Below are 72089 nucleotides of genomic sequence, written 5' to 3'. Positions count from 1 at the left end.
CGTTGGCCGCTAGGGGGCGCGGCCATTGTGATCGGCGTATAGTATGCAAATTGCATACTACCACCGATTCACAAAAGTTGGTACGGAGGTACGGAGTTTCCGTACGGCGACTTTAGCGTAAGGCTGCTCCTACTCATAGTAGGCGCAGCCAATGCTAAAGTATAGCCACCCTTCCCGCTCGTGAAATTTGAATTTCACGTCGTTTACGTAAGTGATTCGTGAATGGCGCTGGACGCCATTCACGTTCACTTAGAAGCAAATGACGTCCTTGCGACTTCATTTGCCGCAATGCACGTCGGGAAAGTTTCCCGACGGAGCATGCGCTGTTCGCTCGGCGCGGGAGCGCGCCTAATTTAAATGATTCCCGCCCCCGGCGGGATCATTTACATTAGGCGCCTTTACGCAGGGCAAATTAGCATAGCGCCCGCGCAATTTACGGAGCTACTGCTCCGTGAATCGCGGGCAAATCGAAATATTTGCGTGGGCGCAGAGCAAAAATCGTTGCCCTTTGCCCACTCAAATATTGCGCGGTTCTACCTGAATCTGGGCCAAACTTTGTAAGTGCATGGCTTTCCTATGCAAGCGATCACTGTTGTAAGGGATCATACAATCAGTTTGTATAGTGTATGGCCACCTTTATAGACCTAAAAATAACTAGTTGCAATTTTGGTGACATTAAATTCCTAACGGAACACCAAACACGGACGCAAACACACATTTTGCCACATAAAACAAAAATAGTGACTAACGCAGGAAAAAACTCATAGAAAAAGGAGCAAAACTGGAAAATGTCCCATGAGCTATTTTTCCACATGTAGAGCAGCCCATTGAAATCAAGGTCCTTCCCTGTGCGTGTCATGGGAAAAACGTGTTTCCACTACACCAGGTGGGAATGGGGCTTAAAAGTGATATTGGTTTATTTATGCCAGAACAAAAAGGCTCCATTTACATCTGTGCATATCCCAACACATGGCAAGCTGCACAGAAAACGCACACTTTGCTATGCGTTTCAGAAATGCACTGCAAATGCACATTGTGCTTGCATTGTCATTACATGTTAAAGGCACCCCAAATGCATGTAGCAGGCATGCATTTGCCCTGCGACAAACACACAGCAAATGCACCAAAAAGTGTGGTAAAAACACACCACGTGCCGCTCCTGGAGTTCTTGAGTTTCTGTGGGGCATCTGTCACACGTAGGACAGCCAATTCAAGTGAATAGGCTGCCCTATGCGTGATGAGCAAAAATGCTCTAAAACGCCCCCCCCCCCCTAAAAAAAGAAGCATGCAGGAATGTGATGTGAACAGGGCCTGACAGCTGAGTGTATTTATGTATAGAGACGCCCATACATTATGCAATCTGATTGTACAATTTCCTTTAGATTTACCAGGACTATGGAATAGGAGGCCCGACCTGGACAATCCATTCAATTTGCATGAAATCAGGCAGGCCCTTGCACTACATAGCTAATAGGATATCTAAATAAGATTGTAGAATCAGATTATACAGACAGTGGGTGGAAAATAAAAGAGGTGGTATAGTAAGTAGAGTGGTGTGGTCCAGATAGGTAAACATGCCTTATTTTGCCCTCTTCTGTGATGCAGCAAGGGAGTGCATGCTGGGATATGATCTACAGCAGGAGTAAGCAACCTTAAAGAGGTGGAGATCTACCTGAACGACATGGGAGAATGGCAGAGCTCATAGGGCACAGTGTCATCAAGTGTGGTCTCCTCACACCTAGTTGCCACATCATCCCTTTAAACCCAAACACATATATATTACACAGATTCTGAGGCTAATTAAATGCAGATAAGGCACCAATTAAGTTTAATTACTACCTTAATCAACCACAGAACCTGTGTAATTCATATGTGTTCGGTTTTAAAGGGATGAGGTGGTAACCCTACTCACACCTGATTTAAACCTCTATTTGCAGTACTACCGTGTTGCAATTATGTGCATTACACAGCAATCATGGGTTTAAATCAGGTGGTAAAGAGGCAACATATTGCCTCCTCACTACCTGTCAAGCACAGTTGGATTACTTTTCAGAGGAGCAGCATGTCTGCTACACTTCTGAATGAGCCCTTAGTTGCATTTGGCAACAGGGTGGTAAAACCCTGCGGGTGAGTCCCAGTTTCACCACCCCAAATCCCTACCCCCTTTAGCTGCTGAGGCAGCAACCAAAGGTGTACACAAGCACCAGTTGCTTTTGGTTGGTGCTACCGCCTGCTTATCGTGACTGTGACAGACCCCTGTACTCAAGATGAGTCTGTCCGCCATAAATGCTTCCTCTGTCTGGTACCATACAATCCAAGACCCCTTAGCTTTCCCATTTACTAGTCGCCGCTCGGTGTAGAGTAAAACATCAGACAGTTTATTAGAACAATAATACAGTCTTATATACAGTTAAAGAGAAGGTTCCCCCCTCCTGCTCATATTACTCTAACAATACACCTGTAACCAGAAACATAAATTAACGTGAGCTAATTAACTAATCCCTTAAAGCAGCCGATGTGACTCCCTAACTACAATACACATCATCATACATATCAACACAGAACTCCTTCATACAATTGCAGGGTTAATTAGCACAACCAACAATGAGTGAAAGACTCTTAGAAGCCATACTAGACTAATATACATTATAGCAGACAGACAGACGGGTGGCTTCAGTTGACATCAGCATCTTCTAATAGTATGAGTCCCAACATTATGAATCAGTCACTATTTATAATATGGCATATCCAGGGTTCCCAGAGTCTGTGTGTCTTGGGGGGACATGGACCTGAATCTAAAGTAACACCACCTCAAGGGTCCCCAGGCATACAGCTCACAAAGAGCACCGTTCCCCCAAATGCCAAGGCCCATAATCGGTAAGCAATAGGCTAGCATTCAGTCCCCTCCAAAAGCCTCTGTCCCGGCTGGGTCTGTCACAGTCACCCAATTAATAAATGGTGAGAAAGGTTGCAGGGCACTTACAGAGTGGCCTCGTCATGTTTGGGTCCTGTTTGGCAGGTGCTACATCCACCAACCATGACAGGGCTTATAACTGCAACATGTGTACACCCCTGACCACTGCAGCTAAAGGGGCTGAGGTTGGGATGAGGGTGACAAAAACTTGTCTTAATTATGGGGTTTTACTACTCCCCAAACTGCAAATGTAAATGAACCCCTTCTGTTCTGACCCCCCAATAAGACTTTTTCCACGCTGATGTGCTGCAGTTTACCTGAACAGCGTGTATATCAAATGAAAGGATGTGACGCTTAGTTTGTTCATGAGTGATAAATAAATTGTGATAAAAATGTATAAACAATGTCGTAGGAATCCAACACTGAATGGTGAATCAAAAAACAATTGGCAACAATTGTGTTGGAGTTTAGCATTTGATTCACCATTCAGTGTATAGGTAAGCCCATAATAAGGCTTAACTATAGGTACTGAAAATATCTCCTAAACATGCACCGTTTAGGAGATATTTACTGTACATGCAGCTGTTGAAATCACCAGCACATGCGTTCTGAAGGAACAGCATACCCATGTCCTGTGCCGCGTCCTATGGCAACAGTCTTGTAACAGCTTCTAACAAGGGTTGCAATGAACTATTTCACTTCCTCCACAATCTCCTTTTTAGATCTCCACTCAACTGAGCTCCCAGTCTATCACTTAGACCCGCTGATCCACTGCCACTGGATCTCCTGAGCTCTTCCAATCTTCTCACTGAGTATCTTCCTCAAGCGTGACCCCCTTGTATCCCTGCTGGGTCCCTAGCTTGGCACTCACAGATACTCCTCAAGCGTCACCCCACTAGGCTGCTCGGTCCCTGGCTTGGCACACAAGCGTCATCTCCGGTGGCTGGGTCCCTGGCTTGATACGGTTGGTGAGAATACTGCGCTGGTACTTGCTTCAGCTACTCACTGTGGTCCCTGGTAACAAGGTAGATGGTCCCTTAGTGGCGACAGCTTCCCCTCTACCTCCAACCACTAAAGGTTCTCGGCCAGCAGAACCATCTCTTCTTGTTGGACTGCAAGCTGCAATCCCAACCCTACGCTGCTCTCCTGCTTCCGGAAAGGCCCTCAGATATCCTAGCAGCCAGATGTCCCCGGGATAGGCCTCAGGCTCTGGCCTAGCAGCCCGGGGCAGTACAACACATGTCCACCCACACAGCCATCCAGTTGGCACAGAACCCTGATCACCTGACCTTACCCAAATAAATAGGCTCTCCCAGCAGGCCAAGGGACCCAAGAAGATCCCCGCCAATTGGCTGAGATACTCCATCTATTCCTAATCTGTCCTTGCAATGCCCTTGCCTTATCTAATGCCACCAGATACCCAGCCATCTAGTGACAGAAGAGAGAAGTGCAGCAATTCCAGAATTAGGATGAAATCGATTGATCTCCTATCAATTGGCCAAGGAAACTATACCTGGCAGGTAAATTTACTAGCAACCCTGCCTAAATATCAGGGTGCTACAAGGAGAAATCATATAAATACAATCATTCTTTAATTGCAGTTCCGAGGGAATTATATATGTTAGATGGATATTTTGTTTGAATTCACGTGCCCCATATGGTCTGAATGAAGGTTTTACATTTACCTTTTGTGTGTAAACAGTAATACTGTGAAATTTTTTCTAAGTGCTTAATTTCCTACCTGTATTTGTTTAAATGCAAGAGGATGGGTTTAGTATAATTTTATTCCATTACTGTAAATTACCTTCCTTTATATGGATAGGATTCTGAGAGGATTAATTGTAATATAAATAAGAGGACTTATCTGAGTTACATTTTGCATGTCTTCTTTTCTTTATCCACAAGATGGCGATATTGTCTCCTCAATAATGAGCATGTGCGGACGGCCATTTTAGGCAGCCAGGTTTTAAATAAGGAGAAGTACAAACAAAAGACGCCATTTTTTTTCTACACCCTGTGACTGGGTGGTTCAGTTTGATTTGAGGTTTTCTAGCTCACCACGTTATTATTTTTACCTCTGACGAAGCTCTACTATAGGAGAAAAACATGTAAGGTTTGAAAATCCTTTTGGGGGACATACTTTTCCATTCCCTTTTCCACACATGATTTAATATCTTTTCCTCCTCAATCTTTTCCTTTTTTGGTAAGGTACCAAAATATGTCCGCCAAGACATTGTTTTCTACCAGAGAAGGATTTTTGTGGATATGTTGAATATGGGGCATGTCCATTAGCATACCTTCCAACTTTTGAATTTGTAAAAAAGAGGGATTCAGCTTGTGCAGTGGGTGTTGGAAGTGGGTGTGGCTAATGGACAGTGGGTGTGGCCATATTGTGTGGTTTAAAGTACACTGGCAAACCCAAGGGTTCTTGCACAGGATACAATGAGAAACACACAGTAAACACAATTGGCATGAAATATTTAAAGAACCTTATTGGATACAGATTTTTCTGCTGCTTCCTGTGACACCTGTTCAGGAAAGTGCATAACCTATTAGCTTCATGGCTCAGGATACTGCACAGAGTAAAGGGGTCTGGAGTGCGTGGGGCACAAGGTGCAGGGGTGCATAATACACAGAGTGCAGGGGTTAGTACATACCACCTCCTCACTACAGACCCCCAGTACAAACCACCCCCTCTCCTCAATACAGGCCATCTTTTTAGTACAGACCACCTCTTCAGTACAAGTCACCAGAACAGACCACCTCCTCAGTACAGACCACTTCCTCACTACAGACCCAGGGTCGCTGATAGGCCAGTACAACTGGCCCCTTTTGTACCGGGCCAGGCCAGCAGGGGGGCCCAGGCAACCTTCACAGAGAAATAATTAATGTAGAAAAAAAAAAACTCCACAGCCCTGACTGAACATCGTTATCCAGACACTGCATCCCGCAGCGCATTCCGCCGCATTCTGCATAATGCCATTGGCAGCATGGGTGGCACTGTCTGTAGCACAATATGGCATTGGCGGCATGGCATGGGTGGCACTGTCTGCAGCACAATATGGCATTGGTGGCATGGGTGGCACTGTCTGCAGGTAGCACATGCGTTACTGCCCATAACGCATGTGCTGCCTGCACAATATGGCATTGGCGGCATGGCATGGGTGGCACTGTCTGCAGCACAATATTGTATTGGAGGCATGGGTGGAACCGTCTGCAGGTAGCACATGCGTTACTGCCCATAACATAACATGTGCTGCCTGCAGCGACAGTGCCACTCATGCCGCCAATGCCGTAATGTGTTGCAGACAGTGCCACCCATGCCGCCAATGCCATATTGTGCTGCAGACAGTGCCACTCATGCCACCAGTGCCATATTGTGCTGCAGACAGTGCCACACATGCCGCCAGTGCCATAATGTGCTGCAGAGACAGTGTCACCCATGCCGCTAATGCCATATTGTGCTGCAGACAGTGCCACCCATGCCGCCAATGGCATAATGCCATTGACAGCATGAGTGGCACTGTCTCTGCAGGCAACACATGCGTTTTGGCATTAGTGTCATGGCTGGCACTGTCTGCAGCACATTATGGTACTGGCGGCATGGATGAGAAATCAGAACCAGAAATATCACTTGTAGACAAACCTGCACTTTGTTTCAAGGCGGGGTCTGGGGCAGGGCCAGGGGGCCCCGTCAGGTAGGCTGTACGGGGTTCCATGATTTCTATCAGAGGCCCTGTACAGACCACCTCCTCTCCCCAATACAGGCCACATTTTTAGTACAGACACCTCTTCAGTACAGGTCACCAGAACAGACCACCTCCTCAGTACAGACCACCTCCTCACTACAGACCCCCAGTACAGACCACCTTCTTAGTACAGACCCCCAAGTACAGACCACCTCTTCAGTACAAGTCACCAGAACAGTACAAGTCACCTCAGTACAGACCCCCAGTGCAGACCATATCCTCAGTACAGACCACCTCCTCAGTAAGACCCCCAGTGCAGACCCCCTCCTCAGTACAGACCCCCAGTGCAGACCATCTCCTCGGTACAGGCCACCTCCTCTGTACAGACCCCCAGTGCAGACCATCACCTCAGTACAGACACCCAGTACAGACCACCTCCTCTCCTTAGAACAGGCCACCTTCTTAGTACATACCTCCCTCCTCAGTACAGACCACCTCCTCAGTACAGACCACCTCCTCAGTACAGACCACCAGAACAGACCACCTCCTCAGTACAGACTGCCTCCTCAGTACAAACCTTCAGTACAGAGACCACCTCCTCTCCTCCATAAAGGCCACCTTCTTAATACAAACCAATTCCTCAGTACATATAACCTCCTTGGTGCAGACCACCTCTTCAGAATGGATCCTCAGTACAGACCCCCAGACCACCCCACAGTACAGACTAACTCCAGCACAAGTCCTTTATCCCTTAAGCTCACTCAACAGTCGCTTGAGATTTTACAGTATGTGTAGCGGCAGTGACATGTGAATGTGTCAGGAATGGAGTAGTATACCTCTGCTTTGCATATGAATGAGCCACAGATGAGATTTGCACATGAAGGAGCTACTATTGCTCTTTCATATGCAAGCCCCACAAATGCATTGTCATTGTGAGCACAATGTACAGGGGCAGATACTTTGCGGGACTCAGCTCTGCACAGGGGACAGCAGGACTCAAAAGGCGGGAAAGTCTCACACAGTCTGGGACTATTGGGCGGTATGCATTAGTGGTGTTTTTCTGTCCACATGGATGAGTGTACCCGCATTTCATATCTGAGAGAGATAGGTCTTGAGAGACCTCAGCGAAACAGCTTCACATTCTGAGTGAGATAGGATTTTTAGACACTACTCCCTTCTTTCACAATTAATGTACAGTTCAAGGTGAGACTGGTAAACAGTGATAGCCGCCACTTGTATCCTCTAGGACCATACTGGTAAGTATGCCCCAGTTATATATCTTACAATTGTTTTTAATATACATATGATAGTACCGTATAGTGGTGATATTGCTATTGCTGTGTCCCATTCATATTGATTCATTGCTATACAAGTTGACATTTATATAGATTTATGTCAGGGTACTAAAAACAGATTAATGTCAAGTTACTTATAACAAGTATAATATATTTATTTTACCTCACCCTATAGGAATTTACATTTATGGTCATGAGAAAAAAGTCGGAGAAAAAACGCGCTAAGCACATAAATCAATCAAAATAGAAATTAAATAAAATGCAATTGAAGGTTAAAAGTAGCAATTCTCCTGTAAATAACAAACCAGTAGAGCATAAATTGTAAAAAATAGAATCACGCTATAGCCCAGCATAGGCCCCTGGATGACGTGAAGTATTACGAAATGCGTATGGAGGAGCGACGAGCTGACATCACCTCGTTACTGTATCGCTATCGTATCCCGGAAGGATGGGTCTGCCTGGATGTGCGCCGGCTGGCAGACCAGGTTTAAGGCAGTTTACATTTGTGGATGCTGTAAGTGCAATCTTTTTTAATCCATTAAAGATCTTGTAATGTTTTACACTATATGGAGCCTTTATGTCTTTTATGATACTATCTACACTCTGATTGGAGTGGAGATAACGGGTGCGAGCTGACCTAAAGACATTACGGGCATTTTTTGATCCTCTGTTATGGGGGGTCATTAGTATCTGATAAGGAGACATCTATATTTGCACGGTGGTGGAACTCACTTGCGGAATGGTGGATGGATCCCATGTTTAATTCCATAGTTATGAACACTGGTGGACTTTTTGTCATTTTTGAACTGCTGAGCAATGATTATGCTGGGCTATAGCGCAATTCTATTTTTTACAATTTATGGTCATGAAACATACATTTAAATTACTGTAATATAGGTTACATTTTATCTTGGTGGCCTTTGGTGTTTTGGGACATGCACCCATGTCCAGTCTGAATCCATTGTCCAAAATTGGTTATTAAAATACTGTATTTGAATGCATAGAACACTTCGGGAACAATTCATTTAATTTGATAGACATTACCAGAGCAGGCAGGTGGTGTTCTTTGAATACTTTTTAAACACATGAGTGGAGCAACCAAATGAGCATGATACTTAAGTGGAGAAACTGACAAGAACATCTTTAAAGCGGGGGTTCACCCTATCGACGGGAAAAAAAAAAAAAAAAATTATTTTACCTTAAAATCAGGCATTGTAGCGCGAGCTACAGTATGCCTGTCCCGAATTTTTTACCGCCGTACTCACCTTGTAGTCGTCCATCGAAGATTCCGGGGAATGGGCGTGCCTATGGAGACGGAGGATGATTGACGGCCGGCTCTGGCGCGTCACGCTTCTCCGGAAATAGCCGAAATAGGCTTGGTCTTCACGGCGCGTGCGCATAGCCTGTGCGCAGGCGCCGTGAAGAGCCGAGACCTACTCCGGCTGTCTTCGGGGAGAGTGACGTGCCAGGGCCGGCCGTCAATCATCCTCCCTCTCCATAGGCACGCCCATTCCCCGCGGGAGCCGGAATCTACGATGGACGACTACAAGGTGAGTACGGGGTTAAAAAAATCGGGACAGGCATACTGTAGCTCGCGCTACAATGCCTGTCTCGATGGTAAAATGTGTCGGGGGGGGGTGAACTACCGCTTTAAAAAGGCAAAACTGTCTTAATTTCAGTATCAAGCCTCTCTAGAGCCCTGTGCACACGATCAGTTTGTCTGAAAACAGACCGATAGACCGTTTTCATCGGACAAACCGATCGTGTGTGGGCCCCATTGGTTTGTTTTCCATCGGTGAAAAAAAATAGAACATGTTTTAAAATTTTCCTATGGATAAAAAAAAGATAGAAAAAAAACACGCATGCTCAGAATCAAGTCGACGCATGCTCGGAAGCATTGAACTTAATTTTTCTCAGCACGTCGTAGTGTTTTATATCACCGCTAGAGTTGAGCAAACCCAAACTGTAAAGTTCGGGTTCGGTACGGACTTTGGGTTTTTCCCGGACCCGAACCCGAATAATTGCTGAAAGTTCTGGTCCGGGTTCGGAGTTCGGGAAAAAAAAAATGCGCAGAGGTCCCCCCAAATTCAATAACCAGACCCTTTAGGTCTGGTATGGATACTAAGGGGAACCCCACCGTTTTTAAAAAAAAAAAATGACGTAGGGTTCCCCTTAAATATCCATAACCAGACGCCTCCCTTATAAAAGAAACGTCAAAGCATCGGCGCGTCATTCGCTGAGCTGTGCTCTGAATGGATGGATGTTCTCATCGCTGGACCAATCGCTGGAGACATCACTCGTCGCTGGAGAGATCACCCGACGCTGGATAGAGACAACGATGGAGCAGCGAGCAGCATCGATCGTCTATTTTCACCGCTGGATTTGTATTTGGTTTAATTAATAAAGTAATTTGTTCTACGGTGTGTGTGTGGTTTTTTTTCTGAAAACTACTATTTACACTTCCTTCGTGAAATGGTAGGGGTACAGTGTACCCCATTACCATTTCACACGGGGGGGGCAGGATCTGGGGGTTCCCTTTGTTAAAGGGGTCTTCCAGATTCTGATAAGCCCCCTGCCCGCATACCCCCACAACCACCGGGCAAGGGTTGTGGGGATGAGACCCTTGTCCCCATCAACATGGGGACAAGGTGCTTTGGGGGGCACCCCAAAGCACCCTCCCAATGTTGAGGGCATGTGGCCTGGTGCGGTTCAGGAGAGGGGGGGGCCGCACTCTGTCCCCCCTCTTTTCTGCGGCCGGCCAGGTCAACGTGCTCAGATAAGGGGTCTGGTGTGGATTTTAGAGGGAACTCCACGCCATTTTTTTTTTAAATTTGGGGTGGAGTTCCCCTTAAAATCCACACCAGACCTGAAGGGTCTGGTTATGGATATTTAGGGGGAACCCTACGTCATTTTTTTTTTAAATTGACGGCGGGGTTCCCCTTAATATCAATACAAGACCTAAAGGGTCTGGTTATTGAATTTGGGGGGACCTCCGCGCATTTTTTTTTTTTTTTACTAAAAGTCCGTGTCCCATTGACTTCAATGGGGTTCGGAGTTCGGGTTCGGGTTCCCGAACCCAAACTTTTTTTTAAAGTTCGGGTCCGAACCCGAACATCCAGGTGTCCGCTCAACTCTAGTCACCGCGTTTTGGCACGGTCGGATTTTTGACTGATGGTGTGTAGACAAGACTGATGAAAGTCAGCTTCATCGGATATCTGATGAAAAAATCCATCGGATTAGATATCCGATCGTGTGTACAAGGCTTAAGGCTCCATGCACACTGGGCTTAAAAAAACGTCTGTTCACTTTGTTTTGTACAAAGTTTAGACAAGTTTAGGAGAGTTTTAATTTTTTTTCTGCCAGTGAGCTCCAACCAGAAACATGAATGAGAAGGGATTTTTTTTCTGCCTCTAAACGTTGTTCTCAAAATATGGCTCTTAACCACTTCAGCCCCGGACCAATTTGCTGGTCAATGACCGGGCCACTTTTTGCGATTCGACACTGCGTCGCTTTAACTGACAATTGTGCGGTCGTGCGACGTGGCTCCCAAACAAAATTGGCGTCCTTTTTTTCCAACAAATAGAGCTTTTTTTTGGTGGTATTTGATCACCTCTGCGTTTTTTTGCGCTATAAACAAAAATAGAGCGACAATTTTGAAAAAAAAATTGCTGTAATAAATATCCCCCAAAAATATATAAAAAAACGTTTTTTTTTTCCTCGGTTTAGGCCGATACGTATTCTTCTACCTATTTTTCATTTAAAAAAAAAAAATCGCAATAAGCGTTTATTGATTGGTTTGCACCAAAGATATAGCGTCTACAAAATAGGGCATAGTTTTATGGCATTTTTATTAATATATATATTGTTTTACTAGTAATGACAGCGATCAGCGATTTTTTATCGGTACTACGACCTTATGGCGGACACTTCGGACACTTTTGACACATTTTTGAGACCATTGGCATTTTTATAGCGATCAGTGCTATAAAAATGCATTGATTACTGTAAAAATGCCACTGGCAGGGAAGGGATTAACACTAGGGAGCGAGGAAGGGGTTAATTATGTTCCCTGGGTGTGTTCTAACTGAAGGGGGGGTGGGACTGACTAGGGGAAATGACAGATCGCTGTTCATACATTGTATGAACAGACGAACAGTCATTTCTTCCCCTGGCAGGACCGGTTCTCGCTCTGTAACGAGCGATCGCAGGTGCCCGGCGGTGATCGCGCCCGCCGGGCACGCGCATCAGCGCCAGGGGCGAGCAGGGGCCCCTAATGGCTGGAATGCAAAATGCCGTATAGCTACGTCATTTCGCGCAGCCGAGCCGACCTGCCGCTGTATAACTGCCGCGGCTGGTCGGCTAGTGGTTAACGTCCTAATTGACATGGACACATAGGATAACATTGAGTTGCTTCTACAGGCAGAACACAAAACTCCTGTAGAGCTGGATGTGAGCTTTTGAATGGAAATTCCGACCGTGTGTATGCACCATCAGACTTTTGCTGTCAGAATTTCCGCCAGCAAAAGATTGAGAGCTGGTTCTCAAGTTTTCAGACAGAAAATATTCCTATCGGAAAATCTGATCGTCTGTAGCAATTCCGACACGCAAAATTCCAACGCATGCTCAGAAACAATTCAACGCATGCTCGGAAGCATTGAATTTCATTTTCTTGGCTCATCGTAGTGTTGTACATCACCGAGTTCTTGACGGACTTTTGTGTGACCGTGTGTATGCAAGCCAAGCTTGCGCGGAATTCCGTCTGAAAAAACATCCGACGAAAAATCTGATCGTGTGTACGTGGCATAAGGAGTAATGACAGATTCCATTTTGTCTCACCAGATGGCAGTATTGCTACATGGTTGTGCAACATCTGATTACTTATATTTATTTAAAGTACAATCTTCAAAGTTTGTGATTTGATTTAGGCCACTTTCACAATGAGGCGTTTTACAGGCACTTTTGCGCAAAGCGCCTGTAATCTGCCTCTTCTTCAGCCCCAGTGTGAAAGCCCGAGTGCTTTCACAATTGGGTGGTGCGATTTCAGGACAGGAAAAAAAGTCCTGCAAGCAGCATCTTTGGATTGGTGCGAGAGGGCTGTATTTTGTGCTCCTAAACCGCCCCTGCCATTGAAATCAATGGCTAGCAAAGCGCTTCGGCAGTGGCGCTTTGCGGGCACTTTTAACCCTTTTTTGGCTGCTAGCAGGGGTTAAAAGCACCCTGTTAGCGGCCGAAAAAGCGCTGCTAAAACAACAGTAAAGCAGTGCTAACAATTAGCGTCACTTTACTGCTAACGTGGCCAGCACCTCAGTGTGAAAGTGCCTTTAAACAGATATCTGATAACATACCGTATATACATATTGATACATCCCAGTATAAGGCAGGCCATAGATAATGCAATTTTCGTTAGAAAAATTGCTCAGTGCCAGTGGGGAGCGCTGGAAGAACACAATGACTAGTTTTGCTGGCTAAAACTGGTGGCACTAATCATTCCTAAAAAACCCAACAGGCTGGTTGTACATTTGTTGATTAATAGATTGACGTGTGTACAACCAGGGTGCCCATGCATGGATTGAAATTTGTCTGGTCCCTGCTGAACCTGATGAATTCCGATCCATTTATGGCCAGCTTAACTTATCTGATAGAAAACTCCAACTTCTGCACCAGAATATATTGCTGATTAAAACTGAAAGTTCAGTTAGGCCCCGTACACACGAGGTGATCTCCGCTAGAAACGGTCCGAGGGGATCTCCGCTAGAAACGGACCGTTTCCAGCGGAGATTCCTCCTCCGGATTTGGATCCGATGGCATGTACTCACCATCGGATCAAAATCCATGCGGAATTCATCCGCGGTGACGTGTCGCGATGATGACGCGGTGACGTGCGCGACGCTGGAAGGTAAGTACTTCCACGCATGCGTCGAATCATTACGACGCATGCGAGGGAGGGGAGCGGACGGATTGATCCGGTGAGTCTGTACAGACCACCGGATCAATCCGCTGGACCCGATTCAAGCGGATAGATTTCTTAGCATGCTAATAAATTTATATCCGCTTGAAATCGATCAGCCCGAGAAATCTCCGCGGATAAATATCCGCTAGGCCGTACAGACGACCGGATTTGTCCGCTGGAACTGATCCGCGGATCAATCCCAGCGGATAGATCCGGTCGTGTGTACGGGCCTTAGGCTTCAATGGGTTAAATGTATTTAATTATGGGGAGCCATTGGTTACTAAAGGGTTAATTATTCCTAGCTACCATAAAACCACTAATGGAATTGCACAGAGTGGTTCAGAACCTTCTCTTCTTGGGTCCCCTGCTGGCGCTCCTGGCTGCTCTTCTTTTTTGTGTGCCCCCATAGCAAACCGCTTGCTATGGGGGCACACCTGTGGGCTCACTCCCGTGCTGCGCTGCCTGTGTCCATTGACAGAGACAGCATGGCTCAGACCTCCCCCTGCTCCCTCATTATAGGATTTGACTGACCGCAGCAGGAGCCAATGGAAATGGAGCGAGTACAAAGAAGTGCAACAAAGCTAATAAAAGGTCTGGAGGATATTAGTTATGAGGAAAGGTTGCGAGCACTGAACTTATTCTCTCTGGAGAAGAGACGCTTGAGAGGGAATATGATTTAAATCTACAAATACCGTACTGGTGACCCCACAATAGGGGTAACATTTTTCCGTGGAAGGGAGTTTAACAAGACACATGGCCACTCATTAAAATTAGAGGAAAAGAGGTTTAACCTTAAACTACGTAGAGGGTTCTTTACTGTGAGGCCCCGTACACACGACCGAGTTTCTCGGCAGAATTCAGCCAGAAACTTGGTCGGAGCTGGATTCTGCCGAGAAACTCGGTCGTGTGTACACTTTTCAGCAAGGAACCCGTCGAGGAACTCGTCGGGCCATGTTCTCTATTTTCTCGTTAGTCAATGGGAAAAGTCGGCCCGCCGAGTTCCTCGGCGGCTTCCACACTGAACTCGACGAGGAACTCGATGTGTTTGGCACGTCGAGTTCCTCGGTCGTGTGTACGGGGCCTGAGAGCGGCAAGGATGTGGAATTCCTTTCCATAGGCGGCGGTCTCAGCGGGGGGCATCGATAGTTTAAAAAAACTATTAGATAAGCACCTGAACGACCACAACATACAAGGATATACAATGTAATACTAACATATAATCACACACATAGGTTGGACTTGATGGACTTGTGTCTTTTTTCGACCTCACCTACTATGTAACTATGTAACTATGTGCTCTCACACAGTGCACCCAGTGAGGACTCCTGTTGGCAGCCCATGCCTGTGCTCTGGCTTCTTCACTGCCTCATTCACTTTTGCAGTCATTGGTTGCTAGGACCACTGGCATTCTAGCAACCAATGACACACTTTGCCACTGTGCACAGTGGGAGGAAAATATCACTTTGTAGAGCTGCCCCACTTCCCAGCTCTGTCCCCCAACTCCAGCTCCCACTTCCTGGCTCGCAGTGGCTGCCACATGGTAAGACAATCTAATGGGGGTCTTTAAGGGGCAGGGGCGCTGATATAAGGGAGTCCCTGATCTAATGGGGGGTCTCTAAGGTGGGGGGGGGCCTGACATAAGGGGACTCTGATCTAAAGGGTGATTTTTTTTTAATAGGTGTTTGTTCAAATTTATTTTTCATAAACACAAACAAGAAAACAAAAAACAGAAGACATCAAACAAAATAATGTAAGACACCATTAGGCTGCCCCCTATCCCCAATCTTGTTCGCTCTCACTTTGGAACCATTTTTATGCAGGGTGAGAGGGAACAGGGGAATAATGGGGGTGGAAATTGGACAGAGAGAGAATAAAGTGGCAGCATATGCCGATGATTTATTGTTCTTTCTCTCAAAACCAGAAGAATCAGTATATGAGCTGATGCAGGAAGTGATAAGATATGGAAAGATATCCAATTTCAAAATAAATACAGAGAAATCAGTAATATTGCCAAGCCATGTGCCGTTGCCTGTAATTAAATCGTTACAGGATAGATACTCGTTTTTGTGGAATAGAGAATCGCTGTGCTACTTGGGAGTGCACATAGCTGCTGATGAAAAGATATTATATGAACGTAACTATGGAGCATTAATTCTAGAAATAATAAAAGATCTGAATAGATGGAAGGGAAACACACTAACATGGTTCGGGAGAATTAATACTCTAAAAATTAATGTAGTACCCAGACTTCTATATCTTCTATACACAGTCCCTATACAACTCCCCCAGATATTTTTTAAAAAGTTAACCTGGCGGGGGCACCATGGATAACAACTAAGGCCAGGGGATTATCAAAATGGACATCCCCATTAACTCAGAACACACTGGCAGTATGGGACAGGATAAATCAATTTGGCAAATACGCCCCAAAAACATCACCATTGGCACCATTGGGGGGGTTACCCATGGTTCCCTCCAGGAGAGGAAAAGGGAGCATTAGGCCCATGGTAATCGGAAGGTAATACAATGTGCCTGAGGTATGCACCATTGGGGGTCCTGATGCCTCAGGTAGATTTAATATCAACACAAGGAGATATGGTAATGGCAGGATGGAGATATAGTCAGATGCAAAGTTTTTTTAGAAGATTAGATCCCCAAGTAAGAACTCTGAATTCTATGACTATATTTGAAAAAAACATGTAGAAAGGTATCACAACCCAGGGCTGGACTGGGACATTATTTAACCCGGGGCAAAGAATCAGTTCCATGCCCCCCTTATGGGACAAGATTAGGCAGAAGTGAGAAACTCCCAGGCCATAGCTGTTGAGTCAGCTGTCTGTCCCCTCCCCCATGCTCCTCTGTCCCCCCCTGCTCCTCTGGTCCTCCCCCTGCTCCTCCCCCTGCTTCTCTGTTCCCCCCAGGTGAGCGCTGCAGGGAGGGAGAGGAGGTGAGCGCTGTGGGAAGGGAGAGACAGAGGAGCAGAGGGGGGCGGCAGGCCGCTGTCACTGAAGCCGGCCCACTGAGCCATCAGCCCACCAGGAAAATCCCTGTAGCCACAATAGCCAGTCCATCCCTGTCACAACCGGACCACTTACTGTCACAAATGTCTAAAATAATATGTAGTGAAGAGAACAAAACAACCCCTTACTTTATTAAAGAATGGGAAAAAGAACTAGGATGCAGGTTTCCCCCATCACAATTAAAAAAAATAATTACAATGACACATGCCACATCCACAAGCTCAGCCACTCAGGAAATGGCATATAAGTTCTTGCTTAGATGGTACTAGCTCAAATATATCCAACAAGAGATGACCGATGTTGGAGGGGGTGTGGGTAGCAGGGAACATACCTCCACATCTGGTGGGCATGTCCAGGGATAAGAATCTTTTGGGAGGAAGTGGCGCCATGGATCAGGAAAATGTCTGAGGAAACAATAGAGTTTACACCATTACACTTCCTGTTCCATGGAACCACAAGAGCCATAAAAACTTATAAAAATAGCATCGTACCGCATTTATTAAATGCGGCCAAAAGATTAATTCCAAGGTATTGGAAACAAGTAACATGTCCCACCCTTCAAGAATGGAAAAGGGAAGTAGTTATAACAATGGGAGCAGAAAAATGCATACATGACATCCGGCACAAACAGGAGAAATTTAAAAAAATCTGGGAAATCTGGGAAAAACATAACCAAGAAATAGATGGATAAAAAACAAAAGCCTTCTGAAGTTTGGAAAAAGAGATGGGAACAGAAAAAGGGGAAAAAAAAGGAAAAAAAAGGAAAGAAAGATGGGGAAAATCCACAGCTTTCATTTTTTAATCTGTATGTTTTATGTATGTTTTGTTAATATGCCTAAGAAGAGACTGTGACACTAGAAGAAAATAAGGTGGCTAATGACCCTCCACACTCACATTTTTTTCTCCTTATTGGGGGGGGGGGGAGAATTATAAATGAGAAGACACATATAGATAAATATAACATCTCCATCACAATTTTATACAAAATTAATAAATATTCCCCCTTATCACAGATAAATAAATATAAAAAGGAACAGAGGAACATAACAAGTTAGCACTAGGAATACACATATATTAACACATTCCTTATAGTCATAAACACCCTTTTACACACACCTCTTTCCCGCCCTATCCCCCCCCCCTTTTTTTTTGTCTTATATCTTATTTTTGTCTCTTTTCTTCTTTCTTTTTTTTGTTGGAGGATTCAGATAAACCACCATATAGTAAAGGAAGACAGCGTGTAGTGAGTTCCCTTTCAAGTGTCAAGGCATGATAAATGTAAAATGTTAAATTGTATATGTAAAGAGGAAAATTTAATAAAGAAGAGATTAAACAAAAAAGACACCATTTAGAAAGGGATAGTCAGTAAATATCACCAGGGTATAGAGTTATACCATAGAAAGGGCAAACCAAGGATATCCCTTCCAGAGCCCACCCGATCCCAGAGTAAATAATGGAAATGTGTGGGGTTGGAGGAAGAAAATCGGTGGTACCTCCTAGAAATTATAGGTGCCAAGAACCCTTCAATAATAAAATCATGCACATACTCAATCATGCAAAATACATATTAGCACAATAATCCCCTGATTAACCAACACAAAATGTGACTGGAAGCCTAGAATAGCCAATCCTGTCAGTGATTACAACCAAATATGAGGAACAATATAAAGACTCCTCAGGTAATTTGTGAGGACAAAACCTTGCCTCAAAATGACTTAGGCCGCGTACACACGGTCGTTCCAAACCGATGAGAATGGTCCGACGGGCCATTTCCATCGGTTCACCGCTGAAGTGGCCTGATGGTCTGATGTGCGTACACACCATCGTTCCAAAAACCGATCGGGTCAGAACGCGGTGACGTCAAACACACGACGTGCTGGATAAAACAAAGTTCAATGCTTCCAAGCATGCGTCGACTTTATTCTGAGCATGCGCGGGTTTTGAACCGATGCTTTCTGTACTAACCATCGGTTTGGACCGATCGGGCAGCAGGACAACAGACCGATGGGCTATACACACGGTCGGTTTGGACCGATTAAACTGAACCTCGGTCCTTTCTCATCGGATTTGTCCGACCGTGTGTACGCTGCCTTAGAGACGTCCAACTATGGTTGCCAAATCTTAGGAAATTTCTTAGGCCGAGTACTCACGAGCAGACATGTCCGATGAAACCGGTCCGCGGACCGTTTTCATCGGACATGTCTGCCCGGGGACTGCCCGGGGACTTCTGTTCGATGGCTGCACACACCATCGAACAGAGGTCCGCGCGTAAACAATACGCGGGGCGTGTCCGCGGTGTCGCCGCGTCAATGACGCGGCGACGTGGGCGGCCTGCCTTTAAAATGCTTCCACGCATGCGTCGAAGTCATTTCGACGCATGCGAGGGATGGCGGGCGGCAGGACATGTACGGTAGGTCTGTACAGACGACCGTACATGTCCGGGCGGACAGGTTTCCAGCGGACTGTTTTAAAGCAAGTCCAGGAAACAGTTGTCCGCTGGAAACCTGTCCGATCCGCACGAAAATGGTCCGCTCGGGCCAACACACGGCCAAACATGTCTGCTGAAACTGGTCCGCGGACCAGTTTCAGCAGACATGTTTGGTCGTGAGTACGGGGCCTTAGAGCATGCCCTGCCCTTTATAAATTTATTTAAACTTGGGTAGTTCCCCATTCACAACCCGGTATACTCTTAAAGCTGTGGGTGAATTAGCATCCTTCCAATGTAACAAAATGTATTTGCATAAAATAGTAAAATACGTAACAAAATACAAGCATGTATCTAAAAGTCCAACTTCCCGTGTTTGAGGTATTGGAAGATCAATGGTATGTTCAAAAAAATTAAATAAGTCCTGCCAAAAAGTCCTCATACCCGGACAATTCCAAAACATATGAAGCAGATCTGCCCCAGCAAGCCCACATCACGGACAATTGGCAGCAGGTTCAAATCCCATCTGAGCCAGTTCAGCTGGAGTTAGTATAAATGATGAATAAACTTAAATTGGATAAGTTGACCTGCTGTACTAATTATATCCTGGTTACAAACTTCAGTGGCTTCCTCCCAACCCTCTTCATTAAGCTCAGGCAGTAGCAAAAGCCACTTGCGACAGGAATTCTGAAATGGGTTGGCCCTCCGCCAGCTGGAGACGACTATAAAAAGTAGTCACTAATTTATTAATTTCCGGATAGGATAATAAATCCTCCCATGGGGATTCTGTGAGCTCTAAGGTCAAAGTCACAAATTGCGTCCGGATGGCGTGGCGAAACAAAATATATTTAAAGAAAAATGTATTATCCACACCCTAACTAACTTTTAGGGCTTCACAGGACACAAAGAGATTACAGGCATACCCCACTTTTAAGTACACAATGGGGTTTTTCTTTTTTTACTAAATCTGAAAAGTGCAAAATCAGACTCACTGCATAGAAACCAATGAGCTTCTAACTCCAGCTTGTTCAATTAAGCTTTGGTAATAAAACCTGTAAGCTCATTGGACAAACTTTACAGGTTTCTATGCAGAAGTGAACCTGATTTTGCACTTTGGTGGGGTATGCCTGTATTGTTAACGATGTGAGAAACGTGAGTGGTACCATAGCGACCCCGCCAGATCGCGTAGGGATGACCACAGAGCTCAGGGAGGTTGGGGTTATTCCATAGAGGGGCCTGTGCCATTACCCCTTGAGATGAGGATAGGAGAAGTTTCCCCCCCTCATGCTAGGCCAAAAAGCCCACATCAACAGGGGAACACCAAGAGCACCTGGACCCAATTGATCTAGCAGAGAGGCAGGAAGGCCAAAAAAAAGGTGAAAAGAGGGCAGTGGAGGGTGTTGGATGAGCAGAGTGTAACCAATTATAGATGTGTGTAAGCTGAGATGCAATAAAATATTTTCGCAGATTTGGAGAGACAAGACCACCACCTGAATTTGACCACCACCTCGGGCTTTCACACTGGAGACAATGGAGCAGCTGTTTGAGGGTGGATTGCAGGCGCTATTTTTAACGCTATAGCGCCTGCAATACGCCCTCAGTGTGAAAGGGGTCTTAAAGATAATTTTAAGAATGTTGATAAGGCCGATTAAATTTAGAGGTAGTGTGGACCAAGTATGGAGCTTGTACACCATCTGCCTAACAATAGGAGTAATATTTAAGGCCTTATATTTGGAAATCTCACCGTGAATTTGAATAACCAAATATCTAAAAGGGCAAATTGTAAGTTAGACCTCTGTAGGTAATTGTAGGGCAGGGAAGGGCCAATAGGAAGGCCTCTAAAGTGTGATTTCTAAGAGGGGTGCTGATCTAATAGTTGGTCTCTAATCTAATGAGGGTATGTAAGGGGGTGCTTATATAAGGTGACTCTGATATAATGGGAGGTCTATAAGGTTACATTTACACTGGTAATTAGGGCCAGTGCAAATAGTGCTAGTGGCAGGATTTAAAGATTCTTGCTGAGGCTTTCAGCAGCTAGGTGCCATAGCCGGCCCTGGTCGCTGTGCAGATAATTGCAGGTAATCACTGACTGTGCGGACAGCAGCGAATAGCGGAGGCTGCCAGTGACTTGTTATTATAATGAACAGAGGTTGCGGCAGCTACCTATTGTTCTCAGTAGCCCTAATCTCCGAAGTGAATGTAAATGTACGGGTATTATAATATCATATTATATATGATATTATAAGGGGACTCTGATCTAATAGGGGTCTCAAAGTGGTGGTTCCTATATAAGAGGACCCTAATCTAATGGGGGGTTCTCTAAAGGGGGGGACAAAACAAATTTGCCATGCGTCGATAAAGTGTTTGGGTTTGGCTTAAAGGGGTTGTAAACCTTCATGTTTTTTCACCTTAATGTATCCTATGCATTAAGGTGAAAAAACATCCACTACTTACCAGCCCCCCCAAGCCCCCTGTTTACTTACCTGAGCCCTCGAAAGTCCCGAATCGCGAACGCGCTTGCTTCTTGGCCCGCTCTTCATTGGACAGATTGATAGCAGCGCAGCCATTGGCTTGCACTGCTGTCAATCAACTCCAATGACGCGACGGCCGGGGGTGGGGCCGAGTCCCATAGTCGGCGGCTATGGACGCCGGATACAGGACTCGGGAGTGCGCCCGCAAGGTAACCCCCTTGGGAGAGCGCTTCCCATGGGGGGTTACCAGAAGCGGGGAGGAGCCGAGACAGCCGCCGAGGGACCCCAGAAGACGTGGATCGGTGCCAATCTGTGCAAAACGAGCTGCACAGTGAAGGTACAGTATTAAAGCGGGAGTTCACCCGAAAAAAATTAGATTGAGGCTCATATTGGGAAGCAGAATCGGGTGTTTTTTTTTTAAATCGAAGCAGTACTTACCGTTTTAGAGAGCGATCTTCTCCGCCGCTTCCGGGTATGGTCTTCGGGACTGGGCGTTCCTATTTGATTGACAGGCTTCCGACAGGCTTCCGACGGTCGCATACATCGCGTCATGAGTAGCCGAAAGAAGCCGAACGTCGGTGCGGCTCTATACGGCGCCTGCGCACCGACGTTCGGCTACTTTCGGAAAATCGTGACGTGCTGTATGCGACCGTCGGAAGTCTGTCGGAAGCCTATCAATCAAATAGGAACGCCCAGTCCCGCAGCCCATACCCGGAAGCGGCGGAGAACATCGCTCTCTAAAACGGTAAGTACTGCTTCGATTTAAAAAAAAACACCCGATTCTGCTTCCCAAAATGAGCCTCAATCTAATGTTAAAAATTGAGTTTTTGGGTGAACCTCCACTTTAAGAAGAACATGTTTGTTTTTTGTTTTTTGTTAAACGAACCAATACAACCCCTTTAAATAAAAGCTGGCAACTAGGAGAGAAAAACATTTGAACTAAGAATGATACTTCTATTTGACACAAAAAATAACGGCCTAAATTTAGATATGGTTTTCCTTACCCATTATCCGACAATTTTACGACCCCTATCACCCCCCCCCACCCCCCTCCCAGTCTATAGCTCTCCCTCTCTTATCTCACCAAGTATGCTAGTTTTTTTTAACACTGCTGTGTACATTACTTTGTGTGTGTTTGTTTTTCTTTCTTTTTTATTTTATTTTCCCTCAGAGATGGTGTTTTTTAACATTATGCTAAAACTTTTGTAAATCAGTACTGCTGGGACCTTGAAGAAAGCATGTCCTGAAAAATTGTATGTTCGTGAAAATAAAAAAATATCACGGACAGTACTCAATTATTTCTTATACACACACAAAACCACACACGAGTAATGGGAGAAATGGGATGCGATTTGGACAGAAATTGTACCGCATTCCTGTTCAAGTCACATGCAATTCTTTGCGCCAATTTTCTTTTAACTGATGCAAATCGCACCACAAAGTATCGGTACTCGTACCCGCCAATAAAAATACGGTATCTGTGTAACCCTAAGGCCCCATACACACGATAGAATCCATCCGCTGAAAAATCCCAGCGAATGGGTTTCAGCGGATAGATCCTATGGTGTGTACACTCCAGCGGATCTGTTTCCGCGGATATTTATCCCCTGGGATGGATTCCAGCAGATCAAATATTTGCTGACATGCTAAACAAATCTATCTGCTGGAATCCATCCCAACGGATGGATCCGCTGGTCTGTATAGACTCACCGGATCCATCCGTCCGAAGGGATCCCCCGCATGCGTCGTAATGATTCGACGCATGCGTGGAATTCCTTATATGACAGCGTCGCGCACGTCGCCGCGTCATAATCACGGCGACGGCGCGACACGTCATCGCCAGAGGATTTCGGCGCGGATTTCAATGCGATGGTGAGTACACTCCATCGCATGGAAATCCGCTGAAATCCTCGAGAGGATTTATCCGCAGAAACGGTCCGCTGGACCGTATTCGCGGATAAATCCTCTCGTGTGTATGGGGCCTAATAGAAACCAATCAGCTTTCAGATTTTTTTGTCGAAGCTTAATTGAACAAGCTGATGTTAGAAAAAAATGTGTTCAGGTCAGTGGGCAGAGAGTCCCTCTGGGACCAAGAAAACCCCCTCTCTGCAGTAATGACAGGATAAGTGCCAAACTCTCAGTGTCAGGGTTGGACCATGAATTTGGGAGTACTGATGCTGAAAATATCAGGGGCAAACTGGTATTATGAACAAAGATAAGGTAGTATGACAATTCTAATAAAAATTATTTTATTATCTTTCCCTCCAGGAGCCTACGAGGTGATGTTGGGGCAAGAGACTACAGAACTTCTTGGCCGAGGCTATGTAAATTGTGGAGGTGGTAATATTATTAGGGTTATAACAGTCTGCATACAGTAAGGGTACATCAATAGATTGGCATCCCAGCACAATAATAGCATCCAACAGGGCTGCGGATAAGGGAGTACCACCAGTCCCACTGTATGGAACCCAGGTCAGTGAGGGGCCCATGCAGCAGGGTGAATAGGATGTAGGCAGGAAGGATAATCAGTGCAGCGGGGGGGGGGGGGGCAATTACTAGAACAGATCTTCTCTCCCTCCTGCCAGCTTTCAGCTGCTGCAGAGAGAGACATACAGGGGACTGGTTCCCGTAATTGCCCCCCCACCGTCGCACTTGTCCCCCTCCCTGTACAGCATACATTTACTCCTTTTTTTTTTAAGTAATCTTTATTTAGTTTCATAATAAAACATTATGCCCCGTACACACGATCGGAAATTCCGACAGCAAAAGTCCGATGTGAGCTTTTGAACGGAAATGCCGAGCGTGTGTATGCTCCATCGGACTTTTGCTGTCAGAATTTCCACCAAAAAAAGATTGAGAGCTGGTTCTCACATTTTCAGACGGAAAAAAATCCTATTGGAAAATCCGATCGGAAACAATTCGAAGCATCCTCGGAAGCATTGAACTTCATTTTCTCGGCTCGTCGTAGTGTTGTACGTCACCGTGTTCTTGACGGATGACAGTTCAGAGAACTTTTGTGTGACAGTGTGTATGCAAGCCAAGTTTGAGCGGAATTCCGTCGGAAAAACCATCCAAGGTTTTTCCAACGGAAGATCCGATCGTGTGTACGCGGCATAAGGAGTAATTACAGATTGAATTTTGTCTCACCAGATGGCAGTATTGCTACATGGTTGTGCAACATCTGATTACTTATATTTATTTGAAGTAAAATTCTTTGTAGTTTGTGATTGTGAGTTGATTTTGGCATATAAGCAGGAAAACAGAAAAAGGCAAAGGAAAGTTATCCATTTGTCAACAGGCACATAGGTGCCTGTCTTGATACATAACAAAAGGTCAGATTGACCATCCTACATAAGGATTATAAAAGCCTATGATCTGCACACCTAGGGCCAGATTCTCAAAGGACTTACGACGGCGTATCTCCACGTACGCCGTCGTAAGTCTGAATGAGCGCCGTCGTATCTATGCGCCTGATTCTTAGAATCAGTTACGCTAGAATTCAGCCAAGATACGAGCGACGTAAGTCTCCTACGCTGTCGTATCTTGGGGTGCATATTTACGCTGGCCGCTAGGGGCGCTTCCATAGATTTACGTGTCGAATATGTAAATTAGCTAGATACGCCGATTCACGAACGTACTTGCGTCCACTACGCCGTTTACGTAAGGCTTACGTCCGGCGTAAAGTTACCCCTGCTATATGAGGCGCAGGTAATGCAAAGTATGGACGTCGGAAAAAAGCGTATCTTTTTACGTCATTTACGTAAGTCGTACATGAATGGGGCTGTGCGTAGGTTATGGTCACGTCACAGGCATTGAGCCGGCGTATCTTAGGGCGTAAATTCGACGTGATACTGAGCATGCGCGCGCATGCGCCGTTCGTTAGGCGCGTCATTTACGTGGGGTCACGATTCATTTCCATACAACACGCCCCCTACCAGCCTACTTTGAATTAGGCAGGCTTACGCCGGCCAATTTACGATACGCCGCCGCAACTTACGGAGCAAGTGCTTTGTGAATACTGCACTTGCCTGTCTAAGTTGCGGAGGCGTAGCGTAAATAGGATACGCTACGCCCGCACAAAGTTACGCCCTCCTACGTGAATCTGGCCCCTAGTATTAAAACTGATGAATCCACACACATTGAATAGCCTTATTCCGATCAACAAATCTCTATCAATGGAAACACACATATGTGTGTATGTGGGAGAGAGTGCAATATCAGAGATAACTAACCCAACAAGGAAGGTCATGTGAGCATGAACAGGAAGGGGAATTGAGGGGGAGAGAGAAGGGGAAGCAAAGAAGGGATGTAACAGAAACAGCACTCTAATATCAATGCTTTTACGTAAACAATAAAATTCTCTGCGGATCAAATCCAATAAAGCTTAAACAGTCAACAACATCCAACGTTCAAGAAGCCATTGGTTGAGAGTTCCGTGGGGCCGTGCTTGTATAGTAAATCCACGTGGCCCATGTACTGTAGAACCTGTCATGTCTACCCTTGGATGTCGCCATCCATTCCTCTGCGGCCATAATATTGTTCACTATTCTTCCCAACTGGGAATTTGAGCTGTTTTCCAGTAAACTGGGATCAGTCGCCTAACCGCATTCAGAAAATGGGGCAGGACCAATTTACGGTAATGGCCAAGAGGAATAGGGGGACATGCAGTAGGAGCTCCAACGGGGAGTCGGATATCTCAAGATCTAAGATCACTTTAACTTGGGTCCCGATATCTTGCCAATAGGGTCGCAGCTTGGGACACTCCCACCAAACATGTAGAAATGTGCCCCGTAGCCCTCAACCCCTCCAGCAAATGTCAGTTAGTGTTGGATAGAGTCTAGCAAGTTTGGTGGGGACCCTATACCAACGAGTAAGTAATTTGAACCCACTCTCTTGCAGTTTCGTATCTACAGAGCTGGTATGTGTAAAGATGGTCAAGTTATAGTTCGGTGAATTTATGTTGCAAGTCTCTCTCCCACTCCCTTAGGTATAGGGGTTTCCTCCTGGGTTCCAACGACTCCAGCATCCCGTATAACACAGATATGGAAAGCGAAATCACAGAAGTGGACATACAGAGCTTCTCAAAAGGAGTAGCAAAAGAAGGAGATCTGATGGCCTGAGGCAAACTGCTAATAAAAGGTCGGAGTTGCCTTTGACACCAATCGTCCATAGGAAAACGGCCATACTGGTCCCTGAGAGCATCCAGGTTTAGCAACCCTTGGTCTTGAACGAACCTGTCACATCACGTCTCCATATCAAATGCCCAGGAGCAAAAAAAGGAGAGGTGTTCACCCAACCCAAACCAGGGGAAGCCTCCCAGAGGAGCGAGAGTGGAGACTGAGGAGGCAAGCTATCCTGAATCATTTAAAGCATCACACACCTTATGGGTATGGGTAGTAACAGGGGGGGTTTACACAGACAACCCCCAGTGCTTTCTGGGTACCCATGGCGCACGAGTCAAGTTTCGACCCGCCAGGAATTTTCCCAGAGGAACTCACAGTTTAGCTGATACACCATAATGCCAGTCCAATATCCGCTGTAAGACAATAGCCATGTAGTATTTGTGAATGACAGGCATACCCATGCCTCCCTGTTTTGAAGATCAGGAAGGGGAAAAGATTGCAAATTTCGATTCTTCACGATTAATCGTTTAGCTCTAGCGGGAGGTGGATGCCTAAGTATTTCAAGAAGGTATTACACCATGTGTAAGAAAAAGAGGATTGTAGCCTTGCACGTAAGTCCATAGAGATATTTAAAGGTAGGATCTCCGACTTACTATAATTAATTTTAAAGTTCGAGATCAAGTTAAAGTCCTGCAACTCTGTCATGACATTGGGAAGGGAGATCAACGGGTCCAAAACATAAAACAGAACGTCATCTGCGTAAGCAGATCATTTATTCTCCAGAGACCCCACACACAGCCCCTTAATATTGGGATTTTAAGCATATCCTATTAACCAGAAATTCGAGGGAGAGTGCGAATATGATAGGGGAAAGTGGGCATCCCTGCCTCGTTCCATTATAAATGGGGAACGAATCAGAGACTACTCCATTCACTCGAACCCTAGCCTCTGGAGAACCAAACTGTGATGCTATCCAGGCGAGCATATTGGGTCCAAGGCCTAATTTAATCAGGACCGTCCGAAGGTATATCGGGCCAGATTCACATATAACTGCGGCAGCGTAACGTATCGTCTATACGTTACACCGCCGCAAGTTTTCAGCGCAAGTGCCTGATCCACCAAGCACTTGCGTGTAAACTTACGGCGGTGTAGCGTAAAGGCGTCCGGCGCAAACCCCCCTAATTCAAATGGGGCGTGTACCATTTAAATTAGGCGCGCTCCCGCGCCGGACGTACTGCGCATGCTCCGTTTTGAAATTCCCGCCGTGCTTTGCGCGAAGTGACGTAATTTTTTTGAACGGCGACGTGCGTAACGTACTTTCGTATTCCTGGACGTCTTACGCAAAAAAAAAAAATTTGAAATTCGACGCGGGAACGACAGCCATACTTTAACATGGCTTGTCTAAATTTAAGCCATGTTAAAGCAGCCGTAACTTTGAGACGGGAAAAACGACTAGCGACGACGTAACGAACGCGAAAAAAGTGGATCGCCGTAAAAGCTAATTTGCATACCCGACGCTGGAAAACTACGCGAACTCCACCCAGCGGCGGCCGAAGTATTGCAGCCTAAGATCCGAAGGCGTACGAAGCCGTAAGCCTGTCGGATCTTAGCCAAAAGCTGTCGGATCTTGTTTGTGAATCACAAATTAAGATACGACGCGGCAAATTTGAAAATACGCCGGAGTATCAGTAGATACTCTGGCGTATTTCTTCTGTGAATCTGGCCCATCCAGTCCAACCTGTCAAATGCTTTTTCAGCCTCTGTGGAGAGTTTAGCCTCGTACACACGATCTGATTTTCTGTGGACCAAGCCTCGGAATTTTGTCCGAGGGGCATTGGCCGTGAACTTGTATTGCATACAAACGGCCCTAAGAGACAGGGTGGATGGTCAGTCTGCAGTCGGGCCCAATGTATCAGCTGGATGGCACGGTTAGAATTATTTTTGGCTTCTCTTCCCGCAATAAAACCCGTCTGGTCTGGATGAATAACTGTGCGCAATATGGGTTTAAGGCAATTAGCTAGTATCTTTGGTAATATTGTATCATCATTGTTTAGGAGCAAAATTTGCCTGTAACTACTGGGGAGTGGGGATTGTGGGATCTTTTCCTTCCTTGGGAGGATAGGAGGGTTTAATTCTGCTTTAAGGCGTTCAGCAGATTGGCCTCTACAAACTGGGCAGTGCTTAAAAATGCCTGAAAATCGAGAGCAACTGAGCATGTGCAGAACAGGATGAGACAGTGTATTACTGGGTTTTAAACAGTATAGGCACTTAATTGTAGGCCAATTTGATGTCGCGTACACACGGTCAGAATTTCCGACAACGAATGTTCAATGTGAGCTTGATGTTGGAAAATCCGACCGTGTGTAGGCTCCATTGGACATTTACTGTCGGAATTTCCGACAACAAAAGTTTGAGAGCTGGTTCTCAAATTTTTTCGACAACAAAAGTTGTTGTCGGAAATTCAGACCGTGTACATAATTCAACGCACAAAAATTCTACACATGCTCGGAATCATTGAACTTTATTTTTCTCGGCTCGTTGTAGTGTTACAACACGTCACCGAGTTCTTGACTTTCGCAATTTCAGACCGTGTGTACAGTATGCAAGACAAGTTTGAGCGAACATCCGTCGGAAAAGAATCCACGGTTTTGATGTCCAATTGTGTGTGTACGCGGCATAACACTGAGGCAGTTTTCATGCGTTTTAGCGCTAGAAATACCCTCTAACGAACACCCGACAACCACTTACCCAATAATTTCAGTGTGACTTTTCACGCTGGGGCAGTGTGCTTGTGAGACGTTCTGATAAGTCCTGCAAGCAGCATCTTTGGGGCGGTGCGGGATACACCACTCCCAAAACACCCTGCCCATTGAAATGAATGGGTAGCGCTGCCAAAGCGTCTGCAAAGAGCTTGGGCAGCGCCGCAACACAGGGATTTTTAACCCTTTCTTCGTATATTTGTAAACAAAGAACTATGTGTGTGATTGGACACAGCCAATCAGCAGGTTTCGCTGACTATGCGGCTTCATAAACAGATGTCTATGCAAGTCGCACCTAAAATCTGCAAAAGTAGTGCAGGGACAATTTTTTTTAAAAGTGGTAGCAAACCCGCAGCATTTTTTTTTTCTTTACACATACCTGCACCGCATACTAGCTCATTATGAAATACTTACCTACCTGAACTTGCCTGGTCCACGCCGAGGGAGATGTCATCTTGCCTTGGTGTGTGTCTTCCGGGTATCGCCGCTCCAGCTCTGTAATTGGCTGGAGTGACGGCTGCCGGCCTTTAGCCGAGGATCCCCACTGCGCATGCGCCGCTGCAGTCAGCAACTCATTGCGAGGGGAATATCTCCTAAACCGTATAGGTTTAGGAGATATTCTTTATACGTACAGGTAAGCCTTATTATAGGCTTACCTGTAGGTAAAAGTGGTAGTACAAAATTTACTACCACTTTAAATGGGTGCGGTGCCGCATAGTCGGCGATTCACCGATTTGAATAGTGTGATTGCTGGTAATAGGGTGTGACCTGTCATGTGATTTGACCTATCAAATCGCTCCAATGTGAATGAGGGCTAACTTCTAGTTTAATAGACAAAAATGGAAAAATTCCCCTTGGGGGCTTTTAAGCGACATAGGCCCAGATTCACAGAGAGCGGGCACACATTACGCCGCCGCAGCGCAAACAATGTACGCTACGCCAACGCAGCGCAGAGAGGCAAGCATGGAATTCACCAAGCCAGTGCTCCCAACGCTGCGCTGGGTTTCGAAGGCGTACGCCGGCGTAGGTGGAAGTGGGCGTGAGCCATGCAAATGAGGCATGACCCCATGCAAATGATGGGCCGAGCGCCAGACAGATACGTATCACGAACTGCACATGCGCCGAGACGTGGACGCATCCCCCTGCGCATGCTCACAACCACGTCGGAACAACTGCCTAAACTACGCCGGATCACTGCGTACGGCGTGAACGTAACCTACGCCCAGCCAGACACGTCCAACGTAAAATACGCCGGCTTGTGTTCCCTGGTGCAGACCTTTGTATGTCTGCTGCTGGGTTACACCTCCTTTATGGGAAATAACTTTACGTCGGACGTACAACTTACACGCACTGCGTCGGGCTCACGTATGTTCGTGAATCGCCGTATTTCACTCATTTGAATGGCTAATCAATGGGAGCGCCACCATGCGTCCAGCCTAAATGTGCGCCCACCCTACGCCGGCGTAGGCAAGTTACGTCGGCGGGATGAAGCCTGTTTTTAGGCGCATCTTAGTTTGTGGGTCCGGCGCACAGATACGACGGTGCACATTTGCACTTACGTCGGCGTATCTTGTTATACGTCGGCATAAGTGCTTTGTGAATCTGGGCCATACTGTGTAAAATATATTAAATTCAAAGACATGGAAATGTATAAAAGAGATCTTTACTAGGTTTCTGTATCACAGGTAATGCAGATGCAGATAGTTGTAATATTAAATACATTCAGGTTACAGACAGTTTGAGACCTATCTCAACAATGAATAAATATTAAATGATACAATGGAATAAAGTATAGTGCCATTGGTAAAGTAGCTTCCATAAGAATACCCTTCTTCTAGTCTAATATCGCTTTAATTTGTCTTTACAATGCAGATTTGGAATATACATTGGAAATGTGTGCAATCTGTAGACACTGCACACCAGGCATCCCCACATCCTCCACACACAGACAGATCTCACACTGACACTCCTTATGAAAGGGTTAATCACCCAACATACAGGAGGGAGGAGGGGAGGTGCTCACATCACTGGAGCTCCGTGTGGTTCTGAATGTACACAATGATCGCACACTGTATACAATCAGCACCTGTCATAGCACCCCGAGTAATCTGCCATTCCATTGGTTTAGGAGAGACGTGGGCGTGTCCCTCTCTGACCTCCCAAACTCTGGCTGGCTGTCACCTCTGAGCAGCGGCATCATCTAAAGAGCTCTGTGGAAGGGCTGAGCTCCTATTGGATGGAACATCCACGTGACGTGCTGGCAGCTGTCAGTGAGTGCGCTGTATAGTGTGTGCGATCAGGACCGGTGTACAGAGAGATCCCCGGGGAGAGAGGTCAGGTCTGTGTTATGTTCTGTTCTGTGTCTGGGAGGGGAAGTACACACTATACAATTTTACACCTAATAGCAGGGATGCTGGGAGGATCAGGGATATTGTGGTTTCCTATAGTAAAGGGCTAGGGGAGCATGCTGGGCCTTGTAGTTCCCTACTTCAGCATCTGCCTACATCTTACAATCTGATTGTACAATCTCCTACCAACTATGTAACTGATTGGATACAACAGCAACAGACTGTCCTCCTATTGGGGTTGATTTACTAAAGGCTGATAGACTGTGCACACTGCAGTGTAGTTGCTCCAGATCTTAGTAAATAAGGTAAGGCAAAGAATACCCAATCACGTGCAAGGGGAAAAAAAGAAAGCGCATTTTTGCTTGCAAGTGATTGGGTGATGGATGTCAGCAGATTTTCTGCTCTTTTACTAAACTCTGGAGCAACTGAATTTGGAGGGCAACTGCACTTTGCAATTTTAGTAAACTTTAGTAAATCCACCCCTTTAAGTCTTAGGCTGGCCATACATTATACAATTTTCTTATTCAATTTCCTTTAGATTTACCTTTTATCTATGTAGTACAAGGGCCTGCCTGATTGCATATTAATTGAAAGTGTTTAGGTTTGACCTCCTATTACATGGTTTTGGTAAATCTAAAAGAAAAGTGTATAATGTATGGCCAGTCTTGGGATGGTCATATACACTACAATCTGATTGTACAATCTCATTTCAGTTTTCCAAAACTGCCGAATATGAGGACTAATCTATACAATGTAATCCCATTCTATCCAATCATACATGGATTTACATTATATCGTTTGGTAGATCTAAATGCATGTTACATTGTGTTTTAAAATGCACTGCAATACTTTTTTTTTTAATTTTACCTTCACTAAGCGTTATTTACATGAGAAGCGTTGGACGATTTTATGTGCGTTGCTTTGTACTTACATGCGTTGTACTTGAAAAAAAGTAGGACAAGTTCTATTTTTTTTTCACTGTTTTTTTTATTGCTGCTATTTAACCACTTAAGCCCCGGACCATTTTGTTGCTAAATGCCCAGGCCAGGTTTTGCGATTCGGCACTGCGTCGCTTTAACAGACAATTGCGCGGTCGTGCGACGTGGCTCCCAAACAAAATTGGCGTCCTTTTTTCCCCACAAATAGAGCTTTCTTTTGGTGGTATTTGATCACCTCTGCGGTTTTTATTTTTTGCGCTATAAGCAAAAATACAGCGACAATTTTGAAAAAAAATTCAATATTTTTTACTTTTTGGTGTAATAAATATCCCCCAAAAACATATATAACATTTATTTTTTTCCTCAGTTTAGGCCGAAACGTATTCTTCTACCTATTTTTGGTAAAAAAAATCGCAATAAGTGTTTATCGATTGGTTTGCGCAAAATTTATAGCGTTTACAAAATAGGGGATAGTTTTATTGCATTTTTATTAATTTTTTTTTTTTTACTACTATTGGCGGCAATCAGCAATTTTTTTTGTGACTGCGACATTATGGCGGTCACTTCGGACAATTTTGACACATTTTTGTAAAAAAATGCATTTAAATTGCATTGTTTATTGTGAAAATGACAATTGCAGTTTGGGAGTTAACCACAGGGGGCGCTGTAGGAGTTAGGGTTCACCTAGTGTGTGTTTACAACTGTAGGGGGGTGTGGCTGTAGGTCTGACGTCATCGATCGAGTCTCCCCTATAAAACGGCTCTCCCCGTTCTTCAGCTCCGGGGAGCGATCGCGAGGGGGCGGCTATAAACAAATAGCCGCGCCGTCGTCCCGGATCGCTCCCCGGGGTAAGCCGCCTGCCGCACGCAGCGGAGGGGGTCCCGATCGGACCCCCGACCCGCTAGAAGGCAGGGACGTATATGTACGCCCATCTGCCTGTACGTGCCATTCTGTGGACGTAAATAGGTGTGCGGTGGGCGTTAAGTGGTTAAATACTTTTACAATGAGGGGTGATTTACTATAACTGGAGATTCCAGAATCTGGTGCAGCGTTGTATGGTAGCCAATCAGCTTCCAGGTTTTATTGTCAAAGCTTAACTGAACAAGCTGAAGGTAGAATCTGATTGGCTATCGTGTATGGCTGCATTAGATACTGAGTGCTCCAGTTTTCGTAAATCAACCCCATTGTGAATGAGGTGATCAATGCATGCCAGTGCATGTCCCTTAATCCGTGCTATATTTTAGTTCAGGCTGGTACCACTGCTGCCCCAGGTTTCCTGTTTCAGGGTGGCTCCTTTCTCTTGCAGCATGCTATGGAGTCACGCTTCTATGCAGGGACAAGAGTTGTGTCTCCCTACACTGTGTGCATCAATAGAAACACACAGCCCTGTATCCTAGGATAGCAAGATACTCCTATGCTCCTCTTTCCTAATCCTTACTCTCTAAATCATGGGTCTTCAAACTACGGCCCTCCAGTTGTTCAGGAACTACAATTCCCATCATGCCTAGTCATGTCTGTGAATGTCAGTGTGTTACAATGCCTCATGGGATGTGTAGTTCTACAACAGCTGGAGGGCCATAGTTTGAGGATCCCTGCATACTGGACTGACTGAAGAATACAATGTTTACTGTACTGTACTGTAACTCTTTCCTGTGCAGACCTGAAGTTGAGGGAAGAAGCCCTGAGGGAGCAGAAAACTTTACACAAAAATGATACCACAGGTTGTGTTCTTCAGGCAGCACTGCCCCTAAATTCAGTCATTGAAGTGAATGAGGCAACGCCATAACTGACTTGCAACGTGTTTGTGTATGCAGCTTCTGCGTGATGATGCAGCCTTTTAAAATATTTGTAACCTCAACACTTAAATTCACTGCCAGCCCCCCCCTCTTGTGCAGCCATAATGCACAGTGTAAGTGTTTGTTAATACAAAGCCTCTAAATACCTTTTTATCATGGATCTTCAGGCCAATCACATGACTCCTGGCTGCTCTCCTACTCCGATCCAAGGCTACAGTGGGAGGGGCCAAGATCTCCCTCTGACGTCAGTCGGGGAGATCACGTGACCGCTGTGCTGGCCACTCAGCCCCTCCCGGGGATCCCTGGATCGGAGGTGTAAAGCGGTCGGGAGTCATGTGACCGGCCTGAAGATACATGAAAAAGAGGTATTTAGAGGCTTTGGGCCGGATTCAGCAAGAATTTATGCCGGCGTATCTATAGATACGCCGCGTAAATTCAAAGCTGCGCCGGCGTATCTTCCTTCTCTTTTCAGAAAGCAAGATACGCCGAAATTAGGCTAAGATCCGACTGGCGTAAGTCTCTTACGCCGTCGTATCTTAGGGTGCATATTTACGCTGGCCGCTAGGTGGCGCTTCCGTCGTTTTTGGCGTAGAATATGCAAATGACCTATATACGCCGATTCACAAATGTACGTGCGCCCGGCGGAATTTTTTTACGTCGTTTGCGTAAGGCTTTTCCGGCGTAACGTTGCTCCTGCTTCTATGAGGCGTACGCAATGTTAAGTATGGACGTCGTTCCCGCGTCGAATTTTAAATTTTTTAAGTCGTTCGCGAATAGGGCTGGACGTAATTTACGTTCACGTCGAAAGCAATGACGATTTGCCGACGTCATTTCGAGCATGCGCACTGGGATACGTCCACGGACGGCGCATGCGCCGTTCGTTAAAAACGTCAAAAACGTGGGGTCACTACTATTTTACATAGTACACGCCCCAACTAGCCTTTTTTGAATTAGGCGGGCTTACGCCGGCCCAGTTACACTGCGCCGCCGTAAGTTTCAGCGCAAGTTCTATGTGAATACACAACTTGCTGCTCAAACTTACGGTGGCGTAGTGTATCTGAGATACGCTCCGCCCGCCTAGAGATAGGCGATTCTCTCTGAACCTACCCCTTTGTTTTTTAACAAACACTGCTGCATTCACACCTGAGCGTAGCATTTTTTTATCGTTGTTTTCCGGCGTTTTGTTGCACGTTTTGTGGCGCGTATTCGCGCACTTGCATACAGCGTTGTCCGACGTTTTTGAACTTTGTCGTTTTTTTATTTTAGCCAATAGGAAAAATGATCATCTCTTTCATCATTTGTTGCTATGTTTTTAGATTTTTTTTTTATCTTCTTCCTGGGTGAATGTTCTATTTCACAGAACAGATTAAAGCGTCAAAACGCCCGTAGAAATGCTCGTTGTCGCGCTAGATGCTTGAATCTAGCGTTTCCATTAGTTTCTATGGGAATACAAACGTTCAAAAACGCCCAAATCAGCCCAATTTGAGCGACAAAAAGGGTCCAGAACTTGTTCGGCTTTAGGCGTTTTGGAGTGGAGATGTGAACCATCTCCATTGAGAATAATGGATTTTTTCCCCTCTAGCGCTTTATAGCTTCAGGCTACAAAACGCTCAGGTGCGAATGCACCCTTACACAGTGAGTTATGGCTGGATACAAGAGAGGGGCTGCCAGTGACGTTTTTTAAAGTTTAGTTTAGTACTAATAGTGGCGGGGCGGAGACAGATACAGGAGCTGACAGGCAGGGTGGGGGGTCAGAGGAGAGCAGTGGCTGATGGAAGCATGTAAACTGACCACGGTAATCAGTGCTCAGTATCCATGATTACCGTGGTCAGAACACAGAGGAAGACACAAGAACTGGCAGGATCAACCAGGTTTTCTACATTTTAGAGTGGGGCAGATTAGACCGCACAAGCACTATGCTGTTTAACCTGCTATAAGAGATCTCTTTTTTATTTTTTTTATCTTTTAGGGTTATAAACACTTTAAGATTTAAAACAGGCATCCCAGAGGCAACTTCGCTTCTCTGAGCCACCTCTTAAATGCCTCTGGAAAGTTACCCACCACAGATTGCTTTTTAGAGGAGCGGCAAGTGTAAAGGAGTCCTTTGTGTACTGTTGACTATTGCCACTGAGAAAGAAAAATCTTTAGCATTGTCCCCAGACCAAGAGGCAAGGGGGAAATATTTCAGTGGGGACACCTCTTTATTGGGCGATTTCCTAAAACTTCCTGTTGTGTCTCTGGGACAGGAAGTGGAGGAAATTCTTTAGGGAAAATGGCGCCGAAAACAGCAAAAATTAAACTGTCGGAGGCCGTAAACCTTCCGTACATTATCAAAACACAGCGCAGCTCTTTACTGCTACCACTCTTCAAATGTCACCTTCAATATACCCATTCCACTTCCGAGGTTAGTTGTGTCTGGTGTGATGATCACTGACTTATCTGCAGCGTGAACCCATAAAAATGACAATAAAAGGGGATGTGATGAGTATAAGGATCCACTGAGCAGCTGCAATGGGTTGTAAACCTTTTATGTCTCACTCTAACCTACTTGTGCTGTGTAATGCTCTTTATTGCACGTAGGCAAATAATCAGATCATTTTGGCTGTACGTTTCCAAATGTATTATTTTTATACAAATATATTGTTATTTTTTGTTGTTTTCTACAAGTGAGGTTTATTGAGAAGTATGACATGTGCTTAGGATGCTGCCCTGTGTATTACTTAAAGGAGAAGTACAGTCAAAGCTCGTTTGGCTGTACTTCTCCTGTGGATCACAGGAGTGCAGTTAGTTTTCTGCAGACAGCGGACTGAATTCCGCTGTCTGCTGATGTCACCGAGTCAGTCCAGGCTTTGCTTCATCACCAACATGGAGTCTGAATCAGCCTAGATCCCTGAACCGACACCCAACTCTACCTCTCAGTGAGCCGCTGAAAGCATGAGCCGGCCGATCCCGCCCCCTCCACAGCTCAGCGCTCCAATGAGCGAAGAGGGGGCAGAGCAGAGTGCTGTGACTGACAGTCTACATGGCAGCTGTGAGAACCGAGCGATCGGCGGTGTTCGATCACTCGGTTCTCAGTGTACAGGTGCCAGGGGACAGATCTAGCAACGGACCCATGCTGCATTCAGCTGACGGGGGATATAACCCTCCTTTACTCTATCCAAAATTAAAAAAAACAAGTTTTGCCTATAGTTCTACTTTAACCCCCGAATGACAGCTACATCGCGGCCACACATTGCCGGGAGGGTATCGCTTCCTGTGCGCCTCCTGCGGTGCACATTGGCAGAGATTTGTGATCAGCTGTGTTCCGAAGGTAAAGAGCCAATCACAGAGGCTCTTTACCATGTGAGCAGCTGTGTACAATCACAGTGTAAACAGGATTTGCCGGTTATTGGCAATCATCTCCTCACGTTGACACAGGGGAATACAGAAAGTGGAATAAACGAAGTCTAAAACTTAGATGTCCCATAAAACACTCAGTGTCTGAGTGAATAAAACACAATATGGGTCCATAAACAGTTGATGGATGGATGATGGATCCCTTCACCATAAGAGATAATAAAGCTGGTGCCTAGCCAATCCACTGTGATGACACCTCTGTGTGCACTAGCCTCTCATCTTATGCCGCGTACACACGATCATTTTTCAGCATGAAAACAAACAACGTTTTAAAAAAGGTAATTTAAAATGATTGTGTGTGGGCTTCACATCGTTTTTCGGCTTCTGAAAAACGACAAAAAAAAATTTGAGCATGCTGCATTTTTTAACGTCGTTTTTTTTAAATGTCGTTTTTCGTGTTGTTAAAAATGATCGTATATGGGCAAAAACAACGTTTTAAACCCACGCATTCCCAGAAGCAAGTTATGAGACGGGAGCGCTCGTTCCGGTAAAACTACCATTCATAATGGAGTAAGCACATTCATCACGCTGTAACAGACAAGAAAGCGCAAATCGTCTTTTACTAACAAGGAATCAGCTAAAAGCAGCCCAAAGGCGAATAGAACTTCCCCTTTAGAGTGCCGTCGTACGTGTTGTACGTCACCGCGCTTTTTTCATCATTTTTCAAAAACGATGGTGTGTAGGCAACATCGTTTTTAATGATGAAGTTGGAAAAACATAATTTTTTGGACATGCTGAAAAACAACGTTTTTTTTAATGCCGAAAAACGACCGTGTGTACGCGGCATAACTGCTGTAAGGTAACAGCATAAATATGAAGTTGTTCCCAAGTGCTTCAAAACAGCCTTTTGGGGTCTTCGCTGTTAGAAGTATAAGAAGGAGAAAGGTTCCAAATAGTGTGGTATCGTTTTAAAAAATGTATTAAGATAAAAACACGTCTAGTACACTCACCTGTGCAAAGGGGGTAGCAAACCTATACTCCACAAATGGCGAGCTCGCACTCCCGCATCACTTGATCCCGACGCGTATTGTCACACCCACGTGACTTCATCAGGGGATATTCCCCTGATAAAGTCACATGGGCGTGACGATATGCGTGTCACGCCCAGCCGCGTTTTTATGTTAGTATTTTTTTTTTTTTAATGATATCACACTATTTTGGAACCTACTACCTACTTATACTACTAACACAGAGGATATCGAGAGGGACCCCCACAGAGGGAGTGCAATCTACAATAAGGAGTTTTCAGTCAGACTTACCAGAGAAGGACCCCCAGAGGACTCCATAACGCAGTTTTGAAGCACTTGGAAAACAATTCATATTTTATGCTGTTACCTTACAGCAGTAAGATGAGAGGCTAGTGCACACAGAGGTGTCATCACATTGGCTTGGCTAGGAACCAGCTTTATTCATTCACTATCTCTTATGGTGAAGGGATCCATCATCCATCCATCCATCAACTGTTTATGGACAAATATTGGGGTAGATTCAGGTACCGCTGCGCACTCCTTACGGAGGCGCAGCGTCCCGTTTTTGCGCTCCAGCAAATTATTTGCGCTACGCTTCATTCATGAAGCAGTAGCCACGTAATTTGCGTGGGCGCTCCTCAAAAATGCCCGGCGTAAGGGCGCGTAATTTAAATGATCCCGTAGGGGGCGTGGAGCATTTAAATTAGGCGCGTTCCCGCGCCGAACGCAGTGCGCATGCTCCGTCGGGAAACTTTCCCAACGTGCATTGCGGCAAATGACGTCGCAAGGACGTCATTTGCTTCAAAGTGAACGTGAATGGCGACCAGCGCCATTCACTATTCACTTACGCAAACAACGTAAAATGTTAACTTTGCGACGCGGGAACGACGGGTATACGTAGCATTGGCAGCCCCTGCTATTAGCAGGAGCAGCCTTACACGAAACCCGACGTACGCAAACTACGTAAACTGCGTACGCAGGGCTCGCGTAGGGTTGTGAATCGGCGTTAGTATGCAATTTGCATACTATACGCTGACCACAACGGGAACGCCTTATGCCAGTCATTTCTTAGGCTGCAGTCGGCGTAACGAGGTTCCTGAATCAGGAGCATTCGTAACGCCGGCGCAGGTAAGCAATTGCGCTGCGTAACTATGGTTACGCAGACGCAATTGCTCTTTGAATCTGTGTTTTATTCACTCAGGCACTTTGAAAATATTTTATGGGATATCTGAGTTTATTGCACTTCATTTATTCTATTTTTGTATTTCATTCATTTTCGTTTTGCTATGTTTGCACATGATTATCAGGTTTGCCACCATTATATTCTGACTCACTTTCAGTTGTTTGAATATGTTTGCACATTTCAAGCTTGCTGCAGGAATACCTTCACATTTGTTTATTCCTCTATTGATGCATATTTTCTAGTATTGCACTTGCACTTTTTTACACTCTCTCTGGCACAAAGTCACCTCCAAGTAGTGAGGGCACCTTTTCAAAGACACCGTGCCATTGAAAACAATGGGCTGCGACTTGTCGCTAGTCACAATGACAAATCGCACAAGTGTGAATGAAGCCTAGGAGTTAAAACTTATTTTTCGGAAATTGTCACGTCAGCAAGGTGAAGAGTTCACAGATATTCCATTATGTCCTTGATTTGCTGTTTGCAGCTTCCGGTGTATTAAAAATCCCCAGAAAGCTCAGCGTTTGCCTCACAATGCTTCCTCAGCTGAGGCCTTGCAGTTTGCCTCACAATGCTTCCTCAGCTGGGGCCTTGCAGTACACGCTTTGTTGATATTGGGCTGTCACACTTCCCAGCTCTCAGCCAGTAATCATCTGGGTCACTTGAGGACTCCAGCTCTTGCGCAGCCCAGTATTGGCATGCCAACCAAGCGACCTGCAAGATTATCATTGGGCACTCTGCCACATATTAAACTCCTCCATAACTTAGATAGCGAGCTCTGCCACCTACAATATCCACACAGCCTGTAAGCAATTCTTCACCCTTACAAAGAGATTATTTTGTAAATCCATTTAGTGTGTTATTCTGCATAGGTTTGTAGACTATATTACCTGGCATGCAATGCAGGGAGACAAGGAGATGTAAGTAGCTGTGTTGTATGTAGTGTTGGGTGCTTTTGCTATATTTATGACAGATACAGGCTTTATGAATGGCAATTAATACTATTTCCACATGCACTGACCGATACGTAGAGGATGGGAGCAGTATTGTGCTGTAACCCTCCCTGGTGGATATCTTTTCACAGCGTGGTGCAGGTGCGTGCGACAGGCATGCAGGAGGCCATGCTTCCACCTCCTGACAGCAAATGTAAATTAAAGGGGTTGTAAAGGTTTGTTTTTTATTTTCTAAATAGGTTCCTTTAAGCTAGTGCATTGTTGGTTCACTTACCTTTTCCTTCGATTTCTAAATGTTTTTTTTCGCTTTGTCTGAATTTCTCACTTCCTGTTTCTCCTCAGTAAGCTTGCCCCCATCATCCGAGACGTTCTGGTTGGGGGTTAGTGAGCATGCTCGCCCCCCTCCCTTGGGACTACATCCCCGCGGGGAGATGCTGTGAACAAAACGTCTCCTCACAGGGATGTAGTCCCAAGGGTAAGGTGACCAGATTTTTAAAATGAAATCCGGGGACATATTTTTTCTTTACTAGTAATGGCTACAATCAGCTGCCCGCCTCACAGCCTCTCAAGTCTTTCTCTTCGGGCCCCGGCTACTACTGGATGGGGAGCGGAGGAAGATCACTCCGCCAGGGAAGGCAAGGAGATAGGCAGGTGGCTGGCCAGGATTTGAGCCAAGACAGAAGAACATGTGAGCGGAGCTGAATGGGCATGCGCTCGAAACTGAAGAAATATTACCTCCGCTCTGACCAGCACATGATCTTCAGAAAAAGGCACAGATAATGGGAAAAATACAACCCCCCTATGCTAGTAGGCACGGCGGAGAGGGGGTGTGTAATTTAAAAAAAATTATTTTAATTCTGCACTGACTGTCTTTGAAATTTCCCCTGCCCCCTATTAAATCCAATCTGGGGACAAAACCAGGGACAGACTTGGTCCGGGCACAGTGTCCTCAATCTGGGGATGTCTGGTCACCCTACCCAAGGGAGGGGGTGAGCACACTCACTAACCCCCAGCCAGAACGTCTCGGATGATGGGGGCAAGCTTACTGAGAACTAAAACGGATCCAGAGAAGAAAGCCATTATTTTCATTTTTATGCTATAATTAAAGTGATGCTAAACAATATCCTTGTTCTCCTAAAATAATCCATACACATCCACTACATATTGTCCCTGTAATTGTTTTTTTACTGTATTTTTCTGCCTCCTTGTAAAGTCCTCTGTGAGCTCTGCACACATGAATTCCCCCCACACTCCTGTTTGTCTGATTTCAAGCTGTGCATGTTATACTCCATACACACTATTCGATTTTCTGACCATTTTTTCTGTCTTCAGATTTACCAAAACCATATAATATGAGGTCAAACCTGATTGCAAGCCTTCGATTTTTTTTATTTAAAATAACAAATAAATCATACTGGCCTCCACTGTGCAGCTCGTTTTGCACAGAGTGGCCTCGGTCCTCGACTTCTGGGGTCCTCTGTGGCTCTTGCGGCTCCTCCTTGCATCAGATAACCCCCTAGGAGAAGCGATCTCCTGGGGGGTTACCTTGCGGGCGCGCTCCCGAGTCCAGCATTTGGTGTCCATAGACACGAATGCCGAACTTGGCTCCACCCCCAGTGCCCGCGTCATTGGATTTGATTGACAGCAGCGGGAGCCAATGGCTGCGCTGCTATTAATCTATCCAATCAAGAGCCGGGACCCTGTGCAAAGAGGGACAGTGTGTCTCAGCCGAGAAAAATTTGGGGCTCACGTAAGTAAAACAGGGGGGCTGGGGGGGGGGGGGCGGTCACTGCCAGAAGTTTTTTCACCTTAAAGTGGAGCTCCGGCCCGAAATTACACTTTTTAAATAAAAATACCCCTATAATACACAAGCTTACTGTATTCTAGTAAAGTTAGTCTGTAAACTAAGGTCCGTTTTGTTAGGTTATTACAGCATTTTGAAACTTTATAAACTAGCATTAGACTGTGGCCATCTTAAGTGTGGGCATATTAAGCCAGACTGTATTACTTCCTGGATTTCAGATCTCGCACATGCTCAGTGCTGCACAAGCAGTGTAATAGGTTTCAGGTCAGGTTTCCACAGCAAGGGCAGTGTCAGACGAAGTTGCCGCCCCTTATGCAAACCTCTCCTGAAATAACCCATTAAAAGTTGATATGAGGGGGGGGATAGGGATTGCCGATCACTGAAAGTAAATGACATTACAAGTTAAAAAAACAATGACATCGCCCACTAAAAGTTGATAAGCAGGCATGGGGAGGGGGATTGCCGATCGACGAAGTTGATAACCCGGGGGGGGGGGGGGTTGCCGATCGCTGAAAGCAAATGGAGAGAAATGACAATCAACCGCCGATCGTCGAATATAAATTATACTTACATCGCACATTAAAAGTTGATAAGCGGGGGGGGGGGGGTAAACCTATTACCGCCGATCGCTGGAAATAAATGACAATCAATGACATCGGCCATTGGCCATTAAAAGGTTCACAAGCAGGGGGGGGGAGGGGGGCCGTTGATCGCATATACAGTATATGACAATGACAACTTATAAAACGTCATGCCGCCGATCACTGACAGTAAATTACATTCAATGACATTGCCCGGTCAAAGGCGATAAGGAGGGGAGGGGGGCAGGCTTGCCGACGATCACCGAATATAAATGACGCACATTTAAGTTGCTAAAGGGGGGGGGGGGTGGGTGCCGCTGATCGCTGAAAGTAAATGAAAATCAATATAAATAGAAAGTAAATCAATATGACAGCGCTCATTAAAAGTAGATAAGCGGGGGGGGCCGCCGATCAACCATCATAGAAGAATAGACGACAAGGCGCAGATCGCCGCACATAAAAAATAATACTGAGAAGCGGGGGAGGGGGGTGCACCGCCGATCGCCGGACATAAAAAAAATATTGAGAAGCGGGGGGACCTCTGCCGCCGATCGCCAGACATAACATATACTGAGAACGGGGGGCATTAAAAAATAACTGAGAAGTGGGGGGTGGCGTGTGCCGCCGATCGCCGGACAGTAAAATATACTGAGAAGAGGAGGTTTTGCCGCAGATCGCGGAACATTAAAAATCGTGGGTCATGACAAAAAAATATGAAAACCGAGGGGGGGGGGGGTATTCGATCGGGGGACATCAATAAAAAAAATCATGAGAAGCACGGGGGGTTGGGGGGATTGGTGCCGCCGATCGCGGATCATTACAAAAAAATGTGAGAAGCGGGGGGGAGGGGCCGCCGATCGCGGGACATAAAAAAAATCATGAGAAGCGGGTGCAAGTGCTGAGAGTGAGATCATGAGAAGTGGAGAAGATGTTGGTTTTCTACTACCACTTTTTTCTTTCTCCCTCTACATAGGTGTTCTGCTCCATAGTGACAGGGAGGACATTAGCCGCCACTCTAGCCATGACTGGCCAATAAGCACAACAGGAGGGCGTGGCTTAGGGAAATCTGTACCTAGCAAACTACTTTTTTTTTTTTTCTATTGAAAAGCCTGTGGCGTGCAAAACACAACCCAAAAACTCCACCCGGTGCAGGAAAAAATGTGCACACACATAAAGAGTGAAACACAAAAAACTGCGACGGGTGCATCGTCAAATGGTCCTCAAAAGAGGACCCAGCTCTGATTCCCCGGGGCGTTAGGCTCCTGACAGGGAAAAGAGTAACTGTGGCCCATACAGCCGAAGCCATATGGACACATCTTGGTCCAAGCAGCCGAAGCCACAAGGACCCAACATCCTCGGAGGGACTGCCGAAACAGAACCCTCCTCGGTGAGGCTCCCCCGAAGGGAGACCCCATGAGAGCCGGCGAACTAAGCCAGAAGGCCATGTACACCAACTCCCAAGACTTTCAGAGGCAGGCCCGAGGACCAGCACCCTACTCGCCACACTAAAAGTGCTAGCACCAAAACAAAAAAAGTGACAAGACAGACAGGGGGTAAAATAAAAAGGAAAGTGGGGGAAAAGGAAGGTGAGTGGAAAGTGGCCACCGTGCAATACGATGGCCGGCCCTCCGGCCAGGAACAAAAATTCCTCTGGTCCTAGCCAAAAGGCTCAGCCCTAGAGGCAGGTGTGAAAAGTGTGAATGTGGAGATCAGTGACCTAAGGTGCCACACGATGAGTGCCCCTCAACACTCGTGCAATGTATGGCACCCCTGGACTGCCACTCCAGGGGCACTATCTCCACAGGCTTTTCAACGGTCCCTAGCCCCCGGTCCGGACTGGCAGCACCCTTCCCAGCCAGGAAGGTAGGAGAAGAGGTCGGGGAGAGCCCACCTAAGCAGGCTACTACCCACAACCCCTAACTCTCCCACCTAATCACATTCTGGAAATACTACCCGCTCCTCCTGGTAAAAAGAGGAGCAAGGGTTCTCTCCAGAACAACTGACTGGGGCAGATACCACCAAATCCAGGCCAAAGGCCAAGGACCCGGCCTCTTGGCTTCGACCTCATGCCCCTCTGTCCCGATCAGAAGGCTTTCACCTCTACGCCAACAGGCTTAGCGTCTGCCGACTGCCATCCCTTTCCCCCTCTCACTGGGTACCGGGGACAGTCAGCTTAGCACCACCTATTGGCAACTGATAAGAACAGATACTACACTTGATCTTAGCCAAAAGGCCGAGAAGCGGTACCTAGCAAACTACTGCCTTCTGGGATTCATGCCAAACATCTCCCAGGAGGCATTGCAAACGGGGATGACGTGCTCAGGGCTCTGGCCGTGGCTGGAGGAGATCTAATTAACTGATAAAACTGAGTTTAAAAAAAAAAAAAAAGTATATGCCAAATTTGTTTAAGGGGACTGAGCAGCAGGGCATGATGAGGAGTTTAAAAGGAGGGTGGAACTCCACTTTAACCACTTAAGACCCGGACCAATGTGCAGGTAAAGGACCAGGCCCCTTTTTGCGATTCGGCACTGCGTCGCTTTAACCAGGGATGGACTGGCCATTGGGACTACAGGGAGTTTCCCGGTGGGCCGATGGCTCAGTGGGCCGGCTTCAGTGACAGCGGACTGCCGCCCCCCTCCGCTCCTCTGCCTCTCCCTCCTCGCAGCGCTCACCTGGGGGGAACAAAGAAGCAGGGGGAGGACCAGAGGAGCAGGGGGGATGACAGAGGAGCATGGGGGGAGGGGACAGACAGCTGACTCAACAGCTATGGCCTGGGAGCTTCTCACTTCTGCCTAATCTTGTCCCATAAGGGGGGCACCAAACAGATTCTTTGCCCCGGTGAAATAATGTCTAGCTTCCCCACTGGTACTGCCTATAAGAGTACCAGTACCAGCCGTTCTACTCTAATAAAGTAGAACGGCTAGTGGCTAGTGAAGGGGGAGAGGGGGCTTGGGTGGCCGGGGGGGGGGGGGTGCGGAAGTTGTCCGGCCGCCATGGGAGAGACCTGTCAAAGTGGGCCGGTCTGGATGAAGTCCAGGGCCAAATATCTGTCCCAGTCCAGCCTTGGCTTTAACTCACAATTGCACGGCCGTGCGACGTGGCTCCCAAACAAAATTGATGTCCTTCTTTTTTTCCCACAAATAGAGCTTTCTTTTGGTGGTATTTGATCACCTCTGCGGTTTTTATTTTTTGCGCTATAAACAAAAATAGAGTGACAATTTTTAAAAAAATTCAATATTTTTTGCAAAAAAAAATACCCCCCAAAAATATATAAAAAAACTTATTTTTTTTCCTCAGTTTAGGCCGATACGTATTTTTCTACCTATTTTTGGTAAAAAAAAATCGCAATAAGCGTTTATCGATTAATATTGATATAAGTTTTTTTTTACGGCAGTTTTCCTGTGGGAAAAAGTCTGATGGAGCATACACATGATCGGGATTTCCAGCCAAAAGCTCTCATCTGACTTTTTCCGACGGGAAAACTGGTTGTGTGTATGGGGCATGAGATTTTCTGCAGATTTTTGTCTTTCGATTGAAGTTGGGTTCACACTGGTCCGACAAACGCTTCGACATTGGTCCCATGACGTGTGAAAATTAATGTTTCCCTATGAGAGCCGTCTTAACTGGTCCGACTTTGAAAATGCTCCCTGTACTACTTTGGTCCGACTTTGATGGCGCTTAGGACTAGGTGTAGTCAAGTGATGACTGACAAGCTACAAGCGTTGTGGATCAGAAGTGACAATACTCATTACCACTACCCTTGCAACATTTTCTCATGCCAGCATAGTGTGTGCAGGCACAGCCTACATGAGAGTGACGACTATGCTCTGAATACAGGAGCAGTGCAGCATCATTGTCGCACCATCACAGGAACCTTTTATTGGGTGAATTTCACTGACAGGATCAGCAGGAATTTGTGGGATTTTGCGGGGACACCAAGAGAAACCTGTAATTGCAGATGTGTTTAAAGTGCACAGATTTTTAGGGAGGTCACAGACAGCATGCTGCATTGTATTTGATATAACAAGTGATGCCCCTAGAGCTACTGATCCAGAAGAGGTGCTAAAAGAAGAGTAATGCTGCAGTATGATGGGTTTACATTGCCAGCTCACCACTTCAGTGCACTGATGGAGGCTCCAGAAAAACCATTAGGCCCCGTACACACGACAGAGGAACTCGACGTGCTTGGCACGTCAAGTTCCTCGTCGAGTTTTGGGATGAAGCCGCCGAGGAGCTCGGCGGGCCGGCTTCTCCCATAGAAGAACGAGGACAACGAGAAAATAGAGAACATGTTCTCTATTTTCTCGTCGAGTTCCTCGGCGGCTCCATCGAGCCAAAACTGTACAGACGACAGAGTTTCTCGGCAGAATCCGGGTTTTGACCGAGTTTCTCTGTGAATTCTGCCGAGAAACTCTGTCGTGTGTACGAGGCCTTAGTCACCGAGCAACCGATCACCAGGCCAGATCACTGTCTCCTGGGAGGGCCATCCCTAGGTAAATACTCACTTTCAGAAGTCCAGTATTTGACCAGGATATTAGGGGGGGGGGGGAGTTAGACCCGGTATGCCACTGTAGGGAACCTAAAATGGTGCAGCAATGCTTTCTATTATGACAGAACAGGTGTACAGTAACTGTAAGGCCCTGTACACACGATCAGTCCAAACCGATAAATACGGACTGAAGTTCAGTTTCATCGGTCCAAACCGACCGTGTGTACGCCCCATCAGTCTTTTGTCCTTCAGTCCAAAGTTTTAGAACTTGCTTTAAAATTGAACCGATAGACGCCTAACCGATAGGTCAAAACCGATGGTTAGTACACAAAAGCATCGGTTCCAAACCCGCGCATGCTCAGAATCAAGTCGACGCATGCTTGGAAGCATTGAACTTCATTTTTCTCTGCACGTCGTTGTGTTTTACGTCACCGCGTTGGCCTCGATCGGTTTCGAACTGATGGTGTGTACGCACATCAAACCATCAGTCTGTGAACCGATGAAACTGAACTTCAGTCCGTTTTCATCAGTTTGGACTGATCGTGTGTACAAGGCCTGAAAGTAAGTCCTGCACCTCCCATGTGTACAAGGAGGTTAGATTTGAGAATTGGAGGCATTGATGGTCTCCCGGGAAATATACCAACAGCGTGACTTTCTTCAGTCGGGCAATAATATATACTGTATATAGTATTATTACACATTTTAACATAAACTATTTTCTTACAGACATTTAATTTCTTTTTATACAGAAACCATGTCGTCAGGAGAGTGGAAACCTTCGGAGGGGGACTCCACGACCACCAAGTTGATAAAGAAGTCCAAAGAATCACCATTTGTCCCTATAGGTAACCTACTACAGAGGGCTTTGTCTGCAGTTAATCAGCTAAGACCCCTTTCACACTGAGGCAGTTTTCAGGCATTATAGCCCTAGAAATGGCGCATGTAAAGCACCTGAAAACTGCCTCCCATTTATTGCAGTAGGTGCTTTCACATCCGTGTGGTGTGCTTGCAGGACGTTAGAAAAAGTCCTGCAAGCAGCATCTTTGATGCGATACAGTATTCCCAAAATGCCCCTGCCCATTGCAATGAATGTCCTCAGCGCAAAAGGAATGCAGCATTTTCACAATTTTTTTAAATTTATATATTATTATCATTATTATTTTACCGAATTTATATAGCACCAACAGTTTACGCAGCGCTTTACAATATTAAAGGGAGACAGTACAGTTATAATACATAAAAATACAAGAGGGCCCTGTTTAGAAGAGCTTACAATCTAATAGATATATACAGGGCTCAAAATTTCAAGTCCTGAGCTACTAGCCAAGCCTCAAGGGTTACTCGCCACCAGTTGCCCCGCCCCTAATTCTGCCCCTAAACACGCCCTTATAAATTTTCTCATGAAATGACACTTAATTGTTTTATGCTGAATTAAGTTACAAAAATAAATATTAACAACTTTATCTGTGCCCACCATTGCAGCCTCACCTGTGCCACCATTGCAGCCTCACCTGTGTCCACCATTGCAGCCTCACCTGTGCCCACCATTGCAGCCTCACCTGTGCCCACCATTGCAGCCTCACCTGTGCCCACCATTGCAGCCTCACCTGTGCCCACCATTGCAGTCTCACCTGTGCCCACCATTGCAGCCTCACCTGTGACCACCATTGCAGCCTCGTCTGGGCAGAGAAAGAGAGAGGGCGGCCGGATCATGACTGAAGGAAGAGGAGAGCCGCAGCTCCGCTCTGCTCACCGTCACACACAGCCCCGCCGCCTCCCAACCCTGTGCCTGCGATCGACAGAACTCATCCCAGCATTGGACACCCGCGTTCTGTCTATCACAGGCGTTGGGTCAGGAGGATTCATGGCTGTATGTGACGGCGAGCAGAGCAATTGTAATGTAAGCTGTTACAGCGGGCTATCCGTACTCTGTGATCCCGCGACTCTCCTTCCTTCATGCTCTCTTCCCCCGTGGCCATCCGATCGCTCCTCACTTCTCACCAGTTTAGACCCCTCAGGAGGAGGGAGCTTCCCTGAGCTGAACTCAGCCCCTGTACATAAGACTGTAGGGGTACAATCCCACACAATCCGGGACTGTTAGGAGGCATGTGTATGCAGTACAGGGGGTGACAACTGTCTGATATAAAGACAGATTGAAGTACCATTTTTATATATAATATATATATATTATATTGTTTACTTTTTTCCCCAACAAGTACATTAATAACATGTTTTTTTTTTTTTTTTTTTATCTTAATCATTAGTGCTGCTTGTTTTGTGCCTGTCTGCATTATTGTAGGTAGAAGAGTGCTACTTATTAGTAATGGGAAGATGGTAAGAGGTGACTATAAGGCCTGGTCCACACTGTTGCCTTTTGACATGCGATTTGGCATGTCAAAACGGTGGTATTTTCTGCAAATTGCCGGCAATGGCACCGTCCTAATCGGTGCGACGCCGCATCTGCGGCGCTGCACCGATTTCAAAAAGTAGTTCCTGTACTACTTTTTGCGATTTCGGCCCACAATTTACATTGAAACTTGCACAGATGTCTCTATAATCGCGGCCGAAATCGGGACTACCAGCGGGACACAGGAGGTCGCCTGCTCTGCACAGTCACCATCCACAATACACTTAGCATGGTTTTCAATGAATATAAAGGGCCAGATTCAGGTACATCTGCGGCGGCATAACGTATCGCCGCAAGTTTTACGGGCAAGTGCTTGATTCACAAAGCACTTGCCGGTAAAGTTGTGGCGGCGTAGCGTGAATCCCTCCGGCGCAAGCCTGCCTAATTCAAATGATCCGGGTAGAGGGCGTGGATCATTTAAATTTGGTGCGTTCCCGCGCCGAACGTACTGCGCATGCTCCGTTTTGAAATTTCCCGCCGTGCTTTGCGTGAAATGATGTCGCACCGACGTCATTTTTTGAACTTCGACGTGAGTTACGTCCTTTCCTATTCACGGACGGCTTACGCAAAAAAAAAAAAATTGAAATTCGACGCGGGAACGACGGCCATACTTTAACATGGCAAGTCAAACTATAGGCCACAAAATAGCAGCTTTAACTATACGCCGGGAAAAGCCAACTAGCGACGACGTAAGAGAATGCGACGGCCGCGCGTACCTTCGTGGATCGACGGAAAATGCTAATTAGCATACCCGACGTGGAAAACGACGCGAACTCCACCCAGCGGGCGCCGAAGTATTGCACCTACGATCCGAAGGCGTACGAAGCCGTACGCCTGTCGGATCGAAGTCAGAAGTCGTTGTATCTTGGTTTGAGGATTCAAACTAAAGATACGACACGGCAAATTTGAAAGTACGCCGGTGTATCAGTAGATACGCCGGCGTACTTCTTCTGTGAATCTGGCCCAAAGTGTTCTTTGATTGGATTAAGTAGATAGACGGGATAGTGTTGTCATGATCTCCACCTCATTCAACGCTTTGTATTCCTTAAGTAAATGCAAGGCATTCCGTGAATGTCACACGACCTGGAAGCGGCGCTTACTGCAGTGATTTCCAGCTTCCACAGGGATCGGCCAGCTATGGCACATACCTACTTACATTGATCCAAACTGGAGTAATGGAACTGTAAAAAAAGCCACACCTAAACTTTAGCTTTAAGTGTAATGCCGCATACACACGGTCGGAATTTCCGACCAAAAGCTCACATCGAACATTTCTTGTTGGAATTTCCAATCGTTTGTACGCGGAAGTTAGTTTATTGCAAGGGACAATTAGTGACATGGTCAGCAACAATACTCAGGTAGGCCGTGGCATTTAAATGATGCTCAATTGGTACTAAGGGTCCAAAATGTGCCAAGAACATGTCCCCCACACCATTCTACCACCACCAGCCTGAACCGTTAATACAAGGCAGATAGAACCATTCAACATTTTAACCCTAAAATCTGAATGTCGCAGGTGAAATTGAGACTCCTCAGACCAGGCAAAGTTTTTTCCAATCTTCTATTGTCCAATTTTGGTGAGCCTGTGCAAATTAGAGCCTCAGTTTCCTGTTCTTAGCTGACAGGAGTGGCACACAGTGTGGTCCTTTGCTCCTGTAGCCCATCTGCTCCAAAGTTTGTGTTGTGCGTTCAGAGATGGTATTCTGCATACCTTGGTTGTAACGAGTGGTTATTTGAGTTACTGTTGCCTTTCTATCATCTCATCTGCCTATTCTCCTCTGACATCAACAAGGCATTTCTGTCCACATAAAAACCGCTCACTGGATATTTTCTCTTTTTAGAACCATTCTCAGAGATGGTTGTGTGTGAAAATCCCAGTAGATCACTAGTTTTTTAAATACTCAGACCAGCCCGTCTGGCACCAACAACCATGTCAAGTTTAAAGTCCCTTAAATCCCCTTTCTTCCCCCATTCTGGTGCTCGGTTTGAACTTCAGCAAGTCGTCTTCACCACGTCTAGATGCCTAAATGTATTGAGTTGCTTCCATGTGATTGGCGGATTAGCAATTTGTGTTACCAAGCAATTGAACAGGTATACCTTTATAAAGTGGCCAGTGAGTGTAAATTTAAACAAAATTGGTGTAGCGCAACCAAACACTCTTAAAGCGGAAGTAAACCCATCCATAAAACAGTTTCATTTCCGGCACGTGGCAGAAACTTAAAACTCCCATTGGTTGTGCTCTCAACCATACTGTCAAACCATCCAATGGCTGGTGCTGGTGTCGTAAATGATCACATGTGCAGCATCATGGCAGCTGTAGATTAAACAGAGGCAAAGATGGCAGCTTCCTTGAAAACGGTAGGGGGGTTTACTTACACTTTAATTAATATACATTAAACACATAAATCAAATCAATATCTGTGAAAGTTCAACAATGCTTGCCTAGCATATAGAACACCATCCAAGTTTCAACATACAGTCGCTGTGTAGCCACCCCCAACGCGTTTCGTCACTTCGCCACAGCCCCCTTTGACGAAACGCGTCGGAATGTGGCTACAAGGCGACTGTATGGTGAAGCTGGGATGATGTTCCGATATCTAGCGAATGAAGCAGTGGAGAGATCGCAACACAGAGCCGCTCGGCATGTCTATGTACAATGCTGGTTTTACCTGTTTTGCTTTACGCGCCAGACACGGCATGACCCCAGCTAGAAATGGCACAGCGTGCCCTTTCTAGAGTGTGCATGTGCGGAAGACTTCGCCGTACAGGGAATTGTAAAGATCTTCTAAACCGTGGAGGTTTAGGAGATATTTCCAGCACCTACAGGTAAGCCTTAATCTAGGCTTACCTGTAAGTGAAAGTGGTCTGTAAGGGTTTACAACCATTTTAAGGGGAGCAGGTTTTTCACCTGGTGTGTGAAGGCGCACAAATCGCTGGAGGAAGGAATGAATTCGAAGATCACTGCTTATATTTTGAAGCACTGGACTTTAATTTTAGTTTTATTGTTATTTTTTGCACTCAATATATATTTAAGGTTTTGTATTGGATCCTATGCAAGGATTGTTGGACCTTCACAGACATTGATCTGTGTATGTACTGTATATTGATTAGTGTGTTTGGTTGTGCTACACCAGTTTTGTTTACATCTAATGCCCTTCTATAGAGGCACCTATTAGTCTTCTTCTGAACACTAATAGCAACCCAAATATAGAGGACCTCGTCCACAGTCTCATATTCCATTCTGCATCCCATCAACTTTTCCTGACATAAATCATTCCTTTTTTTTGTGTAAGAGGATAGACGGTAAACAACAGCTTGTAATTAATGTGATTTAATACATTCAGTAAAGCAGGCTAGTAAAGCTTTCATCTTTCACACGTGATAATAGCCTGGTCTCTGTGATCACTCTTCCTTAGGAAACTTTAATATCGGACAAATCTAATCAGCATGCAGGGCAGCCAGCCTGGCAAATGACAGTGACGTCATCTTATGTGAACAGACTTGTTAAAGACCTAGAAAAATTGATTTAGTAATTGTAAGCACCACTTTGGCCTTGTGGAGGTCTGCAAAATGAGGAAGCCTAACATACATGTCACTGAAATATGCTTTTCATATTATACAATTACATTGTTACATTACATTAATTGCATTAGTTAGTCAGATTGAAAAACACACAAGTCCATCTAGTTCAACCAAACAGAAAAAATAGACCGGCTCCATATACATAATCCTATACCCACAGTCGATTCTGGATCTAGTACCCCTGGTGTTATTACCGTATATACTCGAGTATAAGCCAAGTTTTTTAGCACATTTTTTTTGTGCTGAAATGCCCCCCTCGGCTTATACTCGAGTCACCTTTTTGCGCCTGATCTCCCGGACTTTGGGGGCCCAAACTTGGCACACATGTAGTCTTCCTCTACAAGTGTGAAAAGTTTGTTGTCCTGGGGACCTGCAGCCGGGGAGCACCGATTTTTCAAAACCGGGCACCCCTTCCATAGACTCCCATGTTAAACTGTATTTCTACTGTGACTTTGGGGACCTGGTACTGGCCGGTCATAGTTCCCCTGGACCCGGAACTTGGCACACATGTAGTCTTCCTCTACAAGTGTGAAAAGTTTGTTGTCCGGGGGACCTGCAGCCGGGGAGCACCGATTTTTCAAAGCTGGGCACCCCTTTCATAGACTCCCATGTTAAACTGTATTTCTTCTGTGACTTTGGGGACCTGGTACTGGCCGGTCATAGGTCCCCTGGACCCGGAACTTGGCACACAAAAATAAGCCACACTTCTCCTCTACAAGTGTGCAAGGTTTGTTGTCTGGGGGACCTACGGCTGGGGAGCAACGATTTTTCAAAGCCGGGCATTTCTTCTATAGACTCCCATGTTAAACGTCAGTCTAGTCTTGGGCACAGTGAGGCATGGGCACAGTGAGGCATGCACATGGACACAGTGAGGCACAGTGAGGCATGCAGATGCACACCCTATGCTTATACTTGAGTCAATATGTTTTCCCAGTTTTTTTGTGGTAAAATTAGGTGCCTCGGCTTATATTCGGGTCAGCTTATACTCGAATATATACGGTACTTATAAATGTTACTAATCAGTTCCATTTTGTGCATTTCAGAATATGTTTGTTTTTAAAAAAGCCAATCTACTGAGCTGGCCAGAACAAGTTCTCAAGGGAGTCTATTCCACATTTTCGTATGTTGAGGTTAAATCTCTTTTTCTCTAGAAGTAAAGAGTGCCCACTTGTCCTCTTGAAAGTGAATAACTCGTCTACACCCAGTTAACTATATGAGCCACGTATGTATTTGTACATGGTGATTAAATTGATAAATTGCTTAAAATTAAGTTTAGCTAATCAGTTTGGTTGCCCTTCTCTGGACTTTCTCCAGTTCCCCGATATCCTGTTTGTGAACTGGAGCCCAAAACTGAACTGCATATTCTAGATGAGGTCTTTCTAATGATTTCTACAGAGGCAGAACGATGGATTCTTGCTCTCTCGCACTCTCTCTCGTCGTCCATATCTCTTTAAATGCAAGAAAGCTAAATTCTAGGTTAAAAATAAATAAATAAATTCCTACAGGTTTAGTCACATCACGTACCTGTAATAAAGTAGTAGAATTTATGATGCAAGTGCATAACTTTATCTTCCCTTAAGGGCAAAACTTATACATTTTATCAACATTAAACCTCATTTTCCACATAGTTGCCCAATCAAACAGTGCGTGTAAGTTGGGGACATCTGGTTAGGAGGTTATTCAACCACATGGCTTGATGTCATCTGCAAAGACTGAAATGGTACTTTAAATATCAAACTATATAATTCATAAATGGGTTAAAAAGTAAGGGTCCCGACACTAAACTATGGGTTACACCACTAACACCACCTTTCTCAACTAGGGTGCCATCTGAGTAGAAAGTGGACATAGGGGACAAAAAAGCTAACATGTTTCACATCATGGATAGATGCTTAGTCATAACAGAGTCTGCACCTGTCAGTACAGGGCGGGAGCACAGCATAGGTCACAGGGCTTGGAGCGGTACTCTTTTCCATACCAACTGATGACATCATAAGTTGCTAAGGAGCAGGTCAGCTTCTTGTGCAGCATCCTTGGTTTCCCCTCACTTGTCAGGTCAGGAGGGGAGGGTGTGGGATGGCTGTGGCTCTCTCCTCTTCTCTTCCTGGAGTTCAGATCGGATTTCTCATTGTGCCAAGTATCCTGGAACAAGAAGCCAGGGGGGCATTGAGCAGCTTTTCCTCAGTCAGCTGAAGGTGGTGGACTGGACCAGGAATGTGGCAATTTTCTTTTTCCTTTGCACAGGTGATTGCTATGGCTGATCCTGCACTGCCACTACATACTGATCACTGACTGCCCTGCCGCTACATACTGATCACTGACTGCCCTGCTGCTACATATTTCCCACTGACCATCTTGCCGCTATATACTGCTCACTGACTGCCATGTCACTACATACTAGCTGACCTGCCACTACACACTGATCACTGACTGTCTTGTCACTACATACTGGTCACTGACTGCCATGTCACTACATACTAACTGACCTGCCACCACATACTGATCAATGACTGCCCTGCCGCTACATACTGATCACTGACTGCCTTGTCACCACATACTGCTCACTGACTGCCTTGTCACCACATATTGATCACTGAATGCCTTGTCACCACATACTGATTACTGACTGTCTTGACACCACATACTGCTCACTGACTGCCTTGTCACTACATACTGGTCACTGACTGCCTTGTCACTACATGCTAACTGACCTGCCACCACATACTGATCACTGACTGCCTTGTCACTACATACTGATCACTGACTGCCTTGTCACCACATACTGATCACTGACTGTCATGCTACTTCTTACTGCCCACTGACCACCCCACCACTACATAATTCTTACTGACTGCCTTGCCACTACATACTTCCCACTGAACATAATTTTTTTGCCATTATTGAGTCAACTAATTTTGTTTAAAAGTTCTTAAAATTTTGTCCAGACCGGTAACATGTAACAGCACTCCAAACCAATCAGGCACTTTGGCCCGGATTCAGAAAGGAGTTACGACAGCGTATCTCCAGATACGCCGTTGTAACTCTGAGTGTGAGGCGTCGCATCTCTGCGCCTGATTCATAGGCCCCGTACACACGACCAAACATGTCTGCTGAAACTGGTCCGCGGGCCAGTTTCAGCAGACATGTTCGGTCGTGTGTAGGCCCGAGCGTGCAGGATTCCAGCAAACATTTGCCCGCCGGGCCTTTTCCCAGCGGGCAAATATTCCTGGACTTGTTTTAAAACAGTCCGCTGGAATCCTGCCCGCTCGGACATGTTCGGTCGTCTGTACAGACCTACCGTACATGTCCGAGCGCCCGCCATCCCTCGCATGCGTCGAATGACTTTGACGCATGCGTGGAAGCATTTAACTGGCAGGCCCGCCCACGTCGCCGCGTCATCGTCGCGGCGACGCCGCGGACACGCCCCGCGTAGTGTTTACGCGCAGATTTCTGTACGATGGTTAGTACAGCCATCGTACAGAAATCCCCGGCCAGAAGCATGAACCAGCATTTGGCTTGGCCTCTTAGCGAGCTGCTGAGAGTCTGAGCCAGCCGCTCCAGTGAGCTCTGGGGAGGGGGAGGGGCGCAGAGCAGAGTGCCAGTGACTCATAGTCACCACTCTCTGCTCAGAGTTGAGGGGAGAACTGAGCGATCAGCGCTCTTTGATCACTCGGCTCTCTGTGCTCTCTGTGTATAGGAGGTAGGGGACAAATTGGATCAATGCTTCAATGCTGCATCCATCTAGGTGAGTATTTATTTTCATGGGGGGGAAACCAAACTTCTCTTTTAAGGTAACAGAAAATTACATAGAGCTGTGGACTATGAGCATGGATATTGTTACAATCTGTCCTGTAATCCTAATATATATATATACATATATATATATATATATATATATATATATATATAAGCTCACTCCTCATTTTTCATGCAGCATATTACAGAAAGGGTAGGTGAGGACACTGGACTGTGACTAAAATATATTGTACTAAATGCTATCACTGTTGAATGTATTAAAATAGCTTTGCTATCTGTATGAGAATGCCAAGTAAAAGAGATGGCTTCAGTCTACCCACCACGTGACGTGACATCAAGTTATCATAGCAACTGTTGGTGACTGCTGAGTGACAGCAGATTACAAAATGCGTTGCCAGAAATATTATCAGAATGAACTGAGAGGGCTTTAATATTTGAGCCTGAACAGCATGGGCCTGTGTGTGGCCGCCCTCTTTCCAATTTGTTTGTTATAAAAAAAAGGGGGGGGGGGGGGGTGGCGGTCACTTTAACAACATGTTTTTTGATTCTAAGGCAGTAAAAACGGGGTCATATAACATTGGGGAATTTCCCAGGAATGTCGCATGACCGCCGGGGAGATTCCTAGAGAGTCATATGATCAACTGGAGTGCTCTAGAAAGGGGGCTCTCTTTATAAAGTGCCCCTCTGCAGGAATATTCCACTGTCGGTCAGAAGTTCCCCAAACCCTTGTCGCAGGCACGTTATGTGGTTGGTCACCCTTTACATTTAAAGGGGGGACTTGTGTTTATTGATATGCAGTATTATTTTGTACTTATTTACAAGTTAAGATTTATATGTATTAATAAAAATGATTAAATGGATTTTAATTTATTAAAATATTACACCAATAAATGTGCCGCAGCTAATTATATACCAAGCTCCGGCGTTGAGTGTCTTTATTTATTAGAAATTAATAAAGTGAGTATTCGGGGAGGGAGAGATACGGCCTACATTCCCATGATGTGCATTTATTTCCAGGTCTATGTTATAAAGCACTTGACAAATATTTAGTTGAAAAGGGTGCAGTTTATTTATTACAGGTATTTATATGACGCCAACAATTTATGTAGCGCTTTACATACTGTACATTCACATCAGTCCCTGCCCTCAAGGTTACATGATCTAAGGTCCCTATCTGACATACTGTATATGCACATACCAACGCCAGTTTGGAAAGGAGACTATTAACCTATCAGCATGTCTTTGGAGCGTGGGAGGAATCCGAGTACCCGGCGGAAACATGCAAGTACATGGAGAACATGCAAACTCCATGCAGTTATTCCAGTAGTTTTCTGCCCGGGATACAAACTGAGAACCCCAGTGCTGCAAGACAGAAGTGCTAACAACGAAGCCACTGTGCTGCCGGGCCGCCCTAAAGACATGTCTGTATATGCTGTAAATATTTACAGTGCTTTTCTGCTTTACCTGTATATTTATGTAATCCCTTCTACGAGAAAGTCCTGTGATTGATTTTTCCCTTTTACCTGTCCCTTTTGGGAGCCCTGGACCATCATGGCAGGTCTCTGGATTTAGCCTATGTCTCTGGTTTTATCTGTCCCTCCTGAGAGCCCTGGGCCATCATAGAAGGTCTCTGGATTTAGCCTATGTCTCTGGTTTTACCTGTCCCTCCTGAGAGCCCTGGGCCATCATAGAAGGTCTCTGGATTTAGCCTATGTCTCTGGTTTTATCTGTCCCTCCTGAGAGCCCTGGACCATCATGGCAGGTCTCTGGATTTACCCCATGTCGTTGGTTTTACCTGTCCCTCTTGGGAGCCCTGGACCATCATGGCAGGTCTCTGGATTTACCCCATGTCTTTGGTTTTATCTGTCCCTCTTGGGAGCCCTGGACCATCATGGCAGGTCTCTGGATTTAGCCCATGTCTCTGGTTTTATCTGTCCCTCCTGAGAGCCCTGGACCATCATGGCAGGTCTCTGGATTTACCCCATGTCTTTGGTTTTATCTGTCCCTCTTGGGAGCCCTGGACCATCATGGCAGGTCTCTGGATTTACCCCATGTCTTTGGTTTTATCTGTCCCTCCTGGGAGCCCTGCACCATCATGGCAGGTCTCTTGATTTACCCCATGTCTTTGGTTTTACCTGTCCCTCTTGGGAGCCCTGGACCATCATGGCAGGTCTCTGGATTTACCCCATGTCTGGTTTTACCGGTCCCTCTTGGGAGCCCTGGACCATCATGGCAGGTCTCTGGATTTAGCCCATGTCTCTGGTTTTATCTGTCCCTCCTGGGAGCCCTGGACCATCACAGCAGGTCTCTGGATTTAGCCCATGTCTCTGGTTTTATCTGTCCCTACTGGGAGCCCTGGACCATCATGGAAGGTCTCTGGATTTACCCCATGTCTCTAGTTTTTTCTGTCCCTCCTGGGAACCCTGGTCCATCACAACAGGTCTCTGGATTTACCCCATGTCTCTTGTTTTTTCTGTCCCTCCTGGAAGCCCTGGACCATCACGGCAGGTCTCTGGATTTAGCTCATGTTTCTGGTTTTACCTGTCCCTCTTGGGAGCCCTGGACCATCACGGCAGGTCTCTGGATTTAGCCCATATCTCTGGTTTTACCTGTCCCTCTTGGGAGCCCTGGACCATCATGGCAGGTTTTTGGAGTAAGAGCGATGTGTTCACTGATTTCCCCTGGGTAGTATGAACCAGAAGCACCGAGCACTAAGCACTTCTAGGTTTGGAGCTGTCAAACCACATTTGGTTTTGGCCAGGGAAAAAGCTGGTCGAGTACAGTTTTTGCTGAATCACCACAGAAGTGACCTTGGTTAAGAGCTCGTTCACATTAGCGGCGCTCTCTGAAGAGTGATCAGATCGCTCTTCAGAGAGCATTTGACAGGTGGAGAGGTAGCATTGTATCGGCTCTGAAGAAACGGCACAAGCAGGCCATGTGCGCATGTGCCAATGATGTCGGCAGCAGCGTATACAGTAAATATCTCCTAAACACGTTTTAGGGGATATTTACAGTACCTACAGGGAAGCCTTATTATAGGCTTCCCTGTAGGTACAATTAGGAAGACTTTACTTCCTCTTTAACCACTTTCCGTCTGCCATATGTATATAAACGTCCTTGGACATGAAGGATGATATCTCGGTCATCGCTGCAGCAATAATAGAGATATCATTTTGTTAGGTCAGCGATTCCCTACAAAGTAAAAATAATCCTAGTGGCTAATGAGCCGCTGGATTACTTTTACAGGCGGTGGAAGGTGATTTTCAATTGCACGAGAGAACCCAGTAAGGATGTGTGCGGGGCATCTAGCACTAGGCACACAGTGACTGTGTCACGTCAAACAGGAAGCGACAAGGATTCTGTCACTTCCTGTTTGTGTTCTTTGTTTACCTGGCTGTTAAAGGCCAGTAAAGCAGCCAATCAGACCGATCTGTGTCTGATCAACTGTATTGAAATCTGGGGTCTCTCCATAAAGAGGACCTATCACGACCCATGCTATTAGAAGGGATGTTTTTCATCCCTTCTAATAGCAGTAAAGTTGATAAATAAAAGCACTGTGTAAAAAAAAAAGCACTCCCTCTCCACAGTGCTCAAATGCGAATGCACCCACCATTTTATTCTCTAGGGCCTATGCTTAAAAAATCTATATAATGTTTGGGGGTTATGAGTAGTCTTCTAGCAAAACATTTTTACATGTAGGAGAGGGATGTCAGAATAGGCCCGGACTGGAGGTGGCTAAAGAGAACCGATCTCCTGCACTGTGTTGTCATATAGGGGCATGTTAGCCCCTTGTGATACCAGTAAGGTTAGGTTAAAAAAAATAGTTTAAAGTAGAGCTCCAGGTAAAATCTATTTAAAATGTACATTGGGCCAGCTTGGTTGCTTGTAATTATTGATATGTCACTACTGGAGGGCTGCAGGGGAGTGTCACAATCGCTGTAGTAGGCTGTGTCACATATAGGAAGTGCTTTCCTCTTCTAGTGGTACTCTAGAGTTCTTCTTCCATTCAGAAAATGTATTCTCTGATTGGATTGACATCAGCCCCTCCTTTACCTCATCCAACCGGGGAACACTTTGTAATAAAAAACAAACAATGGGCCAGATTCACAAAGAGATACGACGGTGTATCTACAGATACACCATCGTATCTCTGACTTACACTGGTCCTATCTATGCGCCTGATTCATAGAATCAGTTACGCATAGATAGGGCTAGATCCGACAGTGTTACACTGTCGGATCTATTTTTAAATTTAAAAATGGCGCCGGGGGCGTTCCCGCTGATTTACGATAAATAATATGTAAATCAGCGAGATACGCAAATTCACGAACGTACGCGGACCCGACGCAGTCTTCTTACGACGTTTCCGTAGCGGCGTACCCGTATACTTACCCCTTCTTTTATCAGGCGCAGCCAATGTTAAGTATAGCCGGCGTTCCCGCGTCGCATTTGAATTTTTTAACGTCGTTTGCGTAAGTCGTTCTCGAATACGGACGGACGTCGTTTACGTAAGCGTCGAAACCACTGACGTCCTAGCAACGTCAGTGGGAGCAATGCACGCCGGGAAATTTCGCGGACGGCGCCCGTGCACTTAAATCGGCGCGGGAACGCGCCTGATTTAAATAGTACACTCCCCTAGCCGCGGAATTTGAATTCCGCCGGGGGAGTTAGGATCCGCCGTCGCAAGTTTGGAGGTAAGTTGTTTGTGAATTAGCCACTTGCCTCCTAAACTTGCGGGAGCGGATCTTAATTCACGTAGATCGAGCGGATCTATAGATCCGCTGCGCTATGTGAATCTGGCCCCATATCTTTTTTGAGTAGTGGAGGTGCTGAATAAGGGACTCTCTGACTTGACCGTGCCAGAGAGGTGGCTGTCTATATTTTTGCTGGAGAGTCTTCCCCTCACTTCCTGTCCCAATGACAAGAAGACAGGAAATGACAAGAAATCTCTACAGTGAGACACACAGGGCCAGATTCACAGTCATTTACTCTGGCGCAGAGTATCAGAGATACGCTACGCCGCCGTATCTTACCTGGTGGAATTTCAAATCCATGAAGATTTTGCACCGTAAGTTACGGCGGCGTAGTGTATTTCTCTGCGCATTTCAAATTGGGCGGGTAGGGGGCGCGATTCATTTAAATGAAGCGCGTCCCCGCGCCAATTAAAATGCGCATGCTCCGTTTTGAAATTTCCCGCCGTGCTTTGCGCGAAATGACGTCGCACCGACGTCATTTTTTGAACGTAGACGTGAGTTACGTCCTTTCCTATTCACGGACGACTTACGCGAAAAAAAAATTCTAAATTCGACGCGGGAACGACGGCTATACTTTAACATGGCAGGTCTATCTATACGCCACAAAATAGCAGCTTTAACTATACGCCGGGAAAAGCCGACAAGCGACGACGTAAGAGAATGCGACAGCCGCGCGTACCTTCGTGGATCGCCGGAAAAAGCTAATTAGCATACCCGACGCGGAAAACGACGCGAACTCCACCCAGCGGGCGCCGAAGTATTGCACCTACGATCCGAAGGCGTACGAAGCCGTACGCCTGTCGGATCGAAGCCAAAAGCCGTTGTATCTTGGTTTGAGGATTCAAACTAAAGATACGACGCGGCAAATTTGAAAGTACGCCGGTGTATCAGTAGATACGCCGGCGTACTTCTTCTGTGAATCTGGCCCATAGTTAGCTGAATAAAACCTAACAGAGGTTTTAACTCTTTCCAGTACTAATAAACTACATTTTGACTGAAGTTTGGATTTAAATGTGAAACTGAAAAACCTTTTATTTTGTAGGAATGGCCGGCTTCCTGGGAGTGGTGGCTTATGGCCTCTACAGGCTGCGTAGCCGCGGGGACCAGAAGATGTCTGTGCATCTCATTCACATGAGAGTTGGCGCACAAGGATTTATTGTCGGTGCCATGACTTTTGGTAAGTTATCTCTCCTGTCCAATGGTCAGCCCACGTTGTGCCCTGATGGGAAATCGGATTGGGAAGATAGCCGTAATATCTGTTCCCTGTTCTCAGTGAATGGCACCGATAAACCAAGGGTTGGTTATACAAACTGCATGCATTATTGTTTTAATTCTTTATTGGGAGAATCAGGTAAGAAACCAATAGAAACAACAAATGTATACAGGTTTCAATGAACATGGAAAAATTACATAGCATGTGTTAGCATGGCGGTCACAGATCATTAATACAGGACTGAGTAGCGAGATCTCAGGTTTGGCGAGGTTAACAGCTAAAGTGAATAACAAATGGAGTATGTGGAAATCAACAATTATAGAAAACCGTAGTCTGCAGTATTTGTGCTTCTGGACTGCGAATAGAGAGTGCAGACCTGGAAGTGTCTTTATAAATGTAAGGGAAGAAACCATATTGGTTCATAGGAAATAGTGTAAAGTAGGGTTGTCCCGATACCACTTTTTTAGGACTGAGTACAAGTACCGATACTTTTTTTTTATGTACTCGCCGATACCGAATACCGATACTTTTTTAAAATGTGTCCCTAAATGCAGCCATGTCCCCCCACATATGCAGCCATGTCCCCCCACATATGCAGCCATGTCCCCCCACATATGCAGCCATGTCCCCCACATATCCAGCCATGTCCCCAAACATATGCAGCCATGTCCCCAAACATATGCAGCCATGTCCCCAAGCATATTGCAGCCATGTTCCCAAACATATTGCAGCCATGTCCCCCACATATGCAGCCATGTCCCCCACATATGCAGCCATGTCCCCAAACATATTGCAGCCATGTCCCCAAACATATTGCAGCCATGTCCCCAAACATATTGCAGCCATGTCCCCCATATACACAGCCATGTCCCCAAACATATTGCAGCCATGTCCCCAAACATATTGCAGCCATGTCCCCAAACATATTGCAGCCATGTCCCCCACATATCCAGCCATGTCCCCCGTACCTAAATGATGCCGCCGCTGCGTTAATCACCGTGCGGGGAACATTACAGTCAGCTTTCGTTTGAATAAGCTGTTTTCCCTGCCGCGCTGTGTATAGAGACACTCCCCCTTGCTCGCGATTGGACAGATCCGTCAAGTATTCTATTTAGGCATCGGGGGTATTTGCGGGAGTACAAGTACTCCCGCAAATACTCGGTATCGGTCCCGATACCGATACTGGTATCGGGACAACCCTAGTGTAAAGTATCAGGATGTGTCATGTAGAGCTGATACATTCATTATTTTTATCTCATTGTATTTTCCTTTCTGGTTTAGGTGTACTATATTCCATGTACAAAGAATATATCAAGCCTCGTTTCCATGGTCCCGATGACTGAGAAGTCCAGTAGACACAACACAAGTTCCGTCCATAAACCGTCTGGCTCCCACCTAATAAAACCCGCACAATAATATTAGCAGTATGTTTTTGTTTAGTTTTATCTCCTGGTACTCCTCACGTGTTTGCTAATACTAGGATTGTGCTGTAACAGTGAGTGTTTTATTACAGTATCTGAATGTCACCAAACTTCGTAAAGCACTATTATAAAGTAGATTTCCATATCAGTCAATTCGTACAATACAGAATTTTCTGTACACATGCCTAACAGAAATCGTTGCCAAACATGACCATATTGTCTAATTTAATGCAAAATTTCCCATTACCTGTCAATTATTTACCCAGTTATTCTAATGTGTAAGTGTTTGCAGGTCAACACCAATGGGAGGATAGATGCTGATGTTCCATGATCAAATTGTTCAGGTCACCCTGGTGTTGTATTACCGTCTTTTATTGTTGTTGCCTTTTGAATGGCAAACCCCTCGAACGAAGCTAAAGCGCTGGCTGCCTGCTGGTCTGATTGAACCTGCAAGTGCTGCCAATTGTCAGTATTTACTGCGTAATAATTTGTGTAGCCTAGTAGCAAATGTCAGAGATGCTCATGGCAGCTAATGAGATTCCTGATCTAATTTTACCAGCAAAAATTTGAAAATGTAGGAAAAATCTTAAATTAGTTTTACTCAAGGAAACCTATTTTGTTATGACATGAACAAATTTAATAAAGCTAGTTTTCAAACTTTGTATCAAATTGGCGTCCCCGGACCAGGCAGCTGGTGCTGCCAACATTTAATTATAAGCATATATCTTTTCAAGCAGAAACTCGATAAACCAGTGGCCTGTACAGGTCCAGCACGGTTTTTGCATACCTCTGGTACTTCTAGATAATGATATAAGAGAATAGTAACATATGCAAGGTGAAGGCCTGGTGTAAGTTCTGTATTCAGGTTGGCTTATAAGTGCGTAATAAAACAAAGGCTGTTTGTAATATACAAGCAGTGTCAGTGCACAACGCAACAGTGGAAACAAGTCAAGATTAGGCAATAATGATAACAAGTCCATAAGAGACACAACGCTGGACTGATGAACCAGCAGGACACCAGATCAGTGTGAATACGGGAAAACAATACTTTATTGTAAATCCCTTACATATACCACATCAGAACCACATAACCGTGTGGGATAACCACATCAGAACCACATAACCATGTAGGGTAACCACATCAGGGACATCAGAAGGAAACCCGCTGGTGAATGAACTTGGCAGCATCTCCACCCTTGCTCCCGCCAGCTGACAGGAGGTAGTGACAGGTGCTGTGAACAACAGGTGAGTGAGCAGTAGCCTGTCAGCTGGTGGGCTGATGGAGTCGGGGGCTTGGAAACTTGTTGTGGCCTGCCTATCTTTCGTTCACAGCACCTGTGTCACTACCTCCTGTCAGCTGGTGGAAGCAAGGGGGGAAACGCCACAAGTTCATTTAGAGCGGGTCCCTTTTGATGCCCTGCAGCTGTTGCCAGCTTTGCTAGTCTGGAGAGAGCTGCCATTGCCACTGGAGCAGTATACAGGTTACCCCACCTTTAAGTGATATGTAATAAAGTATCGTTTTCTCGTATTCACACTGATCTGGCATCATAAGTGCATAATGACCAGCCTGACAGCCACCCCCCACAACACACACACATTTAACGTATAGGCTACCCCCCTCTTGTGCACAAGTGTCTGAGGTATGCCATCACTGTGCAGGCTAGAAGAGGAGTTAATGATTTGGATCAGTATACCTCATAGGAGGCACCCAGACTTAAAGCTGAGGTCCACCCAAAAGAGGAAGCTCCGCTTATTCCCCCCCCCCCCCAATATATTTGGCACCTTTTGGAGGGGAGCGGTTACCTGATTTTGACAGGTACCCACTCCCACTTCCAGATGACTTCTCCGTGGGGAACTCATCTGGAAGTTCCCCCATCCACAAAGCGTAGCGCGCATGCACAGTAGGTGAACCCACTGTGAAGCCGCAAGGGTTGACTGCCAGCTTCCCTTACCTGAGATGGCGGAGGCAGCAGCACCCGAGAGTCAATTGGAAAATCGGCTCGGGTGAAAACAACCGCTAGATTCGTTGACAGGTAAGTGTCCTAATATTGAAAGTCAGCAGCTACAGTATTTGTCAAATTTTATCAAGTTCAGAGTATCTAATCTGTGCCTGGACACTCAGAATTCTAATTTCACTAAATGCAGCTAAACAAAATGCACTTAAACACACAATGGGGGTTATTTACGAAAGGCAAATCCACTTTGGCAAAGTGCACTTGAAATTGCTCTGAAAGTGCAGTCGCTGTAAATCTAAGGGGGTAGATCTGAAATGAGGGGAAACTTTGCTGATTTTATTTAATCCTGTACAAGCTAAAATTCTGTTTTTTATCCTCCTTGCATGTCCCCCTCGGATCTATAGCGACTGCACTTCCAGTGCAATTTCAAGTGCACTTTATAGTGCAAAGTGGATTTGCCTTTCTTAAATAACCTCCACTGTGAATTTTACAATTTCAGCTCCTTACATGCATTCATATGTGTTTAGAAATATCCTATAAATTGCATATAAATGCATTTACAGACATGTATATCATTGCTAGTGTGAATGAGGCCTAATGGGTGTTTTTATCTCCTGCTTCTCTCATGTTATCATGTATTGTACATGGGCTGTGTTTTAATAGGAAATGTTAGAAAAACCTTTTTGTATTTTCTTAGAAAATGTTACTTATAGATAATATCATTAGTATTGTATACAAGTGCCAGTGAGCTGCAGCTATATTGTTACTGATAGTTGAATTTAATAAACGTTGCCTACTGTATACAATACGCACTAGTTATTGTAGATGTGTAAAATGGTGGAATTGTTTGTCAGGAACTTGCTCTATCACATGCACTGTTTTTGTGTGTTGACCACCATTCATAGCCTCAAGTGCTTGTATTATACAGTGACAAATCTATGTGTCAGTATAATAGAATAATACATTCAAGTATATGTAACCAAAACTTTTTAATTGAGTTTAGAGTAGGGAATGGTTACAACCCCTGCCAGATTATTTTTGCTGTCTGTGTAGCACATCACATGCACTGTTTTCTTGTGTTGACCACCATCCATATCCTCCAAACGTGCTTGTATTGTACAACGACAAATCTATGTGTTAGTATTATAGAAGAACACATTTAAATCTATGTAACCAAAACTCATTATTTGGGTTCAGATAGAGTAGGGAATGGTTTCAACCCCTGATAATTTTTTTGCTGTCTGTGTAACATTGGGGAGATTTGCTTTCTCTTTCAATCTCATCCATTGTTTTGGGGAGATTTGTTTCCACTTCCTGTCCCAGAGACGCAACAGGAAGTGAGAGAAAATCTCCTTGGACTCTTTCTTTGAGTTGTGACGGGAACAAGAGTCCCCATTGGAAGATTTCCCCTCAACTCTTGTTCTGGTGAGAGCTGTAACATTTTGGACTTTGCATCAAGCCTTAAGAGAACTATTCAGGCTAGTGTATGACTGAGTATTGCTCTGCAATGCAGATACATTCGGTGGGTGTGACGGATGCCATTTAAAATAAATGGCCCAGGAGCACATCCACATGTGTAAAGTACATTGCTGTTAATCAAGCCTTGAAAGATAAGTTCACCTTTTAAATAAAAATAAATGCACAGATTTTTGCAGGTAAAAAAAAGCTGAATTTATAATTTTTTTGTTGGAAACCTGGAAAGCATTGCACCCACAATCGGCAGATCATGGATGCTATGCAGGGTTATTGTAGACTCTACATGTAAGCTGTCTGGCTGTACATCGTACGGCCAAGCCGTTACACACCAGCAGTAGGCATCAATAAGCACTCAACAGCACCGTGATAGTTCATGAGAACTACAAGCCAACAGCCACAAAGGCTCCCGAACCTTGTAGTTTTCTATTCACAGAAATCTGTGGATGAATGACTTGGCTGGGCGGGCAGAGTGCGCCAGAGAGCTGGGGTAGAAGATCGCCGGCCTCCTGTCACTTTGGAGAGCCAGGGAGGGTCAGGGGCTGGTGGATGTGTAACTTGTACACCCTGAATATGAGTGCAACAGGTTACAAAAGGTGAACTTATCCTTTAGGCCGAGTTCACACTTATGCGATGAGGGAACCAGCATGATTCCTGTGCGCGTTCCAACATCGCACCTGAATCGCCGGCCGTTCAATCTGCGGGTGTCAATGTAAAGTTAATAGATGGGTAAAGTAGTATTTCTTGCGCTACATTGGAAACTATGGGCCAGATTCACAGTGAGAGTACGCCGGCGTATCTACTGATACACCGGCGTACTTTCAAATTTGCCGCATCGTATCTTTAGTTTGAATCCTCAAACCAAGATACAACGGCTTCTGGCTTCGATCCGACAGGCGTACGGCTTCGTACGCTTTGGATCGTAGGTGCAATACTTCGGCGCCCGCTGGGTGGAGTTTGCGTCGTTTTCCGCGTCGGGTATGCTAATTATCTTTTTCCGTCGATCCACGAAGGTACGTGCGGCCGTCGCATTCTCTTACGCCGTTGCTAGTCGGCTTTTCCTGGCGTATAGTTAAAGCTGCTATTTCGTGGCGTATAGATAGACTTGCCATGTTAAAGTATGGCTGTCGTTCCCGCATCTAATTTTGATTTTTTTTTTTTTGCGTAAGTCGTCCGTGAATAGGAAAGGACGTAACTCACATCTACGTTCAAAAAATGATGTCGGTGCGACTTCATTTCGCGCAAAGCACGGCGGGAAATTCCGAAAACGGAGCATGCGCATTTCAATCGGCGCAGGGACGTGCTTCATTTACATGAATCACGCCCACTACCCGCCCAATTTGAAATACGCGCTGAGAAATACACTATGCTGCCGTAACTTACGGCGCGAAATCTTCCTGGATTCGAAATTCCGCCAGGTAAGATACGGCGGCGTAGCGTATCTCTGATATGCTGCGCCAGGGCAATTCTTTGTGAATCTGGCCCTATGTGTGCAGAGGGTAAAAATGCGGCAACTACCGTATGGGCCAATTATACTATTTTGGTTATTTATACATTTTACTACTTACACCATTCTATGCTATTGGAGCGCAACACCATCTCTTGATTTTTTCAATGTAAAGTTAATGACACCCCCAGATCGGTTCACAGATAGCAGTGCAAACTGTAAAATGGTGCAGGAATCGGATGGCACCCAAGCCATCCGATTCCAGTGCAGACCAAAAAAAGGGTCCTGAACTATTTTGGTGCTAATGCGATGCAATTTCAGGTATACAGTTTGTATGGCTGAATTTGCATGTGATCTGCACAGCAATGTGGTACGAATCGCATGCGAGGTCTGTGATCGTACGAGTGTGAATCCAGCCTGAAAGGAACAATTCAAGAACTCGGGAGGATTTACTAAAACTGGTGCAGCTGTGCATAGTAACTAATCTTCTAACTTTAGCTTGTTTAGGCTGGGTTCACACTACTACACTACTTTCATCCTACTTTGCTCTGCTACATTGGTCCTACATTTATCCTACATTGGTCCTACATCCATCCTACTTTCATGAACAGGATACTACTTTGATCCTACTTTGTGATAGTCTGACTTGTTCTTTGACCAATCAAAACAATCCCAGAGTGAGATAAAGTCCTTTAAGGCTGGGTTCACACTTGTCCGACAAACGGTCCTACATTGGGAGCCTCATGTAGCATGACGTGTGAAAATCAATGTTTCCCTATGAGAGCTGTCTTACCTGGTCCTACGCAAGTCGGTCCAACTTTGAAAATGCTCCCTGTACTACTTTTGGTCCTACATTGATCCTACTTCAGGCCCATTGAATATCATTGAAGTCGGATCAAAGTAGTATCCTGTTCATGAAAGTAGGATGGATGTAGGACCAATGTAGGATAAATGTAGGACCAATGTAGCAGAGCAAAGTAGGATGAAAGTAGTGTAGTCGTGTGAACCCAGCCTGAGGCTGGGTTCACACTACTACACTACTTTGATCCTACTTTGCTCTGCTACATTGGTCCTACACTGATCCTACATTGGTCCTACATTGGTCCTACATTGATCCTACATTGGTCCTACATCCATCCTACTTTCATGAACAGGATACTACTTTGATCCGACTTTGTGATAGTCTGACTTGTTCTTTGACCAATCAAAACAATCCCAGAGAGAGATAAATTCCTTTTACTGCTGCTGTAATCACATGTCGGATGTCAAAAGTCGGATGGTAAGGACAAGGCTCCTACTTTGATCCTACTTTAATGATATTCAATGGGCTGATGTAGGATCAAAGTAGGACCAAAGTAGTACAGGGAGTAGTTTCAAAGTCGGACCGACTTGTGTCGGACCAGTTAAGACAGCTCTCATAGGGAAACATTGATTTTCACACGTCATGCTACATGAGCTCCCAATGTAGGACCGTTGTAGGACAAGTGTGAACCCAGCCTCAAGCCTTGACAATAAAACCTGAAAGCAGATTGGGTTCTATGCAGAGACTCACCAGATTCTGTGTGCACCAGTTTAAGTAAATCTCAAAAAAAGTATTCTCTTGGGCGAGTCCCGAATTGTAAAATAATTGTCATTAAAGAAATTAGGACCGGCCTGTAGCTATAAAGATGGTGAAGTGCCTTCTACTGTAGGATATTGGATAGAGAACACCGTTCATGTATTTTCAGTAATCCTAACAGCCGCCTCTACTTACTCTATAGACTACTATGTGAGAGCAGATAGTAAATGCATTCCGTGAGCTTGTCCAGTGCTGCTTTATATAAAATACTCTGAATAATAAATGAGCATTTAACCCATGTTCTGGATATTGTTCTTTTTATATTTCCTCTAATAAAAACACAACCAATATCTTGCTTAGGGTCACTTTTATTGAAAACAATTCAACTAGACCTTCTGTACACAAAAGGTCCTTTCATTTGTAT

General features: G+C 45.5%; 1 protein-coding gene and 1 pseudogene across 3 annotated transcripts; one reads left to right on the top strand and one right to left on the bottom strand.

Annotated features, from left to right (window-relative positions):
• The first annotated feature begins 31820 nt into the window (after window positions 1-31820).
• On the top strand, window positions 31821-65468 carry HIGD1C (HIG1 hypoxia inducible domain family member 1C). Of its 3 annotated transcripts, none has more exons than XM_040340855.1 (4): window positions 31821-31979; window positions 48849-48944; window positions 63641-63775; window positions 65093-65468. In XM_040340855.1, exons 2-4 carry the CDS (start codon window positions 48854-48856, stop codon window positions 65152-65154), a joined length of 288 nt encoding a protein of 95 aa, XP_040196789.1. In that variant the 5' UTR covers window positions 31821-31979; window positions 48849-48853; the 3' UTR covers window positions 65155-65468. The 3 variants fall into 3 exon arrangements, with proteins under 3 accessions (XP_040196789.1, XP_040196788.1, XP_040196791.1); XM_040340854.1 differs by having other exon boundaries at window positions 31822-31984; XM_040340857.1 differs by lacking the exon at window positions 31821-31979 and adding an exon at window positions 40854-41077.
• LOC120929954 lies at window positions 45725-45855 on the bottom strand (annotated as a pseudogene).
• Window positions 65469-72089: the final 6621 nt, after the last annotated feature.

Source organism: Rana temporaria, chromosome 2 (genome assembly GCF_905171775.1).
Source record: "Rana temporaria chromosome 2, aRanTem1.1, whole genome shotgun sequence".
NCBI classification, from domain to species: Eukaryota; Metazoa; Chordata; class Amphibia; order Anura; family Ranidae; genus Rana; species Rana temporaria.
This window is presented reverse-complemented; position numbering and strand designations above follow the sequence as displayed.

Bases quoted from the DNA above. Each gene is read 5' to 3' on its own strand.
- HIGD1C (XM_040340855.1), top strand. From the start codon at position 48,854: ATGTCGTCAGGAGAGTGGAAACCTTCGGAGGGGGACTCCACGACCACC. The intron at 48,945-63,640 runs GTAACCTACTAC...TTTATTTTGTAG, and splicing joins ATCACCATTTGTCCCTATAG to GAATGGCCGGCTTCCTGGGA. The intron at 63,776-65,092 runs GTAAGTTATCTC...TTTCTGGTTTAG, and splicing joins TGTCGGTGCCATGACTTTTG to GTGTACTATATTCCATGTAC.